At 43.9% G+C, this 59405-nt stretch overlaps 1 protein-coding gene across 3 annotated transcripts; it reads left to right on the top strand.

Annotated features, from left to right (window-relative positions):
• Positions 1–22666: 22666 nt before the first annotated feature.
• On the top strand, positions 22667–48577 carry dclre1b (DNA cross-link repair 1B). 3 transcript variants are annotated; one of them, XM_078197774.1, is made up of 5 exons: positions 22667–23160; positions 26668–26882; positions 37723–37888; positions 40379–40561; positions 47299–48577. In XM_078197774.1, exons 2-5 carry the CDS (start codon positions 26694–26696, stop codon positions 48489–48491), a joined length of 1731 nt encoding a protein of 576 aa, XP_078053900.1. In that variant the 5' UTR covers positions 22667–23160; positions 26668–26693; the 3' UTR covers positions 48492–48577. The 3 variants fall into 3 exon arrangements, with proteins under 3 accessions (XP_078053900.1, XP_078053902.1, XP_078053901.1); XM_078197776.1 differs by having other exon boundaries at positions 26668–26895; XM_078197775.1 differs by lacking the exon at positions 40379–40561 and having other exon boundaries at positions 23039–23160.
• The last annotated feature ends 10828 nt before the right edge of the window (positions 48578–59405 follow it).

The raw sequence follows: 59405 nt of genomic DNA, 5'->3' as shown, positions 1-59405 counted from the left end.
TCCAATTTTGTCTTTTAAAAAGCATTTAGACAATTACATAGGTAAGATTGGTGTAGAGGAAAATAGGCCAAATGTGGGCAATTGGGACTAGCTTAGTGGTGAAAAAAAAGGGTGGCATGGACAAGTTGGGCTGAAGGGTCTATTTCCACGCTGTAAACCTCTATGACTCTATGACTATGGCGTTGCTAGAAGGGAAGTATAACGTGCCATCCAGTCTTAGTTTCATTTTTATCTGTGAGCAGAACCCAGCACGGCTCTGATGTCCTCAAGCCAAATGTTCCCGTGTATACAAAGTCTAAACAAATGAACATACAACATGCTTACCCAATCACTTATGAGTGATTGGTGCCTTTATATCATTATATAATAGCACAACATGGTGGCAGCGGTGCGAAGCATCTTTTTCGACTAAACAAAATAGGTGGTAGCCATTCTCTGGTTCACCCCCCAGGCAATATCAGAGTCAACCTGCCTGATCTGAATTCAAATAAAATTTGTCAGTCATCAGTCAACTGATTGATTCTCCATGGCAACACTTTTACATATCAAAATCCACCTGCCAACCAATCGGTACTCTCTTCTTATGCAGCATAGATTGTTGTTCCCTTCACATTTGGTATTCTTGTGAATTGTCCTGATGAGTGCAAGTTGAAACTTGCGCACATTTTCAGCAGTACTCAATATCTGTACGACCAAATAGCTATTACTAACGGCTAGTTAATTCAGAAGTTCACATAAAAATGCTGCTGTGAGAGAATCAGGAACCTAAAATGTATTCATTAAAATACATTCAAGAGATTTCTTTCCTCTATGTATCAACAGTGAATAATTATCAGCAATCATTTTGCTACAATGTAATGCCATTGCATGTAAAAGTGTTTTATGAAAGTTCAGATAAGGTGCTAAATTAATGCAACTCTTTCTTTCAAACTCCTTCCCCTCACAGCCTTGCGCTTCCCTCCATCTTTCAAGCATAAACAATTTAGCCTTTCTTGACTCTTATTGATGTTGGATCGGACTTGCTCCAAATAGCCAGTTCCTTCTATTTGACTTCCCAAAAAAGAAAACATTCTTGTAGGAAATTTTCCATCCAGACTCGCTCACTCTCTCAGTGAAATGCCAAACTTTTGTCTGCAAACGCTTTTGCATGAGAAAATGCTGACCTGGAAAATAGTTCTTGTGCATTCATGGATTATACTCAGAGATAATGCAAAAGTCATGTAATGTGTGTATAAAAACTGAATATATGTCGGGGCAAGGGGTCTGCCTCTGATCCCCTTCACTGTAAATGTGGACTGATGAATTCTCAATTCTGTCTAAAATCATTCAACAATTACAGTGCAGTCATACAAGCTCTTCAAGAATTGCAATGCATTATTTTAAAATAAAATCCCTTAGGTTCACTCTTATTTGAAGGAGTCATGCCAAGTTATTAAGGCTGTTAAAATAAACACACACATCCTTGGCTGTAGAAATGGAAGAATAAAGTACAAAGTCAAAGAATCTTTATAAATCACGTGTTAGGCCTCAGCTGAAGTATTGTGTGCAGCTCTGAGCACAGAGGCTGAAAATATAAGAGCAGCGAGGTTATTCTGGGACTGTACAATACACTAGTTAGACCGCAGCCAGGACATTGTGAACAGTTCTACTCACTACATTACAGGGAAGGATGTGATTGCACCAGAGTTGGGGGAGGGGTAAACCATGGAGGGTATTGCCAGGAAGAGAGAATTTCAGCAATATGGAAAAATTGAGCATTGGCTGGTGTGTTTTTGGAACAACTGAATTGAGATGCATTGAAGAGTCAAGATAGAATCAATAGGAAGGGCCAATTTCATTTATCAGAGAGGTCATTAACCAGGAGAGATAGGTTTGAAGTAATTGGCAGAAGAAGCAGAGAGGAATGAGTAATTATTTCACCCAGACAGTGGTGGGGGTTTCACACCCACTGTTTGAAAGATTGGTAGAGATAGAAACCCTCATTATATTGACAAAATACCCAGACATTTACAAGGTCTTGTGGTGTAGTGGGTAGCGTCCCTGCCTCTGAGCCAGAAGCTTTGAGTTCAAGTTCCACCCCAGTACTTGATAACTGTTACAATGCCAGGAGATATTATGACTGGATGAGAAGATCGTAGAATGGAACCCTGGCTCAAAAGTTTGCAACTTTTACTTTTTTTTGAAGAAAACATGGAGGAACAGAGTCACAAGATCGCTAATTAGTTTTAATAACAAAAAAAATCATTTATTAAACATGAAAAATTCAATTATAATATGATATTCCTTTACTTCCCCCTTGGCATAACAAATGTGCACAAATTGTAAGATTAACACAGATTGCAAAGTATATCTTAAAACTACAATGGTCTCAGTAACACAAAGTTCCTTTAAACACTCAGATGGCTGTGGCAAAACACATATTCCACTCTGAACTCAAGTGAGTGTCTATGGATTTCTCCCCAAAATCTCCACAGATGATCTTTATACTGTGAGTCAAGTTGTCTCACTGAACTCTGGCTTCCATACAAATGATTTCAAATTCCACTTTCAAATCTTCTTTTAAACAGTGCTTTCCCTCAGTTGTTTGTCCATTAAGGATTTGCTTATGGTTTTATACCTTTCCCCTTCAGTATTTCTTTGTCTTCACAGTGGTTTTAACTATTGATTCCCAGATGTTAACAAAATGACATCAAACTCGTGATTTACCCGAGGTCTGGATACCACAGCTGTCTTTTTCACTCACTTTGTGTTTCACTTGAATTCTCCAGAATACTTTGGTCTCTATTTTCTTAACTTCAATCTTGCCGTCCCAATTCCCTGGTTATCTGGGCTGTATCTGATTCTTTCTTTGAGAATTCTGAATCTTTGCAGCTCCCTTGTTCTGTCCAGCTTGTCATTTCCGAGCAAAGTTGAGAGGTGTTCACTCCCCACTGTCATATCTCAACCCATAAATCCCCAAACATGCAAACACCTTTGTCCAGCAGGAATCTAACTATAGGTTTACCCTTCCTTACACAGAAACATTAAATTAAACTCACTTAAAACTATACCTTATTTCTAATATTTACCAATACAAATATAAATCCCCTAAAACTACCTTTGTTTTCCTAACATGGCCAAGGAAGGTGCATTCCGAACACAGACAACAGGTTGTGTTTCACCCTGCAAAATCGTTCCCTCATGCCAATGGCAAGCGATAAGAGTGGGAGAAACTCCTGGTCAGTCATGCTTGATGTGGAGTGGCACCCCTTCAAACTTTAGGCCTCTGGTGACAGGCTGGTGATCTGTTCCAGTAAATACTTTGCTATGGAAACAAAAGAAAGTCTGCCTTCTGCACCACTAGGTGCAGGAAGAGAAACTACAACCTGGACACACACTTGAAGTACTGTAACTCACAGGGAGACAGACCAAGATCTGGAAATTGGAATTAGCTTCAAAAGACCTTTCTTGGCTTGGCCTGTTTGTGACACAATAGTGGTTGTGTCATTCCAAAAAAAGCCTAACATGTGAAAATATTGCTTGATGCATTGATTGACTCCTTCTAGAATAGAACAGAATCAGAGAAACCTCCTGTGCAGAAGGAGGCCATTTGGCCCATTGAGACTGCACCAACAATAATCCCATCCAGACCCTATCCATATAACCCCACATATTTACTCTGCTAATCCCCGACACTAAAGGAAATTTGGCATGGCCAATCAACCTAACCCACACATCTTTGGACTGACTGTGGGAGGAAACTGGAGCACCCGAAGGAAACCCATGCAGACAAGGAGACAATGTGCAAACTTCTGTGCTTCTGTGTTTCACATCTAAGTCAAGAATGAGAAGATGCAGAAGAGATTTACTGGAATAGCATCAGAAATAAGGAACTTGAGCTGTGCAGAGAATAGAGAGAAGTTGTGATGGTTCTCCTTAGAGCATCAAATGTTAATATTTAATATTGTGATGTTGGAGCTAGCATGAGTCAGCGCGTTCGGAAGAGAGACGAAAGGAGAAGAACTTGTGTGAGTAACAGCTGCTCTCTCTCATGTCACATTCAAATACAGCTGCCTGATGCGTGGAACAGGGGAACAAAATGACCAGCAAACTGGGGATAAGTAAGGGCTGTTTTGGAAAGAGGACTGGTTTAGCTATCTATTGCTAGATCTTGCTGAACTACGTCAAGCACCATAAGACCATATTTTCCTCTGCCAAAACCATCCATTACACCAGAAACAAATCTGAATATCTTTTCTTCACTGCCTCCTTAAACACTTGTCCTCTGTCCCCTCTATCCTCATGTTCCAAAGCAAGTGCAAGGAGCTCATGGGCCTCTTTGTGATTAACATCAAGACTATTCATTTTTCTGCTGCTAGTCCTTCCCCCACTTCCCTCTTTTCACCAAGCCCAGCCATCTCTGAAGTCACATTATCCACAAGATGCACTTGATTCTCCCTTGATCCTACCTCACTTAAACTGCTGACTCAGTCGCCGGAATTCTACCGCCCCGCCCGCCATGGGAATCGGAGCAGACGAGGAGCGGACAATGGGAACGTCCGTTGACCCCAGGTGGGATTTTCTGGTCTCGGGTCAAGCGAGGCCGTAAAATCCCACCCATTCCCCCTTCCTGACTCCATGGCAGCAGACCCCTTTAAAAACTGTCGTCATTACTTCTTCCACAACAAACCCAGAACATCTTGTCTTTGCCAACTACCATCCCATCTCCTATCACCAAATCCATTCTTCATTGATGTACATTCTTCAACAAAGTGGGCAATTTTGTATCTCTGAAATCTGGGCCACTGGAGTTCCTGGAATCCCATTTTGAAGCATCCCAATGAGATTTTCAACTCGACCACAGCATCAAAACAATCCAAAGCAAATTACATTCTTTATGACTGTGATGCATTAACCCTCCTCATCCTCACTGACCTCTTTGCAGCCTTTGACATGCTCATAGAATACTTACAATGCAGAAGGAAGCCATTCAGCCTATCGAGTCTCACTGACTCTCTGACAGAGTACCTTGCCCAGGCCCTCTCCACTATCCTATCCCCATAGCCTCACACATATACCGTGGCTAATCCATCTGACCTAAACATGTTTGGACACTAACCTAAACAGATGGACCTAAACAGATGGACCTAAACAGATGGACCTAAACATGTTTAGCATGGCCAATCCACCTAACTTGCACATCTTTGGACAGTAGCAGGAAATCAGAGCACCTGGAGGAAGCTCACGCAGACATGGGGAGAACATGTCACGCAAGGCCGGAATTAAAACCAGGTCCCTGGCGCTGTAAGGTAGCAGTGCTAACCACAACGCCACAGTGCCACTTATTTCCTTTTACTTTGTTAATAATGTGTACAAAAAGTTAGAGACTGTAACATGTCTGACAATTACACATTTATTATTTTTTCAATATATTCAATGATGTCCCAGAGTATTATTTAGCCCTATGCCCAAGAGCTACATGTAAAGAACTTTGGACATCATGAAATTTGTTCCTCCAAAGCCTGTTCATGTTACATTCTTGAAGGTGGCCTAAATTTCTATTGTAAGAAGTCTCACAACACCAAGTTAAAGTCCAACACGTTTATTTGGAATCACAAGCTTCAATCAGGTGATGAAGGAGCAGCGCTCCGAAAGCTTGTGATTCCAAATAAACCTGTTGGACTTTAACCTGGTGTTGTGAGACTTCTTACTGTGCCCACCCCAGTCCAATGCCAGCATCTCCACATCATAAATTACTACTGGGTGGAACTTTGTAACTCGTTCAATAAATATGTATAAACAGCTACCCCTGTGCAGTCCCTTAGTCCCTATCCTCCATCTGCATTTTGTGGTATTTTTAAAGAATAGGCTTGAAGGTACAAACAAACAAGAACTTTATTGGAAAGGTATTTACTCCACAAGCTGTTAGGATAGACTGTCTGGGCAGCTGCCTGTACAAATGGTCATTGATGTCATCATTATGTCACCTGATTGGACTCTGAAAATGACCTTGTTCCAACAAGGAACAAGCAAACTAGTTCCTCCCCTTTACATTAGGTGTTCCTGCAATGAAATACAATATAACATTAACAATCAGAATTCTCAATGTGAACAATTAATAAACACAACAGGCAATAATTTCAGAGGATGTCGAATCCTGTGTGGTTGTCAGCAAAACTCAGGCCTCTGCTTTCTCATGTTGACTGCAACCTCTGGTGTTTTTGGTTGAGTTCGGAGGTCATCTATAGTTGGCTCAACCAGAGTCGATGTAGGATTTGGAGATTTACTTAGTGTTGAAGTGTTCTTAGCTGAGGTGCTGCCTTTAACAGTTGTTTCTGGTATTGTCAGGTTCTCAGTGATGTCTAGGTCTCCACTTGACATTATTTGTTGTGGACTCTCATAGAATCCCTACAATGTAGAAGGAGGCTATTCGGCCCATCGAGCCTGCACCAACAACAATCCCATCCAGGCCCTATCCCCATACCGCCATGTATTTACCCTACTAATCCCCTTGACACGAAGGGACAATTTAGCGTGGCCAATCCACCTAACCCACACATCTTTGGACTGTGGGAGGAAACCGAGCACCCAGAGGGAACCCACACAGACACAGAGAGAATGTGCAAACTCCACACAGACAGTGACCCAAGGCTGGAATCGAACCTGGGTCCCTGGTGCTGTAAGGTAGCAGTGCTAACCATTGTGCCACCTTGCTGCCCTACAGCTCCTTTTGCGCATTTATTTGATCTTGGTTGACTCGCTCTGGCAAACTGGTTCTAGCTGCTAAAGTTGATCAGCATATCTTCTCCACACAGCATCGTCCTGGGTAGAAGACTGGTCCTGCCTGTGCTAGTACAATGGCAGTTGTCCATTTCTCACTGGTGGTATAGTTCCTTGCCAATATTTCCTGACCTTTCCGAAAAACACAGCGTTTAGCCCTGTTCTCATGTTGCAAACCTGACTTTGCTGTTTCTTCTCAACATTTCTCTTGTCTTAGCTGGTTTCAGTAAATCAAATACTGTGTGTAACTGATGTTTTATCATGGGTAATGCCGGAGAACTTAGAGATGTTGGCTGTGTTGTTTTCCAGCATGTCATCAGGAATTGGTTTAGTTATTTTGATAATGATTCTTTTTCACGGCTTACTTTCAATGAAGGGGTTGTGAATCTGTGAAATTCTCTACCACAGAAGGTTGTGGAGGCCGAATCACTAAATATATTTAGAAAGGAAATGAATAGATTTCTCGACTTTCCAGGTGTCATGGGGTATGGAGAGAGTGCGGTGATGAGACAGAGGATCAGCTCCGATCATGTTGAATGGCAGAGAAGGCCCGAAGAGCTGAATGGTCTACTCCTATTTTCTATGTTTCTAAACTGCTCCTGGAGAGAAGTCAAGGGCCCCTCTCCCCCTCTTGCCTACCCAGTGCTGAAAAGCACCCAATGCTATAATAATGGAGTGCAAGTTCGACGCATCTCCAGCAGAAACATGGGGAGGGGATGGCCTAGTGGTATTACCGCGAGACTATTAATTCCACCAACTCAGCTAATGTTCTGGGCACCTGGATTCGACTCCCACCATGGCAGCTGGTGGAATTTGAATTCAATAAAAAATATCTGGAATTAAGAATCTACTGATGACCATGAAATCACTGCCGATTGTTGGAAAAACCCATCTGGTTCATCTGGAAATCTGCTATTCTTATTTGGTCTGGCGTACATGTGACTCCAGAGCCACAGCAATGTGGTTGACTCTCAACTGCCCTCGGGCAACTAGGGATATGCAATAAATGCTGGCAAGCCAGTGACAACCATGTCCCATGAATGAATTTTTTAAAAACCGGGTGTTCTGCTGGACCTGGGACTCCATGGCATCCTCCATCCTCTCAATGGAGATGTCTGTGCACTGGCATACCAGAGCCATGAAAGCAGAGGGTGGTGAGTGTCTGGAACAAGCTGCCAGAGGTAGTAGTAGAGGCGGGTACAATTTCATCTTTTAAAAAGCATTTAGATAGTTACATGGGTACGATGGGTATAGAGGGATATGGGCCAAATGCGGGCAATTGGGATTAGCTTAGGGGTTAAAAAAAAATAAGGGCAGCATGGACAAGTTGGGCCGAAGGGCCTGTTTCCATGCTGTAAACCTCTATGATTCTATGCAAACACACTCACCATCTCATGTGCCACTCTGTTAAGGATCTCTGTCAGCTCTGCCTGCTGTTCCCCTGTGTCTTGCTGATATTCCAGCATCTTCTCAATGGCTGCTTCCAGAAGCTCACCATTGGTACTCTGGGGTCTTCTGCCTCACAACTCTAGGCTCCAGCTTGTCTTCTCTAGAAAACTTTACGTTCATTGGCAGGATGTTTTATGAACTTGGCACACCAGCTGTGGCATTCAAAAAGGCTGCCAAGTTTTCTTTGAGACTCCAGCGATATTTGGCCGTATGGAGCAGTGGCTGCATTCTTTTGGACTCACAACTGCGGAGAAGAAACTAATTCTTATTAATTTGGAAAAAAATAACTGCAGTACTTTCTGCAAATAATGATTACTCAGATATGAATGCAACCCTATCGTTTGCAAATAGCAGGGCTGCTCCTGTGTATCTTACATTGCCATGGAAAGTTAATCTGTGGTATTTGATAGCTGACTGAAGCTTTGCCCAAACTATGCGTCATGTTTAACAAACTACAAATGGAATATATTTTCTATTTGTTTTCTTAAGATTGGGCCCGGAGCTTTACAGGATACAAAGCAGACTGTGTTTCTAGCAGAAAACCTTGACTGTGGGGCTACTTTTTAAGATTTTCTTCACAATTTTCTCCTTGGCCTTTCTGCCAGCAATCAACATTACTGGAGGATTTTCCGTGGCTTACCAATAGTATGCCAATAACAGCCGGTGGCATAGTGGTATTGTCACTGGACTAGTAATCCAGGGACCCAGGGTAATGCTCTGGGGACCTGACTTCGAATCCCACTACAGCAGATGGTGAAATACGAATTCAATAAAAATTCTGGAATTAAAGTCTACTGATGACCACAAAACCATTGCTGATCATCATAAAAAACCATCTCGTTCACTAGACTCCTGATCCCCAGCAATGTGGTTGACTCTTAAGTCTCTGAAATGGCTTAGTAAGCCACTCAGTTCAAGGACAATTAGGAATGGGCAATAAGTGAATTATCATTTATTAAATCATTGAATTATTAAGAAAACACAACAAGATTGCCATTTCCCATTTTGACACTACTTAATGACTGTAGGTGAATCACAGCTTTGCTCTGTCTAGTCTTGCCTGCTGTTGTTCAGTAAACCTCTTTATACAACAGAACCATTATTGGTTGCAGCAATAAGATGAGGTGAGGTTACCAACATTTGTGACGGGTGACCAACATTGTTTCAGAATGGAGGAAAGGCGCAGAACTTCCAGAAGTGTCAGCTGACAGTTTCAAGTAAGCTCAGTTGATAAATTCTCTGTCCGCTGAGGACTTGCAGTTCTCCAAAGTCCTGTGTTCCATTCCCACTCTGTGTTCTTCTAAACCAGGCAATGAGTTAGTGCCAGTATCCTTGGCTCTGAAGAGAAGAAAATAAATAACCAGGGTTTCTGTTCCTGATTGAGAGGTCAGACAGTAACTGCCAGATTTAAAGTTTGTTTATTAGTCACAAGTAAGGCTTACATTAACACTGCAATGAAGTTACTGTGAAATTCCCCTAGTCGCCACAATCCGGCACCTGTTCGGGTCAATGCACCTAACCAGCACGTCTTTCAGAATGTGGGAGGAAGCCGGAGCACCCGGTGGAAACCCACACAGACACGGGGAGAATATGCAAACTCCACACAAGTGACCCAAGCCAGGAATCAAACCCGGGTCCCTGGCACTGTGAAGCAGCAGTGCTAACCACTGTGCCGCCCATAGTTATGTTCCAACAGATGCTATCAGAGTGCAGCTTTGTTTGGCGGGAGTGTGGGGAGGGGAATGAAGTTATGTGACATGCCTCCTTGATGTTGGACACTGGTTGTATATTCCCAAGGCTGGAATTGAGGATGTAATTGGAGTTGGATTCCTTTTGTCTGATGGTGACATTGATGCCGAGTTAACTAACTGCTGCTCTTTGTTGAACCCGTGGTGTTAGACCTGCTGACGCTTTGGTCATTAGCACCGTAATGGGAGATTATGACTTGTGACGGTTTTCCATTGTTTGGGGTTAGCTGTACCAGACTCCACATTGCCATGGCCTTTGTTACCTTGGAACTGCTGCAAGGCACCAGGTGACTGGCTGAACCATTTTCTAGCTGAGCAATTCTCCATTTTTAACAGTACAGAAAAAATTACTCAGAAAATAAATCACATGGAATCCAGGGAGAGCTGGTAAATTAGATATACAATTAGCTTGATGGTAGGAAGCAGAGTGTAGTGATGGAAGGATGCTTGTCGGACTGGAGGCCTGTGACTAGTGGTGTGCCTCGGGGCCAGTGCTGAGCCCATTGCTGTTTGTTATCTATATCAACAATTTGGATGAGAATGGACAAGGCATGATCAGTAAGTTTGCAGATGACACTAAAATAGGTGGTATTGTTGACAGTGAGGAAGGTTATCAAAAATTGAGCAGGCTCTTGATCAGCTGGGGATGTGGGCCGAGAAATGGCAAATGGAGCTCAATACAGAAAAGTGTGAGGTGCTGCATTTTGGAAAGGTAGGACTTTCACAGTGAATGGTAGGACCTTAGGGAGTATAGTAGAACAGAAGGACAGGTTCTCTAAAGGTGGAGTCATGGGTAGATAGGGCAGTGAAGAAGGCTTTTGGCATGCTGGCCTTCATCAGTTAGGGCATTAAGTATAGAAGTTGGAAAGTTTTGTTGCAGTTGTACAGGTGAGGCCGCACCTAGAGTATTGTGTTCAGTTTTGGTCACCTTGCTATAGGAAAGATATTATTAAACTAGACAGAGTGCAGAAGAGATTTGCAAGGATGTTGCCAGGACTCAAGTGACTGAGTTATAGAGAGAGCTTGGACAAGCTAGGACATTTTTCTTTGGAGCTTAGGAGACTGAGGGGTGATCTTCTAGAGGTGTATAAGATCATGAGATGTATGGATAGGGTGAATGCACTTAGACTAAGGAAATTTGGCATGTCAGCTACAAGCTACTTTTATATATGCATCATAGAAAGCATTCTTTCTGGTTGTATCACAGCTTGGTATGGCTCCTGCTCTGCCCAAGACGGCAAAGAACTACAAAAGGTTGTGAATGTAGCCCAATCCATCACGCAAACCAGCCTCCCATCCATTGACTCTGTCTACACTTTCCACTACCTCGGCAAAGCAGCCGGCATAATTAAGGACCCCACACGCCCCGGACATTCTCTCTTTCATCTTCTTCCGTCGGGAAAAAGATACAAAAGTCTGAGGTCACGCACCAACCGACTCAAGAACAGCTTCTTCCCTGCTGCTGTCAGACTTTTGAATGGACTTACCTCGCATTAAGTTAATCTTTCTCCACACCCTAGCTATGACTGTAACGCTACATTCTGCACTCTCTCATTTCCTTCTCCATGAATGGTATTTTGTCTGCATAGCGTGCAAGAAACAATACTTTTCACTGTATGTTGATACATGACAATAATAAATCAAATCAAATCAAATCAAAGTCTTTTTCCCAGGGTTTCCCAGGGAATCAAGAACTAGAGGGCAGAGGTTTACGTTAAGAGGGGAAAGAATTAATGGGAACCTGAGGAGCAACTTTTTTACACAGAGGGTGGTACGTATGTGAAATGAGCTGCCGGAGGAAATGGTTGAGGCAGGGACATTGACAACATTTAAAAGGCATTTGAACAGATGCATGGATAGAAAAGGTTTAGAGGGATATGGGCCAAATGCAGGTAAATGGGGTTAACTTAGATGGGCATTTTGGTCGGCATGGGCCAGTTTGACCCGAAGGGCCTGTCTCCATGCCGTAGATTCTATGATTCTATGAAAATAGTCCAGTTGATGAAAATATATATATTGTATATTTTACATCACGTCTTGATTGTAACAGTACGTAAGATATTTTCCAATGAGTCAAATTGGCCACTGTTAAATTTGCTAGTTTGATCTTTGGAGGGACACAACGGCTGGTTTTAAATTTCCAAAGTTCCTTGGATTCAGTGAAGGTGCCATTAGATTGGAAAATAGCAAATGTAACTCCTTCATTGAAAAAGGGAGGGAGGTGAAAAGCAGGAAACTGCAGGCCAGTTAGCTTAACATCTCGCATAGGGAAAGTGTTGGAAGCTATTGTTAAAGATACCATAGCAGAGCACCTAGAAAAATTCAAGGCAATCAGACAGAGTCAACATGGATTTTTGCAAGGGAAATCATGTTTAACCAATTTATTGGAATTTTTTGAAAGAATCACATGAGCTGTGGATAAAGGGGAACTGGCGGATATACTATACTTAGTTTTCCAGAAGTCATTTGATAAGCTGCTACCTTAAAGATTATTGCAGAAAATAAAAGCTCAGGGTGCAGGGTTACATATTGGCATGGATAGATGATTGACTAGATAGCAGGAAACAAGACGGTAGTAATAAATGGGTATTTTTCTGGTTGGCAGGATATGATGGGGAGGTGTCCCATACGGATTAGTGCTGGGGCCTCAACTTTTACAATTTATATAAATTACTTGGATGAAGGGACTGAAGGTATGGTTGCTAAATTCGCTGATTATACAAAGATAGGTAAAAATGTAAGTTGTGAAGAGAATGTAAGGAGGCTACAAGAGACCTAGATAGACTAAGTGAGTGGGCAAAGATCTGGAAAATTGAGTGTAATGTGGGAAAATATCCATTTGGCAGGAAGAATAAAAAGAAAGTAGTGATCATAACATGACAGAATTTAATATTCTGTTTGAGAGCGAGAAATTTGGGCTGGAAACAACTGTATTGATCTTAAATAAAGGGAATTATGAAAAAATGAGGATAGAGTTAGTTAAAGCAGACTGGGCAGATAGATTAGCAGGAAAGTCAGTAAGCAAACAGTGGCAGGAATTTAAAGAGGTAATTCATGACTCTCAACGAAAATATATCCCAGTAAGGAGGAAAGATTCTCAGAGGGGAATAAATCAGCCGTGGCTAACCAAGGAAGTTAACAAGAGTATTAAGTTGAAAGAAAAAGCATATAAGGAGGCAAAGTTCAGTGATAGCCCTGAAGTCTGTGATAAATTCAGAATCCAGCAAAGAAGTTTTAAAAAGAGAAAGAAAATAAACTTTAAGGGCAAACTCGAGAGGAAAATAAAGACGGACAGTTTTTAAATATATAAAAAGGAAGAGAGAGGTCAAAGTGAATAGGCCCTTTAGAAAATGAGTCTGGGGAGATACTTATGGGGAACAAGGAAATGTCAGAGGCGTTAAACAGATATTTTGCAACATTCTCTTTATGGTGGAAGATGCTTCGAACATTTCCATTAATACTAAAGAATACAGAGGAGGAATGAGGTACCATCACCATCACTAGAGAAGTAGTATTAGACAAACTAATGGAGTTAAAGGCAGACGGTTTGCATCACAGCATCCTAAAAGAAGTAGCCACAGTGATAGTGGATGCATTGGTTGTAATTTTCCAAAGAGCCTTGGATTCTGAGAAATAACGGAGGAAAGGAAAACTTTCCTCCGTGGCACCCTTATTCAAAAAGGGAGGGAGGCAAAAAACCGCGAACTATAAGCCGATTAGCCTAACATCTATTATTGGAAAAATGTTTGAATCAATTATTATGGAAGTAATAGCACATTTGGAAAATCATAATCTAATCAAGCAGAGTCAACATGGCTTCATGAATGGGAAATCGTGATTGACTAATTTATTAGAATTTTGTGAGGAAGTCTCAACCAGAGTGGATAGAGGAGAACCAGTAGATGTGTTGTCTTTTGACTTCCAGAAGTTGTTCGACAAGGTACCTCACAAAATGTTAAGTCATAAGACTTAACGGTAGCACAGTGGTTAGCACTGCTGCTTCACAGCTCCAGGGTCCCGGGTTCGATTCCCGGCTCGGGTCACTGTCTGTGTGGAGTTTGCACATTCTCCTCGTGTCTGCGTGGGTTTCCTCCGGGTGCTCCGGTTTCCTCCCACAGTCCAAAGATGTGCGGGTTAGGTTGATTGGCCAGGTTAAAAATTGCCCCTGAGAGTCCTGAGATGCGTAGGTTAGTGGGATTAGCGGGTAAATATGTGGGGGTAGGGCCTGGGTGGGATTGTGGTCGGTGCAGACTCGATGGGCCGAATGGCCTCCTTCTGCACTGTAGGGTTTCTATGATTTCTATGATTTCTATGACAACAGCCCATGGTATTGAAGGTAGTATATTGTCATGGATAGAGAATTGGCTGATGTTATTCAGGTTGACGACCTGTAACCAATGGGGTTCCACAAGGATCAGAGCTGGGGCCTCAGCTGTTTACAATACATATATCAATAACTTGAAGGAAGGAAGGAAGTGAATGTACTGTAGCCAAATTTGCAGAAGACACAAAAATAGATGGAAAGGCAAGTTGCGAGAGGAATACAAACAGCATACAAACAAAATAGGTTAAGTAAGTGGGCAAAAAGTTGACAAATGGAGTATAATGTGAGACAATGTGAAGTTGTTCATTTTGGAAGGGAAAACATAATCAAGTAATATTTAAATGGAGAAAAACAGCAGAAAGCTGCAGCACAAAGGGACTTGGCGGTATTTGTGCACAAAACACAGAAATCTAGTACACAGATGCAGCAGGTAATCAGGAAGGCTATTGGAATGTTGGCTTTTATTTCAAGGGGGTTAGCGTATAAGAGTAGGGAAGCCTTGCTGGTGAGACCACATCTGGAGTTCTGATTTGTTCCCCTTATTTAAGAAATTGACTAAAAATCTCCCATCTCGTCCACTGCGGGAATCATAGTGGGCGAGACGGAAAATCTGACAGATTATTTAAAAGTCCGTTGAGCTCAGGCGGGAATTTCCAGTCTTGAAGCACGCGCAGCCAGAGAATCCCATTATTTCATTGGAGGCAGTTCAGAGAAGGTTCACTAGGATCATCCCGGTATGGAGGGATTGTCTTATGAGGAAAGGTTAAACAGGTTGGGACTCGGCTCATTGGAATTTAGAAGAATGATTGGTGATCTCATTGAAACATATAGGATTCTTAGGGGTCTTGACAGGGTAAATACTGAGAGGATGTTTCTCTTCATAGGAGAGTTTAGGACCAGAGGACATAGTCTCAGAATATAGGGGCGCCACTTTAAGACTGAGACGAGGAGGGATTTCTTCTCTCAGAGGGTTGTGAGTCTTTGGAACTCCTTCCCACAGAGAGCTGTGGGGGCAGATTGTCCATATTTAAGGCTGAGTTTGATAGATTTTTGATCACAAAGGGAATCAAGGGTTATGGTGAAAGGGCAGGAAAGTGGATATGAGGAATGTTGGATCAGCTATAATCCTATTGAGTGTAGGAGCAGGCTCAAGGGGCCAAATGGTCTACTCTATTTCTTTTGATCTTATCTTAATGGTGAAATAATGCAGAGCACTGAGACTCAGAGGGATCTGGGTGTCCCGTTGCATGAATCCAAAGGTTAGTCTGCAAGGACAACAAGTAATTAGGAAAGCTAATACAATGTTATCATTTGTTGCAAGAGGAATTTTTGATTTATTATTGTCACATGTATTAACATACAGTGAAAAGTATTGTTTCTTGAATGCTATACAGTAAAAAGTATTGTTTCTTGAATGCTATATAGACAAAAAAATACAATTCATAGAGAAGGAAATGAGAGAGTGCAGAATGTAGTGTTACAGTCATAGCTAGGGTGTAGAGAAAGATCAACTTAATGCAAGGTAAGTCCATTCAAAAGTCTGACAGCAGCAGGGAAGAAGCTGTTCTTGATTCGGTTGGTACGTGACCTCAGACTTTTGTATCTTTTTCCCGAAGGAAGAAGGTGGAAGAGAGAATGTCCGGGGTGAGTGGGGTCCTTAATTATGCTGGCTGCTTTGCCGAGGCAGCGGGAAGTGTAGACAGAGTCAATGGATGGGAGGTTGGTTTGCGTGATGGATTGGGCTACATTCACGACATTTTGTAGTTCATTGCGGTCTTGGGCAGAGCAGGAGCCATACCAAACTCTGATACAACCAGAAAGAATGCTTTCTGTGGTGCATCTGTAAAAGTTGGAGAGAGTCATAGCTGACATGCCAAATTTCCTTAGTCTTCTGAGAAAGTAGAGGCGTTGGTGGGCTTTCTTAACTATAGTGTTGGCATGGGGGGACCAGGACAGGTTGTTGATGATCTGAACACCTAAAAACTTGAAGCTCTTGACCCTTTCTACTTCGTCCCCGTTGATGTAGACAAGGGCATGTTCTCCTTTATGCTTCCTGAAGTCGATGACAATCTCCTTCGTTTTGTTGACATTGAGGTAGAGATTATTGTTGCCACACCAGTTCACCAGATTCTCTATCTCATTCCTATACTCTGTCTCGTCATTGTTTGAGATCCGACCCACTACGGTGGTGTCATCAGCAAACTTGAAAATCGAATTGGAGGGGAATTTGCCCACACAGGCATTGGCGTATAAGGAGTACAGTAGGAGGCTGAGAACACAGCCTTGTGGGGCATTGGTGTTAAAGATGATCGTGGAGGAGGTATTGTTGCCTATCCTTACTGATTGTGGTCTATGAGTTAGGAAGTTCAGGATCCAGTCACAGCGGGAGGTGCCAAGGCCCCAGTCATGGAGTTTGGAGATGAGTTTTGTGGGAATAATAGTGTTGAAGGCTGAGCTATAGTCAATAAATAGGAGTCTGACATAGGTGTCCTTGTTATCTAGGTGTTCCAGGGTTGAGTGCAGGGCCAGGGAAATGGTGTCTACTGTGGACCTGTTGCGGCGATAGGCAAACTGTAGTGGATCCAGGTAGTCCGGGAGGCTGGAATTGATTCATGCCATGACTAACCTTTTGAAGAACTTCATAATGATTGATGTCAGAGCCACCAGCCGATAGTCATTAAGGCACGCTGCTTGGTTTTTCTTAGGAATTGAATATAAAAGTAGGGAGGTCATGCTTCAATTGTACAGGACATTGGTGAGACCACACTTGGAGTACTGCACAGTGCAGGTTGCTGTTGAGACCACACCTGGAGTACTGTGTATAGTTTTGGTCTCCTTATTTAAGAAGCAATATATATGCATTCGAAGTAAAGAGATGGTTCATTTGACTGTTACCTGGAATGAGGGGGAGGGGCTGTGGGGTTTTTCTTATATGGAAAAGTTGAACATGCAGGGCTGGTATTGTTGAGAAGAATGAGTGGTGATCTTATTGAGAGTCGTCGCTGCCTTCTCAAGGGTAATTAGGGATGGACAATAAATGCCAGCCTTGTTAACTGACTCACATCCCATTGGTAATTTTTCTAAAAGCCAGACATATCTTCATGGCTGAAAGCATAATCTTTGTGATTTCATTTGCTAACATGATGAACTGACAGCACTCTGATAGCGTTGGAAATAGGTCTAATGTAATGAATTCAGCAGGCATGTACACCTGCAGCAATGTCATTGACAGAGGACTCAGGGACCCCGGCAGTAATCTTATGGATACTGGCGGTGAACACAAAGACATTGGAATTAGATGCTATGAGACTGCTTAGATCATTCAATCTTTTGCTTTAGAGCAGGCTTTGAATGACTTGCAGGGAGCCTTGCTATTGACCCCAATTTTGGAAAATTGTATTTTGTAAATTCAATATTGGATTCGAGCAGGACTTGCAAGGCTGCATTTGTTGCCCATCTGTAATTGCCCAAGGGGAGGGGTATTGACTGCAGTCTGTATAATGACAGTGCTCCCCCAAATACTTTTAGGTAGGGTTTTCCAGGATTTTGACACAGCAACAATGAGGATTCATGGATATAGATTTAATGGATGGAAAATACTGGTTACGACCTTCTGGTATGTACTTTCCACTCATAATACAGGCTATAAAATTATCTATGTGAGTCATATTGAGTTTACATTGCTCAATTCCAACTCAGAAACTATTCTTCATGGAATGAGACTAGGGTATGGGTGGACAACACTGGTAGGCATGCCTTCAACAGCCTAAACTCTTGAATTTCCTCTCTAATTATCTCCACCTTTCTATTTCTGTTTCTTCCTTTAAGATGCCCCTTTCACCAAGCTTTTAGCCATCTGCCTCTTTATCGCTTTATGTCACTTGGTGTCAAATTTTACTTTACAATGTTCCTGTGGAGCATCCTGGTGTATTTTCTTACTTTAAAGTTGCGATATAAATACAGATTGTTGTTGTTATTGTTGAGTGACTGCCAGTAATGTTTTTAATCAGTCCAAAGATGTGCTGAATAGGTGGATTGGCCATGCTCCTTAGTGTCCAAAGATGTGTAGGTTAGTGGGATTAGCAGAATAGGTGTGTGGGGTTATGGGCAGGGGGTTACATAGAACATAGAACATTACAGCGCAGTACAGGCTCTTCGGCCCTTGATGTTGCGCCGACCAGTGGTACCAATCTAAAGCCCCTCTAATCTACACTATTCCAATATCATCCATATGTTTATCCAATAACCATTTGAATGCTCTTAATGTTGACGAGTCCACTACTGCTGCAGGCAGGGCATTCCACGCCCTTACTACTCTCTGAGTAAAGAACCTACCTCGAACATCTGTCCTATATCTCTCACCCCTCAATTTAAAGCTATGTCCCCTCGTGCTAGCCAACACCATCCGAGGAAAAAGGCTCTCACTATCCACCCTATCTAATCCTCTGATCATCTTGTATGCCTCTATTAAGTCACCTCTTAACCTTCTTCTCTCTAACGAAAACAACCTCAAGCCCCTCAGCCTTTCCTCATACGATTTTCCCACCATACCAGGCAACATTCTGGTAAATCTCCTCTGCACCCTTTCCAACACTTCCACATCTTTCCTATAATACGGCGACCAGAACTGTACGCAATACTCCAAATGCGGCCGCACCAGAGTTTTGTACAGTTGCAGCATGACCTCCTGGCTCCGAAACTCAATCCCCCTACCAATAAAAGCTAACACACCGTACGCCTTCTTAACAACCCTATCAACCTGGATGCCAACTTTCAGGGATCTATGCACATGGACACCCAGATCTCTCTGTTCATCCACACTACCAAGTATCTTACCATTAGCCCAGTACTCTGTATTCCTGTTACTCCTTCCAAAGTGAATCACCTCACACTTTTCCGCATTAAACTCCATTTGCCACCTCTCAGCCTAGCTCTGCAGCTTATCTATGTCCCTCTGTAACCTGCCACTTCCCTCCGCACTGTCTACATCTCCACCGACTTTAGTGTCATCCGCAAATTTACTAATCCATCCATCCACGCCCTCATCCAGGTCATTACTAAAAATGACAAACAGCAGTGGCCCCAAAACAGATCCTTGCGGTACACCACTAGTAACTGAACTCCAGGATGAATATTTCCCATCAACCACCACCCTTTGTTTTCTTACAGCTAGCCAATTCCTGATCCAAACCACTAAAACACCCTCAATCCCATGTGTCCGTATTTTCTGCAAAGACTTACCATGGGGAACCTTATCAAATGCTTTGCTGAAATCCATATACACCACATCAACCGCTTTACCCTCATCCACCTCTTTGGTCACCTTCTCAAAGAACTCAATAAGGTTTGTGAGGCACGACCTACCCTTCACAAAACCGTGCTGACTATCCCTAATCAAATTATTCCTTTCTAGGTGATTATAAATCCTATCACTTATAATCCTTTCCAATACTTTGCCCACAACAGAAGTAAGGCTCACCGGTCTATAATTACCAGAGTTGTCCCTACTCCCCTTCTTGAACAAGGGGACAACATTTGCTATCCTCCAGTCTTCTGGCACTGTTCCTGTAGACAAGGTTGGCCTGGATAAGATGCTACGTCAAGGAGTCAGTGTAGACTCGATGACCGAATGGCCTCCTTCTGCACTGTAGAGATTCTATGAATCATGGAAGACGTTGAATGTGAATTTTTCCACATAATTTTAATACGTTATTTAAGAGTGGAATATTTACCAATATCGGCTAAATTGAAACGGTGAAGAAATAATTCCAGGTTAGCTATTATTTGTGGGTTACACAGGTTTTCTGATACCACATCTGGTATTGATTAGCTTGGCACATTTAACCAGTACTGGATTTTGTTTTCATGTACTTGAGAGAAATTGCAATTATAGTGCTTATACACTGGAACTAATTTAGGAAAATATAGAAAACTCAATGCGATTAAGCTACTTTGTTGCTGCAGCCAAAATATTTCCTTCACTTTGAATGTTTAGTTGTCCTAGAAGTAGTTCAGTTTGATCATTTATATTTACTGATTTAAAACAAAACAAGCAGCATTATTTAGGTGCAGACCAATTTGGATAATGTTTGTGTGAGGCAGAGAATATTTTTTTGTTTTCTGCAAACAGTGCATTCTTGATGGGCGGCATGGTGGCACAGTGGTTAGCACTGCTGCCTCACACCGCCAGGGTCCCTGGTTCAATTCCCAGCTTGGGTCACTGTCTGTGTGGAGTCTGCACGTTCACTGTGTGTCTGCAGGGTTTCCTCCGGGTGCTCCAGTTTCCTCCCATAGACTGAAAGACATGCTGGTTAATTGCATTGGCCATGCTAAATTCTCCCTCAATGTACCCGAACAGGCACTGGAGTGTGGCAACTAGGAGATTTTCACAGTAACTTCATTGCAGTGTTAATGTACAAAGAACATTACAGCACAGGAACAGGCCCTTCAGCCCTCCAAGCCTGCACCAACCATGCTGCCTGACTGAACTAGAACCCCCTACCCTTCCGGAGACCGTATCCCTCTACTCCCATCCTATTCATGTATTTGTCAAGACACCCCTTAATGTCACTACTGTATCTGCTTCCACTACCTCCCCTGGCAGCGAGTTCCAAGCACCCATCACCCTCTGTGTAAAAATAAATTGCCTCGTACATCTCCTTTAAACCTTGCCCCTCGCACCATAAACCTGTGCCCCCTGATAGTTGACTCTTCCACCCTGGGAAAAAGCTTCTGACTTTCCACTCTGTCCATGCCCCTCATAATCTTGTAGATTTCTATCAGGTCGCCCCTCAACCTCTGTCGTTCTAGTGAGAACAAACAAAGTTTCTCCAATCTCTCCTCATAGCTAATGCCCTCCATACCAGGCAACATTCTGGTAAATGTTTTCTGTACCCTCTCCAAAGCCTGCACATCTTTCTGGTAGTGTGGCGACCAGAATTGAACACTATATTCCAAGTGCAGCCTAACTAAGGTTTTATAAGGCTGCAACATGACTTGCCAATTTTTAAATTCAATGCCCCGGCTGATGAAGGCAAGCATGCCCTATGCCTTCTTGACTACCTTCTCCACCTGCATTGCCACTTTCAGTGACCTGTGTACCTGTACACCCAGATCCCTCTGCCTATCAATACTTTTAAGGGTTCTGCCATTTACTGTTTATTTCCCATCTGTATTAGACCTTCTGAAATGTATTACCTCACATTTGTCCGGATTATACTCCATCTGCCATCTCTCTGCCCAGGTGTCCAACCGATCTATGTCCTGCTGTATCCTCTGATGGTCCTCATTGCTATCCACAAATCCACCAACCTTTGTGTCATCCAAATCATTTGTATATATTACAAACAGCAAAGGTCCCAGCACTGATCCCTGAGGAACGTCACTTGTCACAGCACCCCCATTCAGAAACGCACCCTTCCACTGCTACTTATATATGCCCTATTTGTGAACACAACTCCTCCACTCACCTGAAGAAGGAGTGAGACTCCGAAAGCTTGTGCTACCAAATAAACCTGTTGGACTTTAACCGGGTGCTGTGAGACTTCTTACTGTGCTTACCCCTGTCCGACCCCGGCATCTCCACTTCTATGATAGAGCCAGCTCTGTATCCAAGCCTACTTATCACACCAATAATCTTAAAAAACTGACCTCCTGCTGATTGGAGGGTCTATTAGGCTTACTCCCCAAGTTCATCTCAGCCCCGGTGCAGTAGCGGCTGTTGGTGAGTCCTCATGTGGAGATGCCGGCGTTGGACCGGGGTGAACACAGTAAGAAGTCTCACAACACCAGGTTAAAGTCTTAGAAATAGAATAGAAATAGAAACCCTACAGTGCAGAAGGAGGCCATTCGGCCCATCGAGTCTGCACCGACCACAATCCCACCCAGGCCCTACTCCCACATATTTACCCACTAATCCCTCTAACCTATGCATCTCAGGACTCTAAGGGGCAATTTTTAACCTGGCCAATCAGCCTAACCTGCACATCTCTGGACCGTGGGAGGAAACCGGAGCACCCGGGGGAAACCCACGCAGACACGAGGAGAACGTGCAAACTCCACACAGACAGCGACCCAAGCTGGGAATCGAACCCAAGTCCCTGGAGCTGTGAAGCAGCAGCGCCAACCACTGTGCCACCATGCCGCTCCTTCCATTCCATCTGACGAAGGAGCAGCGCTCCGAAAGCTTATGGTATTTGCTACCAAATAAACCTGTTGGACTTTAACCTGGTGTTGTGAGACTTCTTACTGTGAGTCCTCCGTGACAGGGGGCGCTGATGTCAACACTGGGTTCAAACTGGGGAAAAAGCCGCGCCTCGCGCTCCAGGACCGCCTACAGACGCTATGATTGGACACGATGTCCCTGCGAGTGGCACACCGATTGGTCGGTGCAGCTGTCAGTCAGACACGAGGGGCGGCTCGAGCCGGGGCGGCGGTTTGAAGTGGGAGAATTTCCCGTTACTGACCGCGGGAAGCGGCTCTTTATTGTTAACCAAACCCCGGCTCAAAACAAATGTCCAGACCGGAGGGCAGACACTGCTCCCCGGACACCGGGGGTGGCCATTTCCAAACAGGAGGACCTGGCCCCGGTTCCAATTGAATTGGTTTCAACCGTCGAGCGTCATTTTCGTTGTTGTTTAAAATTCAGTGGAATGGAGCTCGCGGATTGGATAAAGCGGCTGTCAGTCAGCGGGCGCTCAGCGTCTATTGGATAACCGTGTGATGCGTCACTTCCTGATTGGTTCTCCCAGCTGCCGGTCACAGCCTTCAGTCAGACCCAAAACTGGACAAATTACCGCCCGGGTCGAGGGGGCGCCGGGCGGAGGATAGAGTGCCTCAAATATGGACAGTCCGGCCTCCCTCCCCTGAACCCACCCAAAGGTGCTGTCTCTTGTAATGAGAAACCACTGTTGCAGTATTTATTATGGGTGCTGTGCCCAATTTGGGTGGGGGTCTGTTTAATGTGTCTAAATGGGGGAGGGGGGGGGTGTCAGTTTTTTGGCTGCTGTGCCCAATTGAGGGGGGGGTCGGTTTTATGGATGCTGTATCTAGTGGGGGGCGGAGGAGTGGGCTGGATGAGCCCCGACGTGCTGGCTGAGCGCGCGGGGGTGACCGTCTGGTGCGCGGCCAAAGCCATCCAAGACCTTAGGACGGTCGTGCTCGGCCCCGAGTGCGCACGCGGAGGCGGCGCAGGCGTGCGGTGGGATCCCGCCCGAGTGTTCCCCTGCTCGGATGGAATTTCACATTGGCCCGAAGCCTAGACCTCCCCCCCCCCGGGGTCAGGTGCCCCACTGCGTGTGCCGCCTCGCGGAAATGCCCTCCGTGCCCTTTTCCACCGCGCGGAGGCGTTTCCTGTACGGGCTGCTGCTGCACACCTTTCACTACCGCGTCCTCGCCCGTCGCCCGGATACACCTTGGCGGGCCTTGTTGCCGCCGGGCGGCGGAGGTCCCCAGTGGAGGTCCCTCTCCGGAGGGATCTCCCCCAATTATCTCGGGGACCTGGGGTGGAGGGTGCTGCACGCAGCAGTGCCGTGCAACCGTAGGTTTTTCCGGTACACGGGCTCCCGAGACTGCCCTTTCTGTGGCCTCGTGGAGTCCGTGGACCATGTCTACGTTCTGTGTTTTAGGCTGCACACCCTTTTTGGTTTCCTCAAACAGCTTTTACTGATGTTTTGTTTGCACTTCAGTCCCACGCTCCTGATCTACGGGCACCTGGTGCGGAGAGGGGCGGGTCGGGATGCCGACCTCCTCGTGAACCTGCTCCTGGGCCTGGCGAGATGCGCCATCAATAGGTCCAGGCAGCGGGCGATCGACGAGGCCGTCCATCCCGACTGTCTGCCCCTCTACCGCGGCTACATTCGCGGCCAGGTGTCTCTGGAGAGGGAGCATGCGGTGGCCACGGGCGCGGTTGACGCATTCCGCGACCGCTGGGCGCCGCAGGGGCTGGGGTGTATTATCGACCCCGATAATCACCTTTTGGTTTGACGTTTTAAGTTTCCTTTCGACTTTGATTTTGGTTCGGGCTGTTTCCTTTTGGGGAGCCGCCCCTTTTACTTTGTCCCTAAGTTAATTTGAGTTAGTTTACTTGATTGGTGTCGAAAGCGCTATCTAGTGGGGGTGGGGTGGGGGGCTGTTTAATGGGTGCTGTGTCCAATGGGTGAGGGGGGGGTGTTCTATTTAATGGGTGCTGTGTCCAAGGGAGGGGGGGGGGTTCTATTTAATGGGTGCTGTGTCCAAGGGAGGAGGAGGGAGGGGGGGGTTCTATTTAATGGGTGCTGTGTCCAAGGGGGGGGGGTTCTATTTAATGGGTGCTGTGTCCAAGGGAGGGGGGGGGTTCTATTTAATGGGTGCTGTGTCCAAGGGAGGGGGGGGGGTTCTATTTAATGGGTGCTGTGTCCAAGGGAGGGGGGGGGTTCTATTTAATGGGTGCTGTGTCCAAGGGAGGGGGGGGTTCTATTTAATGGGTGCTGTGTCCAAGGGAGGGGGGGGGTTCTATTTAATGGGTGCTGTGTCCAAGGGAGCGGGGGGGCGTTCTATTTAATGGGTGCCGTGTCCAATGGGAGAGGGGGGGGGTTTGGGAGAGGTCTGTTTAATGGATGCTGTGTCTAATGGGGGTTCAGTTTTATGGCTGCTGTGTCGAATTGACGGGGGGGGGGGGCGGTTTTATGGATGCTGTATCTATGTGGAGGGGGGGCGTCTGTTTAATGGGTGTTGTGTCTAATGGGGGGGGCAGTTTTATGGCTGCTGTGCCCAATTGTGGGTGGGGTCAGTTTTATGGGTGCTGTATCATGTTGGGGGGGGGGGGGTGGTGGTGGTCTGTTTCATGAGTGCTGTCTAATGAGGGGGGGGCTTCTCTTTAATGGGTGCTGTGACCAATTGTGGGGGTCTGTTTAATGGGTGCTGAGTCCAATGTCTGGGGGGGGGGAATCTGTTTAATGGGGGGGTCCGTTTTATGGCAGCTGTGCCCAATTGTGGGGGGGTCGGTTTTATGGACGCTGAATCTAATGTGGGGGGAGGTTGTTTAAGGGTGCTGTGTCCAATGGGGGGGGGGGGGGTCTGTTTCATGGGTGCTGTGTCCAATGAGGGGGGGCTCTCTTTAATGGGTGCTGTGCCCAATTAGGGCGTCTGTTTAATGGGTGCTGTGTCCAATGGGCAAAGGGATTTTTCTTAATGGATGTTGTGTCCAATGGGGGGGATGGTCTGTTTACCCAGTGGCCAATGATGGGGCTGTGGCCGCACAAGCACACAGACTGGTTACTATCAGACTGTTGATGAGTGCAGTGAGCCACTGGTGCCATGTGATTCCTGGGGCTGCTGATGGCCAGTGGTGGAAATGTGGCCAGGGAATGAATTGTGCCCACAAATTGGGTCTGGCTGAATGCACCAATGGTCATTGAGGACCCCTGAACCACACCAGACCTGTATGGGAGGAAAACCATCACTGGTATGGAGGCTGACAATTTCCTGGGTGACAGAGCACCACTTGCAGCAAGGAATCTGGCTATGCACTGAAAATAGAACATCTGCCCCAAAAATGTACTGTGGTTTGCGAATAGAGGGTGGGGGTGGAGAAAATGGCCACTTGTATTGCCATTGGTCTTGCTGCTCAGAAACTGGATCAGCAAGATAAAGGGAGGGAGGCAGGGGCAGTTATAGAAACCAGTCCAACTATGTGAGGATGGGCGAGGGAAGTGTGAAGGGTTGACTTTGGTATTAAGGACAGTTTAGTAGGTGACTTCTATTTAGCATTGTTCCACCTCATTTTGTGCAAAAAAAAGGTAAACGGGTAAGAAATAGGAGCAGGCTATTTGGCACTTGTTCTGCCATTCAGTATGGTTGTCTGATCATCTACTTGTGGGGGAGTAGAGAGAGAGAAGTAATCTTTGTAGCTGTCAGCATAACATTTGTGTCTGTTTGGGTGGGAGAGATCTAGGTACCAAAGTACCAAGGGGTGGATAAACCTTGTTGGGAGGGAAGGTCCAGTGCTTAGGAGTTTTAACAGCCAGGAAATATTGACTTTTCTGTCTAATGTTATGCAACACCTTGGATCTGGAAAGTGGCCATTTACAGAGGCACAAGTGTGAGACTGCAGATGTATTTTGACTGTTGTTTTTGATAATCTGGGCCAGAAATGAGGCTATTCAGCACATTTTGAGCCTTGAGACCTATTCGGTGCTCTTATTATACAATAGATAAGTAGAAGCCTCTAGAGGTGATTGGACAACTTGGTGAGCATGCTAATTCCTAAGTTGAATTCTAATTGGGCGGGAGACCCATTTGAGACTAATCAGGTGAAGGATACTTTGTCGGTCCCGCAGTAAAAGACTAGCTGCAAGTTTGGTTGTTTTACAGTGTGATAGGGGTTAAAATGTGTCTTTTCTTGTCAAGGTGCTGCCTGTTCAGGAATAGTGAAAATGAATGGAACGTTGATCCCAGACACTCCATTTGCTGTGGATTTCTGGCAGGTTCGGAAGTGCAGCCATGTCCGTTTGTTCTTCCTGTCCCATTTGCACAGTGACCATACATCGGGTCTGTCCTCCACTTGGTGCCGACCCATATACTGCTCTCCCGTTACTGCCAAGTTGTTGCGTTGGAAGTTTCAGGTGAGGCAAAGAGGTGAGGATTTTAGAGTGTTCTATCTTTCTCTCTCTCGTCATAAAGATTGTAACCCATGTGGGATATAATCGTATAGGCACTCCTCGCTACTGTGGTACATCACTCAAATAGTTTTTCTACACCTGTGAACACTGAATGTTCAGCTGCAGAGGATCAACAGCTGAATGTTATGACTGAGTTGGGAGAAGTGCACTGCCTGTCTCTGTTCCATTCCTCCTCCACAGTCACAGCATTTATTTAAATAATTTTGCCAGTTAGCTATATGACCAAATATGTGCTTTGTCTATTAATCTCAGAACTAGGGCGGCACGGTGGCAAAGTGGTTAGCACTGCTGCCTCACAGCGCCAGGGTCCTGGGTGCAGTTCCAGCCTCGGGTGACAACCTGTGTGGAGTTTGCACATTCACCTGGTCTACATGGCTTTCCTCCAGGTGCTCCAGTTTCCCCTCGCGCTCCAGAGATGTGCAGGTTACGTTGTTCGGCCATGCTAAATACGTGGAGTTACGGGAATAAGGCCTGGGTGGGATTGTTGTCAGTGGGCCGATTGCCCTCCTGCTGCATGTTGGGAGTCTATGATCACTCAATGTCCAGGTCTCAATAACAAACAAAATTATAAGTTTATTATAAAACCGGTCCTGTCAAGTAGAAAGGCATTAATATATGCTATGAAATAGAAAGTAAAATAATTACTTTTTCTGTAGACCCTAACGCACACAAATAAGTAATACAATTGAAGTCTGTTAAACGGTTGAAGGTTAGTGGTTCAAGGGGGGCAGGATAAATGGTGCAGTCATGGAATCATACAGTGCAGGAGGAGGCCATTTGGCCCGTCGAATCTCCACCGACCACAATCCCGCTGAGGCCCTATTCCCATAACCCCATACATTTACCCTGCTAATCCCCCTGATACTCAATTTATCATGGCCAATCAACCTGACCCCACACATCTTTGGACTGTGGGAGGAAACTGGAGCACCCGGAGGAAACCCACGCAGACACGGAGAATGTGCAAACTCCACACAGACAGTGACCAGAGGCCAGAATTGAACCCAGGTCCCTGGCGCTGTGAGGCAGCAGTGCTAACCGCTATGCCACCGTGCCGCGTCCTTGCAATGGTGTCCGGGTTATACAGTTGGTTTCTCAGCACTGGTCGGCGAAACAGTCAATGACTCTCGCACTACTTTTCAGACAAACCCGGGGCAAATTTGTATTCGGCTAATTACAGAACATAAAGTGATTTCTGAGTGACTTTCATTCATTCTCCACTTTGGGTCTGGAGCTTCAGGAGCTGCTGTGTCCTTTACCCAAGCAGTTAGTTGTCCTTTCCCCAAAGCAATGGTGTTTTTCAAAGCCTTAAACCACTGTGTGCTTCTTTTGTGAACACTCTACTCGAGTCAAGAGATTTCCAGCTGCTTTACAATTGCTTAATTACCCTTGTAAACTGCTGTCCTTTCCAGGAACAGCAGCATTCATGGTCCATTTCCTGTTTTCCATTAAAAAAGAATCCTGCTCCACCAGTTATGCATAAAGATGTGTGAAATGGCTTGCTGTCCCAGCTATGATCACCCCCATTTATCTGCTTTTCTATAAATAAAACATTCTTCTTAGGATGTAGGTGACAAGGAAGTTGCTCTGAGGTCATTAGGAGTCAATGGTGCAGTGTGGCATTTAAATTGGGTATAGAGCAGATCTGTTGGGGAAAGCAGATTCTCTTCCATGAAGGACAGCGAATCAGTTGGATTGTTAAAACTATCCAGCAACTTTTATTGTAACTTTCTGTCACTAGCCCACAAATGTCCAGATTTATTGAATTTGGTTTTCAAGTGTACTGTGGTGGGATTGTGAACTCAGATCTCTGGCCTGCTAATTTAGTTCCATAACCACTGGCATGGATGGGAAAGGATTAGAGGTATATGGGCCAAACATGGGCAATTGGGACTAGCTGGGAGGGCACCATGGTTGGCATGGACCAGTTGGGCCGAAGGACCTGTTCCCGTCTGTATTGCTCTATGACTCTAACCCTTTCATCCCCAGAATCGTGGTAATTCTCCCCTGAACTGTCTCCAATGCCAACACATCCTTCCTCAAATAAAGAGACCAAAACTGGACATACTCTTCCAGATGTGGTCTCACCAACACCCTATACAATTGCAACAAGACTTTTACTTTTATACTCTACTTTTATACTCCAGTCCTTTTGCAATAAACGCCAATTCGTAACATCACACTACAGTTTGGGGTTCTATATACAACCCTCACCAACATTTTTTGCTCTTTGGTGTTTCTTAGCTGTACAGGTTCCACATCATTGGAGCTAATATCCTTCCTCACAATGAATTTAATTTCATCCTTAACCAGCAGTGCAACCCCAGCACCTTTTTCTTTGTCTGTCCTTCTGAAACACTGAATACCCCTTGATAAGTTCTCTTCCCTGGTCAATCGACAGCTATGTCACCATGATCCCGACTATGTCATACTCATTTACATCTATCTGTGTGGTGAATTCATCCACTTTAATGCAAATACTTTGCGCATTAAGACATAAAGCCTTAATGCAGCTCATGGCAGTTAGAAGTGGAATTTTTAATAATTTGTGTTAAGTACACAATGAATATACTGTGAATATAGTATAATATTCTGTTTATCCCAAAGTGCCTCTTTATATAGACTATTTACTCCCTCCACTACCGACATACTGTGACAGCAGCACGCACCATGTGCAAATGCACTGCAGCAACTCAAAAGCTTCCTTCAACAGCACCTTCCGAACTTGCGACCTCTGCCATTTAAAAGGGCAAGGCCAGCAATGCCCACATCCCATAAAAAAAATTTAAAATTTAGCCTAATGGGAGCAGTGGGCAGCTTCTGGAGGGAAAGTGGGAATTAAAATTAATGTTCATTTGTATTAATTAATGACAGCTGGCATGGATTTATAAAAGGCAAACTATGTTTGACTCTTGAGTACATAATAGAAGGTATTGATAAAAAGAAATGAGTTGTGAATAAGATTTTTTGAGAAAACTTGTTATCAAATAACGCTAATAAAATGCTTCAGGGGAGTTATCTAAGATGTGGACGGCACGGTGGCACATTGGTTAGGACAGCTGCTTCACAGCATCAGGGACCCGGGTTTGATTCCTGGCTTGGGTCGCTGTCTCTGTGGAGTTTGCACATTCTCCCCATGGCTGCTTGGGTTTACTCCGGGTGCTCCGGTTTCCTCCCACAGTCTGAAAGATGTGCTGGTTAGGTGCATTGGCCATGCTAAATTCTCCCTCTGTGTACCCGAACAGGCACTGGAGTGTGACGACTGGCAGATTTTCACAGCAACTTCATTGCAGTGTTAATGTAAACCTATTTGTGACTAATAATAAACTTTACTTTACATGAAGGACTATCGCACAAAATTGGGAGTCATGGAATTAGGGGAGCATAGTGGCATCGATGAAGGGATTGATTAATCGACAGGGATAGTCTGAATCATTTTATTAGGGGAAGATCATGGGCGGAATTCTCTGATCTTGTCTGTTCCCACCCCGCTGGGAATAGAGAATGATGCTCAGACCAAACCTCCCTCACTGCAGTGACACTGGAGAATCCCAGCCACGGACCAGGTCTCACATTTTCGGTGCATATCTTACAAACTTAATCAAATTTATTTGAGGAAGTAACAAGGAAGATTGATGAGGGCAGTGCAGTCGATGTTGTCTGCATGAATTTCAGTAAGGCATTTGACAAGATGGCACGTGGTAGACCGGTCAGAAAAGTGAAATCCCATCGATGCAGGGGAAGGTGGCGAATTGGATCTAAAATTGGCGACAGGAAACACAGGATAATGGTCAATGGATGTTTTTACAAATAAAAAGTAGGTTCTAGTGGCATTCCATGGAGCTCAGTGTTTGGGCCCTTGCTGTTTATATTGATTTGAACTTAAGTGTGGGGAGGCATGATTGGGAATTATATAGATGATGCAAAAGACTGGCTATGAAGGGGATAGCTGTTTATCCCTAGTTGAGTGGGCAGAAATATGGCAAATGGAATTCAATTCAGAAAAGTGAGAGATAAGGCATTTGGGGAGGGCAAAAAATACTCAGTAAACAGGAGGATATTGAGAGGGGTTGATGAAGTGAGAGACCTTGGAATGCATGGTATGTGGTAGGACAGATAGATAAGGTAGTAAAGAGCATATAGAATGCTTTCCTTTATTGGAAGAGGTATTGAATACCAAAGGGGAGTTGGTGGTGCGGTGATATTGACAAATGGATTAGTAATCCTGTCAGGATTCCTTTGTCTTGAATGCTTTTGCACAAGCTCTTGATATCCAGCCACCGATTGCTCCACAATTACTTCAATTAACATCTCAAGCTAGTAAGATATCACACACCTTAGAACTACTTCAGATATTTTAGCCAATTCCTTTTCAGCTGTCTGTTGTCCCTGAACAGTAACCTGTTTTGTTCCTTTAACTCCAGGCTTCCTGGAAACTCTGAATCCTACTTTGGTCTTTCCCTAAGACTTAATGGCTCTTTTCCACTTTTGAATATATCATTCTTCATTATTTTATCCAGTTTTCCTTCAGGATTCTCCGCATCTACTTTTGTAAGGCTTGCAGATGTGTTCCTTCGCTCATGAGCCTTTGCTCATTTTCTCCTTTCTTCTGTAATCTCAAGTTCCATCATCCCTACTGATTCCCTTTCTTCCTTCAACTTCACTTCTGGATTGATTCCCCACTACATGGAAGCCCAACCCCTGACATACCTGATTCTAAACTTAAACATATCTGGCTGTGACATGCCCCTCAATTCACCACAAAACCAGCCTTGAGCCCTTCATTGTTTACTGCTCCACATTCTCCTCTCAACTAAATGCAGCTGTTACAATAAAATGTTCTTGAATTATTCCAAGCATATCTAAACTCCTATTATTCACTACCAGACGTCACCCTCTTCCTCTTTTCTATCTCTTCCCTTCTTCCTTTTTTCACATTTTGAATGGTCTGTCTCAAAAATTGGGACTTTGTCAAAGAAACATTGGGATCTCTACCTGTGACTGATTAATACCCTGGTCCTTTCATCTCTGCTCCAATCACTTGCCTCGCCCTTTAATCAATGCATTATTTTGTAGTTTTTTCATCCATCTCCTCCCTCTTGTTTGAGAATGTTGCCACTATTTGCATTGATCCCCTTCTTAGTTCCTCATCTCACAGCTTTCCCACTCAACTTTGGATCATCAACCAATTTCTATTATCTGGTATGGTCCCAAATTCTTCCAAAATAGTTGTTACCACTCCCATAAAATATATTAAGTCTTGTTTCCCCCTCTCTGATTACCATCACATCCCAGTTGTTCCTGCCATCTGCAATGTGCTAATACACGTTACTTCACAACTAGTTGCCCCCTCTCTGATCATTTAAAGTTCGAGACTTTGAAATCTAATTTTCCTCATGATCACAACACAGTGATCTATGTAAAAGCTGCATATCTTGAGATTGTGAGACTTTATCTTGTTCACTCGCATTGATTTTGTCAATTATTCTGTCCTTCAAAATCTCTCCTTGGCAGTCCAGCTTTGTGACTGCCCTCTCCTGGTTTTGCTTGTATTTATCCAGGTGGGCAGGGCCCTGCCTTGCCACCACCTCTTCTGGAAGCAGGCAATATGGAAAATAATCACTGCCCCATCTTTTTTAATTGCAAGGCTGTTGTATGATTTTCCCACTGCTTTACTGATAATAGAGGTGGGGCTTTCCATTCTGGACACTAATTGCAGTAGTGGCAGGAAAGTCAACTCCATGTTTGAATATGTGTGATTGTCCTCTTTTCAGTGCATTAGTTATTAATCCGCAAGGAACTCAGCAAAGCTTGTGGTGGTCCAGGCAGGCAGCCACCTGATGATGTCATTCCATGCTAAGTTCCCACCCTCTCCACACGGTAAGCATCAATTGGAAAACTTGCAAATGTTGCCAGAGAGGTATGATGTCCAAGGTGTTTTTTTTGTATTCATTAAAGGGATGTGGGCATTGCTGGCTCTGCCAGCATTTATTGTCCATCTCTAATTGCCCTAGAGACGGTGATGATGAGCTGCCTGTCACAGGTGGAGAAGGTGGTGAAGAAGGCATATGGCATGCTTGCCTTTATAGGAAGGGGTATAGAGTATAAAAGTTGGGGTCTGATGTTGCAGATGTACAGAACGTTGGTTCGGCCGCATTTGGAATACTGCGTCCAGTTCTGGTCGCCACACTACCAGAAAGACGTGGAGGCCTTGGAGAGAGTACAGAGGAGGTTTACCAGGATGTTGCCTGGTATGGAGGGGCTTAGTTATGAGGAGAGATTGGGGAAACTGGGGTTGTTCTCCCTGGAAAGACGGAGGATGAGGGGAGACTTAATAGAGGTGTATAAAATCATGAAAGGCATAGATAGGGTGAATGGTGGGAAGCTTTTCCCCAGGTCGGTGGTGACGTTCACGAGGGGTCATAGGTTCAAGGTGAAGGGGGGGGAGGTTTAACACAGATATCAGAAGGACATATTTTACACAGAGGGTGTTGGGGGCCTGGAATGCGCTGCCAGGCAAGGTGATGGAGGCGGACACACTGGGAACGGTTAAGACTTATCCAGATAGCCATATGAACGGAGTGGGAATGGAGGGATACAAAAGAATGGTCTAGTTTGGACCAGGGAGCGGCACAGGCTTGGAGGGCCGAAGGGCCTGTTCCTGTGCTGTATTCTTTGTTCTTTGTTCTTGAACCAATGCAGCTGTTGTGGTGTAGGTATACCCACAGTGCTGTTAGGGAGGGTGGTCCAGAATTTTGATCCAGTGACAGTGAAGGAACGATGCAATATATTTCCAGGTAAGGATGGTGAGTGGCTTGGAGGGGCTCTTCCAGATCGTGGTGTTCCATGTGTCTACTGTCCTTGTCCTTCTAGGTGGCTGTGGTTGTAGGGTTTGGAAGGTGCTGGCAAAGAAGATTTAATGAGTTCTTGTGGTGCATCTTGTAGATGGCACACACTGCTGCCACTGTGCACTGGTGCTAGAGGGAGTGAATGTTTATGGCTGGGGTGCCAATCAAACGGGTTGCTTTGTCCTGGATGGTGTTCAGTTTCTTGAGTGTTATTGGAGCTGCGCTCATTCAGATAAGTGGAGAATATACCATCATATTTCTGACTTGTGCCTTGTAGATGCTGCAGCATTCCTTGCCTTTGACCTGTTCTTGTAGCCACAGTATTTGTATGGCTCGTCCAGTTGAATTTCTGGTCGATGGTCACCCCCAGGATGCTGACAATGGGAGATTCAGTGATAGTAATGCTATTGAATGTCAAGGGGCTCTGTGGTCATTGTCTGTTACTTGCCACTTATCAGCCCAAGCCTGGATATTGTCCAGGTTTTGCTGCATTTTGATTTGAACTTCTTCAATATCTGAGGATTCACGAATGATGTTGAACACTATGCAATTATCAGCGAACATCCCCACTTCTGACCTTATGATGGAGGAAGGTCATTGAAGCAGCTGAAGGCGGTTGGTCCTAGGACAGTACCCTGAGGAACTCCTGCAGTGATGTCCTGGAACTGAGATGATTGACTTCCAACAACCACAGTCGTCTTCCTTTTGTGCTAGGTATGACTGCAACCTGATTCCCATTAACTCCAGTTTTGCGAAGACACTTTAATGCCACTTTCGGTCAAATGCTGCATTCATACAAAGGACAGTCACTCTCACCTCACTTCTGGAATTCAGCTCCTTTGTCCACATTTGAATCAAGGCTGTAATGAGGTCAGGAGTTGGGTGGCTCTGGCGGAAGCCAAACTGTTTGTCAGTGAGTTAGGTTATTGCTAAGCAAGTGCCGCTTGATAGCACTGTTAATGACCCCCTCTACTATACTGATTGAGCGTAGACTGATGGAGCAGTAATTAGCTGGTTGGATTTTTGCTGGTTTGTTTACAAGCCATACCTGGGCAGTTTTCCAGTGTGTAGATGTCCCTGTTGTAGGTATACTAATGATGTGGAGATGCCAGCGTTGGACTGGGGTGAACACGGTAAGAAGTCTCACAACACCAGGTTAAAGTCCGACAGGTTAACCTGTTGGACTTTAACCTGGTGTTGTGAGACTTCTGACTAGGTATACTAAAACAGCTTGGTTAGGGGTATGGCAAGTTCTGGAGCATATCTTCAGTACCATTGCTGAAATATTATGAGGCCCATAGCCTTTGCAGTATCCAGTACCTTTAGCCATTTCTTGATATGTGGCATGAGTTGAATTGGCTGAAGACTGGCATCTATAATGCTGGAGTCCTTGAGGGGGCTGAGATGGATCGTCTGCTCAGCACTGCTGGCTGAAATTTATTGCACAGATGAGCTGGGCTCTCCCGTCACTAAGGATTGAGATATTTGTGGAACATTCTCATGCAGTGAGTTCTATTTTCCACCACCATTCACGACTAGATGTGGCAAGACTGTAGAATAGAGATCTGATCTATTTAGTTATGAAATTGCTTCATTCTGTCTTGCCACTTGCTGCTTATGTTTTTTTATGATGTCAAGTTAGGCCTGTTTTGGAGCTTCACCAGGTTGATGCCTCATTTTTAAGTACGCCTGGTGCTGCTTCTGGAATGGCGTCCTGTACTGCTTATTGAGTCAGGGTTGAGTCTAAGGGGTACACTGGGCCATGAGGTTAGATTGTTGAGTATAATTCTGCTGCTTTTGACCCTCAGTGCAACATGGTTGATAGATCTGATTGAAATCTATCCCGTTTAGCACAGTGGTAGTACCACACAACCCTGTAAAGTTGTCACAGACATGTTTGCTGTATCATGCTTGTGCATGAAACATCCTCATCTGTGGAGGCTTCCAACTCTTCAATGTCTCCTTCAGGCAATATTCTCCCCACCCTTTTCCAGTGCATGGTTGTGTGGGTGCATCAGACAACAATAATGTGGGACACTCTTGGTGAGTATTGGAGAGCTCCCCCTAACTGGTCCAAATATTGGAAATACATCTTCGAGAGGCCAATTGTTTGCTCTATTAAGGACCTTGTAATAGAATATGCTGCACTGTATTTCTACTCCGATACACTGTATGGATGACAAATGGGCATCATTTGCCATGTCTCCTGGGGATCCTCATTGAGGATGCCATTTCTAGACCTCGAGGATGGAGGTCCTTGAGGTCCAAGGTGTTTGAGCATCCCACTCAGGCATGACTGCGTTCACAATGCAGATCTTGATTAGGGTCAATATACCTATGTGCTATAACCCTCAAGCTATTGTCAGGTCGTCTCCAGTAGCCAAGACACTATCGTGACCCGAGCCTTGTACTATGTCATTACTGTAAGCATGGTGCCTTGTCAGCCATGGCTAGTACAATGCGAATATTGAAGCTTGTAATGTCCATCTAGCTTCTGTGCAGCAGCTGTGGCCCTTGATTGATCCTCCTTCCTTTCACATGCCTGTCAGGAAAAGCTGGCCAGTAAGACCAACTACATTGCAGCACCAAGTCTTAATGAATTCTCACCTGAATGTACACCATTTGTAAAGGAGCAAAGCTTGTTCATTGTGCATTAGATCCTTGAATCCAACTGAACCTTGTTCTCATAGAAATTAAGAGTGCACCTTCAATTAGGCCAAAGTAGTTGTGCTGGACTCATCCCACACACCTTGAGACTCCTCCTATATTCATGCATCCCTCCTGTAACAATCCTGCCCCCCCTCTGTTAACCTTGATCCTATTATTGTACATGTTGATATTCCTGTGCTCTCCCTGATCCCTTCAGTGTTGATGTCCCTATGCCCTTTGTCGATCTGACACCTCCCCATCTCGAAGACTTGCGTGCCATGCAAAGCCCTCTAACATGTCTCGCACAGCGCAAGGACAGCCTCTTAAATATGCCCCTGATTGTGTGGCATCAACCTCGGGACAGTCCCTCAAACTTCCCCGCATAGACTTTATGCCTTAATGGTCTCTCTCTATCCCCAAACCAGGAAGCCCGTGGCCTTAATGCCCCGGCAGACTTTCATTCTTTCCCTCCATTCACTTTCAATTCCTCAGTCCTTACTTAATTCCTAGTGTTTCTGTGCCCTATTTAATTTGATCCTGAATCAGCATCTTCAAACACTTTCATCCTCTCTGTGATCATCTTCAACTCTGTGTCACTTTTTGGCTCCTTGATAACTCTGACACTGATCTACCTCTTGTTCTCATCCTCTTCACTCCGCCAGTGATGGCTGCTTTTTTAGCCATCAGGCTCCCACCTCTGGAATTCATGGGTTGTGGGTGTGGCTGGCAAGGCCAGCATTTGTTGCCCATCTCTAATTGCCTAGAACTGAGTGATTTATGAGGCTAATACAGGGGCAGTTAAGAGTCGACCACATTACCCAGTCGCAAGTCACATATAGGCCAGATCAGATAAGGATGGCGGATTTCCTTCACTAAAGGACATTAGTGAACCAGATCGTTCACTATTAATTGACTTCAGATACCACCAGCTGCTGCAGTGGGATTTGAATCAATGTCCCCAGAGCATTTGCCTGGATCCCTAGTCCAGAAACATTACCACTAAACCATCACCTCTCAAAATCCCCCTCCTAATGTCCCTACTTTCAAGGGACTAGCTTCAACTGCTCTTTCAGCCTCATCCACTTAAGAGTCTATTTTATTCTTCAGTCTGTAAAGTGTTTTTTGTCAGGAACGCTTTATAAATTGTATCTCTTCATCTTTGTCTTGATGCTTTGAACTTGTTTTCGCATTACAGATGTGATTTAGAGTGTGACAAAGTCCAGGTTTAATTACAATTGGTTTACATGTCTCCCAGTACATCAGCTATTTGTTTTTCTTTTCATCAGGTGGATGAAATCTGGATCCACCCGTTGGAGTTGGAGGAGAGCCACCTCTTGAACCTTGATGAAATTGGAAAAGAGACCATGACCGTGACATTGATTGACAGCAATCACTGTCCAGGCTCTGTCATGTTTCTCTTTGATGGTTATTTTGGCACAGTTCTGTACACGGGTATGGCAAATACTTCTCCTTTTTAAATGTATGGAGTGATTATCCATTAAGTTTGTAGTAAATTATTTACATGTGCATCAGTTGAAAGATGCGTTATGTGTATATATCGGATAATTTGCTAAATCTGACAAAGAAACAAATGGAAGTTGGTATCCCTATCTATATAAGCAATGTTGAGTGGGAAGACAGCATTAATCAGCCTCCTATATCATTTTGCACAGGGTAGGGTTAGGAAGCCCTTGGTAACCTGTAAATAGCTTCAGTTGGAGAAGCTGAAACTTCCCAAAAATTGGAAAATAATTATATTTATTGTAAATACAGTTTAAATAAACTTCAATGGCTGCAGGTTAAAAATATTGTTTTATGTTCTTTTAAAATTAATGGTTACTACTATACTGATTAAAGTTGTGAGAAGGCCTGTACTGGAAGGTGCAAGCTGAATATTCAAATTGCCACTCCCTTTTAGCTTGGAACTTATTCAGTTTAGTCAAATAACAGGGCATGTCATACTGCTCTTTCACCCCCTTCAAATATGATGATAAATTCCAATGTTTTTATTCATCCCAGCAGGCTGGAAAGTATTACTTCTCTGTGTGCCAAAATAAAACGTTTTTCAAACTTTCATCCCAAATAAATCCTTAAAAGTACACGAGACACACCCTTGGCAGGGATGGGGAGATAGCTGGACAGGAAAGAATTTGAGTGTGCTGCAGTGAAAGGGATACAGCTGGATAGCAGAGATATAAAAAAAACAAAGGACTGGAAGTTGGGAGTTAAAGTTATTTTGAGCAATCTTTTTCAGATCACCACAGTTTTGAAAGTAACTGGACACTAGAGCTTGGTGAAGCAAATTTTCCAGCAACCATGCAGAAAAGCCATGTTACCAATTGCAGATTTTTTTGTTTGGAATCTTCACAAACAGAAAAGAAAATTTCAGCAATTAGCTTAAGTAGATTACACTGCCCCGCAGCTTATCTTCAAAACTGGATTCAGCTTGCTTCTGAATGCATTCCTTTTGTTCATTGTTTAAATATCGTTCCAAGAGCTCCACCTGATGTCTCAGTGGGCCACTCACTACATTGGTATGTGTTCCCTTACCCAGTCTGTTCTCAGTTAACTGATCTCAAACAGATTGTTGGAATCTTATCACTGACCTTTTCCTTTGGACTTGGTAAAGGGGAATCCAACATCCTCTTTCACCCACTGCCCGCCTACACCAACCCAAACTGGTGATCGCTGAATGTGTTTAAATGTTGTTTTCAAACGAGGCTTGGCTTGACTGTGATGTCCTCCATGGTAGCATTCATTGCCTGGAGTGACACAAGGAGGGACCAACTGGGCAAAGAACTAAAAGGCAGTGAAATACTGCCTTAAAAAAAAAATCTCAGCATAAGTAAGTAGGGTGAGTGTAAAATATATAAGGGAGAAAAAGTTTACATTAAAAAGTATATTGGTTTTTTTGCCTTCCAATGGTAAATAGAACAGTAAAATATTTTCACAACTGATTATAGTGATCTTTTCTAGTTTAATTCAGTGTATCTTTTTTAAGTAGCAATCCACGTCCATTTTAAAAAGCTTGTATGATTTCTGTTTTCATCGCTGTCATCTGTAGGACATTTCATGGCCTAACAGTCCTTCGTATATATAAAAAAAAAACTTTTGTCTCTTGCTTTGTTCTTTTAATTTATGCCCTTTCATTACAAGCTCAGCGACCACTGGAAATAGCTTTTCCTGATTTGTCAAAACAAATAACCATTTTTAACATCTCCTTTTGATTACCTATTCACTTTCTTTATATTTTATATACTTGTGTCCAAAGCCCTTATCCCATGTATTACTGGAAGTGTTGGACAATTCTGTGGTACTTATTTGGATAGTTACCCAGGAAATGTTAGTTAGAAAAAATTCCAGTCTAACTCCTTGGTAAGTATGCAACTGACCATCCCAGCACCAATCACACTTTCCCTGATCCTCTGACTAGGCCCACACCTACCATTTACCCAGTCCGATCTGATCCGACCTGATCTAAAAGCCGCTGACCTGACCTGACCTACCTATCCAGCTTCCACCTCACTCACCCAACAAGCAACCCTTCTGGCAGCTGTGCTGTAAAAGAAAAAGGAGCACGGCTTGTCTTCCCCTGGAACGGTAGCAATCTGATAGAGCTCTTGGATGGACACTGCTCCACGTTTCTGAAGAGGTCAGGCTTGGAAGAGATTTGGGCCAGAAATGTGGAGCAATGTTTGGGTGGGCAAAAGTAGGAGGAGAGCAGCAATCTGATGATGATTACCGTTCTGTGAAAGATCCGGGCCATTATTAGAACTACAGCAAAACTGATGATTTGATGTTTGTCATGAAAAATCAAAATAGGTGTTTGGTTTAGTTTGTGTTGTATTTAAGTTCAAATATGAGAGTAATATAGAAAAACCAAGAGATGCTGAAAATCAGCCGAAGGACACTGATGGAGATTTTGTTTGTTTTCTTATGCAGCGGATTTCCGTTACACACCAGCCATGTTTAGCCATCCACCATTGAACATAGAAAAAAGGATAGATATCCTATATCTGGACAACACAAACTGTGACCCTGAGTCCATGGTGCCTTCTCGTCAAGAGGCTACTGAACAGATCAAAGCAATAATTAATGCTCACCCAGAACACAATGTAGTAATTGGTAAGCGTGTGGTAACCCTTGAGTTTCCTGCATCTTGTCTTGCTTTAAAGAATTCGGACCCTTCCCTAGAGTCATTGTTGTGTTGACTAAATATCAAATATGGATGGCTGATAAAACTTGCACGTCAGCTCCCCAATTTGTTTGGATACTTGTACGAATAGAATAGACACAGGATGCACACATACAATAAAAATTGTCAATATCTTGTATCTTCGAAGAGAGATCCTCAGTTTTGTCATGTATTTTGCTACACCTACTTTCTGAGCTGCCACATTGAAAATGCAGGTTACACGTGCAGACTGAGGTGGGGGTGGTGGGAGGAAACAGTTAACAGCTAAGAAAATTGCCAGACGAGTACCCTTCAGTGACAGACCAGTTGTGGAATTGTTTGTGGCATGCCTGAGGAGAGGGAAGGTTAAGAAAACCCACACAGACACTAATTATTGAGATCCCCTGTCTGAGAGAAATTATTGGTTTCTTTGCTTGTTGTATCCTTATTATGGATAGTGTGGAGACAGTAATTCACACTCAGTTTGTGTCAGCAAAGACATTGATCTGAACACAGCTGGGAATTTAAAACCATTTTAAAAATTTAATCCGTTTCCAGAAAAGAAAAGAAAATGATCTGTCAACCAGTTCCTTACTGACTTGGCACATCACTAACAACACCTTGGCCAGAATTTTACTGGCACGCCTGCCCCAATTCTGGGGGTGGGCAAGGCTCAGTGAATGGCATTCTCTGTTGGCCTCAGGTGGAATCATGCGAAACTCGGGCAGACGTGCCGGTAAAATTCCGCCCCTTGTTTGAACTAGTGCCTTTCGCCATCAAATGGTAGCTCACCTAAGCATTAAAGCTATGTACAACTTTTAGCAGATTTAGAAAGAACTGCAGGTGGAAAATATACTACTTTAAAAAATGTATTGCAAAAAGTTTGATAGTTGGCTTGGGTATGATGGGTGAGGAAGGTTCCTGCTGTTCTTTAGCACATTTTGCTAGAAAATGTCTGTGTGAACATTTGGGTGAGAATGGAATTGAGATTGGCCATGATATTCCAGTGATGGAATAGTCAGTGGGCACTCACTGGTCTGGATTTTGAAGAAGAGGCAGGGGTGCATGACCGACCCAAAAACAAGGGGAGACAACCCGCCACCTAGAACTATTTTTAAAATATATTTACGGGATGTGGACCTCGCGGCAGTTCTTGTGGTGTAGATGCAACCACAGTGCTGTTAGGAAGGGTGTTCCAGGATTTTCACCCAGCGGCAATGAAGGAACGGTGATTTATTTCCAAGTCAGAATGCTGTGACTTAGAGAGGAACTTCCAGGTTGTGAGTTCCCATGTGGCTCCTGCCCTTGTCCTTCTAAATGTTAACAGTCATGGGTTTGGAAGGTGCTGCTGAAGGAGCCTTGGTGAGTTCCTGCAGTGCACCTTGTATTTGGCACATACTGCAGCCTTTATTTGTCAGTGTGGAAGGGGTGCCAATCAAGCACCTGGATAGTGTCAAACTTGTTGAATGTTGTTGGAGCGCTCATCCAGGCACATTGAGAGTATTCCATCCTGACTTGTGCCTTGTAGATGGTGAATAGGCTTTGGGGAGTCACGGGGTGTGTTACTTGCTGTGACATTTCTAGCCTCTCACCTGCTCTTGTAGCCACAGTATTTATGTGGCCAGACAAGTTCAGTTTGTGATAAGTGGTAACCCGCAGGATGTTGATAGTCAGGATTCAGCGATGGTAATGCCATTGAATGTTGTGTGGCATGAATGTTACTTGCTGCTTGTCAGCCTAAACCTGCACATTCAAGTCTTGCTGCATTTGGACAGAGATTGCTTCAGTATCTGGGGAGTCGTGAATGTGCTGAACATTGTGCAATCATCAGCGAACATTCCCACTTCTGACCTGAAGGTCATTGATGAAGCAACTTGAAGATGGTTGGGCCGAGGACATTACCCTGAGGAACTCTTGCTGTGATGTCCTGGAGCTGAGAATTTTAACTAACCATCTCCAACCAACAGAAGTTTCCCGTGATTTCTATTGGCAGTTTTTTGCTAGAGCTCCTGGAGGCCACATTTGGTCAAATGCTGCCTTGATATCAAAGGGCAGTGATCCTCACCTCATTTCTGTAGTTCAGCTCTTTTGTTCCGGTTTGAATCAAAAGCTCAGTGGCCCGAGTAGAACCCAAACTGAGCATCAGTGAGCAGGTAATTGTTTAGCAAATGCCACTTGATTGTACTGATAATGACTCCTTTCTTCACTTTACAGATGATCCAGAGTTGACTAATGGGACAGTCATTGGCTGGGCTTGATATGTCCTGACTGGATTTGACAGGACTGAAGAGCTTAGATCTGTCTTGTTAGTTATGGAATCACTTAACACTCTCTCTTGCTGCTTATTGCTTTTGGCACATAAGTAGCCCCGTGTTGTAGTTTCACCAGGTTGACACCTCATTTTTGTGTAGAACATAGAACAGTACAGCACAGAACAGGCCCTTCGGCCCACGATGTTGTGCCGAGCTTTATCTGGTGTATGCCTGGTGTTACTCCTGGTATGTCCTCCTGCACTGTTCACGATACCAGGGTTGAGTACCTGGCTTGGCGATATGCCAGACCATGAGGTTATAGATTGTGGGTGAGTACAGTTCAATTACTGTTGATGTCCCACAGCATGTCATGGATCCCCAGTCTTGAGTTGTTAGATTTATTCGAAGGCTATCTCATCTAACACCGTGGTAGTGCCACAAAATTGAAGGGTTTCCTCACTATGTAAACTGGACTTCATCTCCACAAGGACAATGCGGTGATTATTCCGAGATGTGATCATGGACAGATGCATTTGGGCTAGCAGGTTGGTGAGCATGAGGTCAAGTACATTTTTTCCCTCTTGGCTCCCTCGCCACCTGCTGTTGACCCAGTGCAGCAGCTATGCCTGTTAGAACGTGGCCAGCTCAATCTACCAAACCACTCTTGGTGATGGGCATTGAAATCATGCAGCCAGACGTACATTCTGCACCCTTGCCACCCTCTGTTTCCTCCATATGGTGTTCAACATGGAGGACTGCTGACTCATCAGCTGTGGAGGAACAGGACATGATGATCAGCAGGAGGCTTCCTTGCCCATGTTTGACCTGATGCCTTGAGACTTCATGGGCTACAGAGTTGGTTTTGAGAACATCGACTGTATAACCATTGTGTCACCACCACCTTTGCTGGGTCTGTCCTGTCTGTGGGTCAGACCATACCCAGGGATGGTGATGGTGCCTGAGACGAGTAAAACTGAGTCATAACTGTCAGGCTGTTGTGTGCCTAGTCTGTGAAACAGCTTTCCAAATTTTGGCACAAACTTCCAGATGTTAATAAGGAGGACTTTGCAAGCCAACAGGGCTGAGTTTGCTGTTGTCATTTCAAGTGCCTCAGTTGATGTGGGTGGTCCATCCAATTTCACTCCTTTTTATTGACTTTGTAGCAGTTTGATACAAATGAGTGGCTTGCTCAGCCATTTCAGAGGGCAGTTAAAGTCAACTGCATGTAGGCCAGACCAGATGAGGACAGCAGATATCCTTCCCCAAGGACATTAGTGAACCAGGTGGGTTTGTACAATCGACCAATGGCTTCATGGTCTTCATTAGGCTTTTAATTCCAGATTTTTATTGAATTCAAATTCCGTGCCATCTGCCATGGTTGAATTCAAGCCTCAGTCCTCAGAGCATTACCCTGGGTCTCTGGATTACTATTCTAGTGATAATAGCATGACACCACCGCCTCCCAAGCTGTTAGTCCAGTCAGAAGACTAGCAGTACCACCAGGGACGGTGATTTTTGCTAAGGTAGGCAGGAGACCTGGTGCCTACAGCTGGGAGGTGGAAAACGTTGAAGAAATCACGAGACCAAATGCTTGAGAGGAAATCCTTCTGAGGAAATTGTTTGGGCCATGAAGACTGCCTTTCCTGCCCATCATCCTTGTTTTATTGCATAAAACGCCAACCTCCCCTGACTGGAGCTGGAGCCCTCCTCGATTTTCCTGGTGGCCTCGTTTGGCAGGAGATTGCCAATGGCACTGTTAAAGCCCTCCTTGGGAGGCAGGCCGTCTGCTTCAGTAAAATGTCCTGATGGTAGGACCACATTGGAGATCCTGCCTGCTCCCTTTGATTTTACCAGGCTCCCAATCCACATACTGGATGTTGGTAAAATTCAACCCTGTCTTTCACTGCGTATGGATTAACCACTCGTGAGATATTGGAAGGCATTCTGAATCTTTAAAGCATCTCCTAATATCAGTAGCTGACTTCCGAAGGTGGAAGAGCATCAGAGTTTTTGCTTTATCGGGAATTATTCTGATGAAGTGAAGTCATTGCTGTCAGTTGTCAAGATTTTAAAATTGAAAGCAATAAGAACAAAGTGTTGGAAGTAGTCGATAAGATTGACAGCATCTATGGCAAGAGAAGCAAAGTTAACATTTTGAGTTGATTGACTGTTCAAGAGAATTGTTGAGGAATCATATTTGACTTGTAATATTGGGTGGCTTTAACAGAGGCAAGTGTTTGCTGTCGGTACAACACCCACTCAAGGCTTGGGTTTGTGGGTGGTCCTAGGTTACAGGTGAGTGGAGGAGTACTGATTCTTCAGCTGAGGGGGAATGTTACGTGACAAATCGGCAGGTTTCCTTGTCAATATTTGACCTGATGCCTTGAGACTTCATGGGGACCAGAGTCTATGTTGAGCACTTCTAGGGCAAACTCCCTCCCAATTGTATACCACTGCCGCCACCGTTGCTGGCTCTGTCCTGCAGGAGGGACAGAATATATCCAGGAATGATGATGGTATCTGGGACATTGTATCTTGGGTATTGCTATGTGAGTAAGAATACATCAGTCTGTTGCATGACTAGTCTGTGAGATAGCTCTTACAATTTTGGCACAAACTCCCAGATGTTAGTAAGGAGGACTTTGCAAGGTTGACAGGGCTGGGTTTGCTGTTTCCAATGCCTGAGCCAATGCCAGGTAGTCCAACCGATTTTATTCCTCTTATTGATTTTGTAGCAGTTTGATACAACTGAGCAGCTTGCTCGACCATCTTGGAGACCAGTTAAGAGTCAACCATATTGCTGTGGGTCTGGAGTCATAAATAGGCCAGACCAGGTGAGGACAGCATATTTCCTTCCCTTTTTAAAAAAATGACCTGCCCACTCTCGCTTGTCTGCCCAATCCAACTGTGCTATGGCAGATTATTATTGGGGTCAGTTGGCTTGTTAACAAGCACAATTGACCTTTAAATTTTTTAAAAACATGGTGGGTGGGCTGTTGATTTTGGCACTTGCCTACCTACCCATGTAATGGGGTATACTTGGGGGTGGGTGGGAAGATGACAGACAAGGCACCCATCCTACTTTCACATGCAGCAACAATAATCTGGTGCGGCAACAATAATCCCCCTCAATGTCAACAAAACGAAGGAGATTGCCATCGACTTCAGGAAGCGTAAAGGAGAACATGCCCCTGTCTACATCAACGGGGACGAAGTATGAAGGGTCTAGAGTTTCAAGTTTTTAGGTGTCCAGATCACCAACAACCTGTCCTGGTTCTTCCCCAACCCCACCCCATGCCGACACTATACTTAAGAGAGCCCACCAACGCCTCTACTTTCTCAAAAGACTAAAGAAGTTTGTCATGTCAGCTACGATGCCCACCAACCTTTACAGCTGCACCATCGAAAGCATTCTTTCTGGTTGTATCACAGCTTGGTATGGCTCCTGCTCTGCCCAAGACCGTAAGGAACTACAAAAGGTCGTGAATGTAGCCCAATCCATCACGCAAACCAGCTTCCCATCCATTGACTCTGTCTACACTTCCTGCTACCTCAGCAAAGCATCCAGCATAATTAAGGACCCCACGCGCCCCAGACATTCTCTTTTCCACCATCTTCCATCAGGAAAAAGATACAAAAGTCTGAGGTCACGTACCGTCTGACTCAAGAACAGCTTCTTCCCTGCTGCTGTCAGACTTTTGAATGGACTTACCTTGCATTAAGTTGATCTTTCTCTACACCCTAGCTATGACTGTAACACTACATTCTGCACTCTCTCGTTTTCTTCTCTAGGAATGGTATGTTTTGTCTGTATAGCGTGCAAGAAACAATACTTTTCACTATGTTGATACATGTGACAATAATAAATCAAATCAAACATGCCCTCCAGCTGAAAACACACCCAGTGGGGGGCATGTAAAGTCCAACCCTTGGTTTGGAAAATGAAAAAATCACTGAGTGATTGGAGGGAGTCTTTTCCTGGATGAGACATTGCAGAAAGAGATTTTTATTTTATTCTGTGATAGCACTCTTGCCACTGAATATGTAGGTAATGGACTTGAGCCCTATTCCAAAGTCTAGAACCCACAGTCCAATCTGAAACTTTAAGGATTGCTGCACTGTCAGACATGCTGTCTGTTGAATAAGATGTTAAATTTATGTCCAGATGGGCAGCATGGCACCAAGAAGAGTTATACCACAGGCACAATATCGGAATATTATCTAATTCTGTTTGTGGCTGTCATTTTTCGTACATTCCAACAGTGACTGCACTTAAAAGCACTTAATTGATTGTAAGCATCTTGAGAATGTGATAGATGCTATATAGATGCACAATTTCCTCCTTTTTAAATTTTGCCTTTCTCCTTTTTGTCGTCTTTTTGGTTTTAGCCATTAAGCACATTATACCTGAGTGATGGTTCTGTCTATAATTACAGGTCTGTATAACTTGGGCAAAGAATCCTTATTAATCGAGCTGGCCCTGGCATTTAAAACCTGGATTGTGGTGAGTCCTCGGAGACTTCAGATGTTTCAGCTCTTGGGGCTCTGTGATGTCTTCACTTCAGAGATGGGGGCTGGAAGAATCCAAGTGGTAGACCAGAATGAGATTAATCACTTCAACATGGTCAAATGGAATCAGATGTGCCCCACGATTGCTATTATTCCCACAAGTCGAAGAATAAAGGTCTGGCACAGAGATGTACATGTGATTCCCTATTCGGATCACTCTTCTTTTCAGGAGTTGCACGAGTTTGTGGCAAAGCTGAAACCCTGCACAATTATTCCTGTAGTGAAAAGTAAGGCATGTGAGGTGTACTTCTACCAATACCTTAGTCCATTTGATGAACTGAAGCAAATCCAAGTTCCAGAAACGGTAAAAAGTTGCATGCAGAAGAATGCAAAATATAATAAAAGGCTGCTTCAGCCATACTTAGAGTTAAGAACTCTGAATATTCCAAAGGGTGTGGTATTTGAGTCACCAGAGAAGACACGACAAGACAGCAATAGAACTGACAATCTGGCTGTGGAAGGGCTAAATTCTGACACTGATGAGTCATTCCAAGCGAAAACAAATAACGACACAATACAGGTCCCAGCAAAACGTGAAGCCAGTAACCTGAGTACAGATGGGCAGAGTTCTGATATTAATAATGATATGTTTGATGTAAAAAGAATGAACCAAATCAAAGTTCCGTTCCTTATAGAACAGAAATCGAAGACTTTGAATGGAGTGCCAGTAAAGACAAAGCAGAGTTCATTGCTGAAGTGGTGCCAAGATGGTAAATCTGCACATCAGCATTTAGTAAAGCAAGAAGTTACAGACAGTGGTCCAAACCTGCAGCAGTCATCACTGCTGCCAGCAATGAACGCAAACACATTATTGACAGCAACCGTGCCTTGTCCATCACCAGATATTTGTGAGGGACGAGAGAATGGACAACCATGTAAACTTGAAGAATCTGGGTCAGCTTTCATTTCACCTGCTGACAGGACTTGTAAACATAAACCAAGTTTAACTGATGAAAGTTGTTTACCAACGGTTCAGAGTTGGTGTTATGCCAGTCTGAAATCTTTCGATGCCATTGTTGAACAATATTTTAAGAAGAGGAATAAAATAAAATACTTGTGAAAAACACATGATTAGACTGTCTTAGACAATAGTATTATAATCCAGGTCAGAAACTCCAAAATGTTTTATGAAGTCAGCCTAGATCGTAAGTTTTGCGCTTTGAAGTTTGGAGTGGGTAAGCATAAGATATTTCACTCCAGGAACGATTCAAATGACCCACCCAGGGAGCTTTTTATCAAACGAAGTTTATTTAAAAATACAGTTAACGCAAAAGTTAACAAGAACTTTTACCAATTACAAACAAACAATCCGATATTGTATATACCTTAATAGCCCAAAGTACTGTTTCAAACAAACAAACCTCCTTATACACACCCTTCCCAGGTTTAGCACAGAAAATAAGAATGTTCATGTGATGCTGGATCTTCCAGCTCTGCGACACCTGCTGTGAATTAGTCCTTTGGATGGAGAATTGGAATTCTGACGATCCAGCCCTGTAGCTCCCAGCACACCTCGAGGTAGAGATCCAGCCACTGCTTGTCTCCGCTAGCAAACCACCAACAGCAACATTTTCACTCCAGCAAAGTAAGAAAAACTGCTTCCAATTCGCCAGCAGAATTTCTAATACCAGGGAGAGAGACACACATACTGTTCTTCAATCTGGAGTTCAACAGCTTTTAACTAGCCAGCAGCCAAAACTGAAAGTAAAGAACTCTTCCCTCCTGATCTATCAATCATTCTCTTCCTTCCCTCCTCCTCTCTCTTCCCCCCCCCCCCCCCCCCCCCCCCCCCCAACCCCTCAAACAATTCAAAAGGGCTGTAAAACTCCAGAACATCGCATTGGGTCCAGATTAAAAGTAAACATGCTATTGTATGACTACCAATAATAAAAAATGCTACTACAGACTTCATGGTGCCATTAACAAAAAAAAGGGTTGCTTACAAACTGCAGCGAACATGATTAAAAATACACTTAAAAGTACAGAGGTGTCACAATATGATCCAAGTATGTACTGTTTTACCAATCTGTGATTTGGTGCTTTGCAAAAGGACATTTACTTAGTCTCCAAATTTGTCCATGATGCTTGTTCACAATTCCAGGTACTTCCAATAGTTTGTGTGGTGTACCTGTAACTGGTGAAAATTTCTGAAATGCTCAACAAATGCGGCAAAGCTCAGCACTTCCACATTGACAAATTTTGTATGAGTAATGATTCCTGATTATCAAAGTGGATTCTTCATCTCTGAGCAGCAAAATGTGGTTTTTGTTAGTGCACAGTTTACCATTGCCCCTTACCTCCATGACTACCTTGACTAGGACTATACTTTCCTCTTACCATTTAAGTAGACATTGCTTAAGGATATAAGAATACGGAAAAGCAGTATTCCCTGGTATTAGAAATTCTGTTGGCTAGTTGGAAGCAGTCTTTCTTTCTTTGCTGGAGTGAAAATGTTGCTGTTGGTGGTTTGCTAGCGGAGACCAGCAGTGGCTCGATCTCTACCTCGAGGTGTGCTGGGAGCTACAGGGCTGGATCGTCAGAATTCCAATTCTCCATCCAAAGGACTAATTCATAGGTGTCGCTGAGCTGGAAAATCCAGCATTACATGAGCATTCTTATCTTCTGTGCTAAACCTGGGAAGGGTGTTTATAAGGAGGTTTGTTTGTTTGGAACAGTACTTTGAGCTATTAAGATATATACAATATCAGGATAGTTTTTTTTCTTATTTGTAATTGGTGAAAGTTCTTGTACTTTTAAAAAGGCCTTGGACTTCTGCCTCGTTGCACGTGCTGAATTCTTCCTCAGTGTACCTAAACAGGTGCCAGAATGTGGCCAACAGGGGATTTTTGCAGTAACTTCATTGCAGTGTTAATGTAAGCCTACTTGTGACACTAATAAATAAACAAACTGTCTTTGAACATTGGAGAAAGCTGCTGTATGATATTATAAACCTACGACTATTTTGTTTCATTATGCTGGGCAGGGTGCTTAAAACAGCAAGGCTAGTCTGGTAGATTGCCTTCAAGTGTAAACAAAAACTTCATTTTATATTTGTTCAATTTCTGATTCTTTTATTTATAGAGTGAAGAGCTCTACTGTAAGTTATCTTTTTCTGAAGTAAACAAGATGCTATAGCAAAGAGCAATAAAAGATTAAAATATTTATTAGGGCAGTGCGAGAAGCATGCATGTGCATCGCGGCTGTGGAACAGATTGAGCCCTGAATTTAAGATTGGGTACATCTTTCGAAAACACTCTGTTCATTCGGCATTAAAAGATTCGTCTGAAAATACTCAGTTAAATTGGAAAAGTTCAGACTCTTGGGAAATTGAGAGAGCAGGAATGTGAACTAACGGTGTTGGCTTGTCTTTTTACATAGATGATTGCATTGTGATTGCCATGTTACTGCAGAAAACTAGAGTACTCTAGAACCATACTCAGACCAGGGTTTGACAAAGGAATGTTTTATTTGTAGTCTCGAATTGATGTTTTTGGTTTTCAGATTCCATTAGCACTAAAGTTCTGCAACATTACCAACTCTTGCATTCCAAGAGAACATTTAATGTTCCAGAAAAAAGACGTTGATTTGTAATGCAGGTGAATTGCCATCCTTTTGTTTGATTAATAAGAAAAGGAAAGTAATGGTCAGCAGAAAGTGGGGACGCTTTCAATAAATTGAAACCAGCACTCCCTTGTAAAATCAGCATTAAGTAATCAAATCCTGTTATAAGAGATACCGTTTAGTGTGAACTCACGGATTGAAGCTGCATCTGTAATGGTAATTCCTAATTAATAGGAAATGAGTGCTAGAAGTGCTTGTGTTATGTCCATGTGCACTGCATACTGTAGTGAAGTCTGCATTAATTCACTCTGGAGAGGGGAGCGTTACTCGGCTCCAGTTTATGTACTTAACTCGCCACCATGTTGAAACTAATCCCGGGATGCATTACTCACTGGTTAAGTACACACTCCATTGCCCTCATTTCATTACCTGGCTGTTAGTTTCTGATGCTGACGCACTTATTGACTAAATTAATACCTTCTGCCACCACCTGCAGGGAGGGAGGGAAAGAAAGCGCCTCCCAATCGATATTCCTGGCTCAACCTGCACCGATTCAAATTGGTGCAGGATGCAACGGTAATGAGTATTATTGTACGTTCTCCAATCGGATTTGATTTTTAGCTTGTTTGAATATATTGTAGGAAGCCATAATTATTTCTTCTTTTACCAGGGCAATGTGACAAAATCCCAAGTCATTTTGTTCCGAGGTATTTTTTAATTAAATAGCATTTATTGCCATTTAGTCTATATTTATTACATTGTGGACTGTTCTGGTTTTTAAATGAAGGTCACAGCTATTTTTAAACTATGGAATCTAAAACATGTATCTGTCCGGGTCGGCGGAGCCGAATATGTTGGCAATGAACACAGAAGACTAACAATCTCTTATTTTGGACCAGAGATTACTGTAATGCATCATTTTAAAAATGCATCTTTTCTGATTATTTTCATGTCATCCAAATTGGAGATGTATCAGAAATAACAAGTGCTCAAGATTAATCTGTGATGACATTAATCTAATTGTTTAATTCAATTATTCTTAATTTAAAATGGGTATTTTAAAAATAAATACAATTCAAGATTTGTTGCTGATTGTGACACTGCCTTTCCAAACCTTTCTTTTTGAGCAGCCTGAAAAGGCAAGTATCGACATGGAACCCGCCAAAAATGTAGCAGGCACCAACGTTCCATCTCCACGGAGACAGGACACCCGGGGCCCCTTGTATGTGATTGGCCACTATCAACTCGCTACAACCTTGTGGGGTAATCAATTCAGCTGGAAAAAAAAGTGGGTGGCCTGTGGAATTGTTTGTCATTGAAATGTGCTGTTTTGCTGAAAAGATTGGGAACCACTGAATTAGAGAAATGTCATCAAAGCTGACAGGACGAGAACTGAGCCCTATTATAAAATTAAAACAAACAGGATGAGATAGCAGTTACTGGTAAAGTCTGAATACCAATATACTGTCTACTGTTCTAAAGGGGTAGCTAGTGGGGATTTGATAGATCATGAATGGATTTATTTTTTAAACTTGATTTTTCCATACCTAGATCCTTGTTGAGCTGCAGCAAAGTAAATTGATACATCACTGGAAATAGTTATCCTACCTCCAGGTTTTTAGCTAGGGGCCAGAGAAATCTCTGACCTCGCCTGCAGCTGGGATTCTCTGGTCCTCCTGCAATGAATGGAGTTTTGGCTGAGCGCCCAATTCTTCATTCTCGCTGGCAGCAGTGGTGATGTGTTCGACAGAATCGGAGAATACTGAACTTCCAGAGGCTGGTAATGCAAAAACTGATTGATCTGACTTGCTTTCTAGTTATTTCCCTTACTCTCTACTGATATCTATTTTGCTAGATGATGCAGTCAGGTTTGGAAATTTGCTACGTTAAACTGTGCCATCCTGATAAATTATTAAATATTATGATGTGACAGCACAAAATTAATTACTGAAATTTCTTGAATGTAACACGCACCTTTTTCTTAAACACTTATCTGAAAGTTTGCGTGCGCGTATTATACATGGAGACAAATCAAAATGAGGTTTTTTTTGGGCAGCCTTTTAAAAAATGATCAAGAAGCTACTGGTAAGTCTTCAAATTTTTTACTTTTGTATTTATTTCCATATCTAGAATTTTTGCAATGCTATTTCTGAATTACTGCTCAAATAGTTTATGCAGCTCCTCTATTGTCTTGTCAACATTCTCATCATCGTAGACACCATCTTCATCTTTGTCAACCGCCTCAGCGATGTCAGCATCTCAGGATATCATCTTCTAAACCATCCGTGGTATTTATAAAACAATACTACTTCGTGCTGGACCAGAAATCGATTAATGGTATCCCACCCTTCTTTGATCCATTGGACTGTTAGGAGGTCTGTTTTGCTCTGACTGTCCAATTAGCATGCTTGCATTGAGACTTTGTATCTCAAAGGACAAGCTAGAGTTTAATGTTTGGCTCATCGATATCAAATGCCCATTCTGTCCACGCTCTGTCCACATTGTTTTCAGCAAGTCTATCACCTTCACTTTAAAGGCTGCAGCGTACCTTGCTGTTTTCTCAGCCGTATTAATAGTTAGTATGCAGAATCCTACCTTGTGTATGCTCAATGAACAGGTAGGAGCCGGTTGCTCAGCTACCCAGAGTTTTTAGGGACCCTTTAAGTAGTGGCTCTAATACTGCATACTGGGTATTCAGGTTTCAAATTAACATAATTACCTTATTACTGTATTTGATTATGGGGTGAGCAAGAAATTTTTTTTAAAAATGCTTCATTCTGGTTTAGGCACAGCCAAATTGACATTTAGTGCGTTTCATCAGGAATTTTTTTTTTAACAAAAAGGAGGCATAAAATAAAACAGTTAAGAGAGTGTGAAAGAATTTTGACTAAAAACAAAATAAGTAAAGTCATGGCATTTTATGTTTCTTTATAGATAACAAAAAGGTTCACTGCTAATTTGGAATCAATCCGTTTATTATCGAGTTTGTTCATTACTTTTGTCAATAACAGGTCACATCAACCACAGCATTGCAAAGGTCTAGGCGTGCATTATGCAAGGTGAAAAGGCAATTTTGACTTTTTGACCACAAACATTTTGATGTTTTGGGGGTGTAGTTTCTTCAAAACATTTATGATATTTTAACTAAATGGTTTTATAGAGTGCTGCTTACTGGTCTGTGGCGACTGCCAAAGGAGGCACAGAATTAGATATTCCTTTGCAAATTGATATTCCTAATGGTAGTCAAGCATTTTGACAGGCAGTTAGATTTACGGGGATCAACTGGGCCAAGTGTTCCGAGCTCCTGATTGGTCCGTGGTAGATGGACCCACTCCCAGAAGAGCTCAGGCCTTTCACCTGGAGCAGGACTAGCTTCCTCTATTTGGGAGTCCATTTTTGTCTGGCTGAGGAGTCCTGGTTGGCAAATTGGCAAGAGCTGGAGTCCATGGTCATCACTCGCCTGAATCGCAGGACTGGACTACTGAATGCTGTCTTCCAGGGGTTATTAAACCTCCATTGGTCCTCCATGCTGCTTGTCACTTTGACACCTCCCCCTGATTTTGTCACAAACGTCCAGGGAGCTCTCCTCTTTAACAAATTATGTTAATTTGTTCTTCGAACAAAGAACAGCACAGAACAGGCCCTTCGGCCCACGATGTTGTGCCGAGCTTTATCTGAAACCAAGATCAAGCTATCCCACTCCCTATCGTCCTGGTGTGCTCCATGTGCCTATCCAATAACCGCTGAAATGTTCCTAAAGTGTCTGACTCCACTATCACTGCAGGCAGTCCATTCCACACCCCAACCACTCTCTGCGTAAAGAACCTACCTCTGATATCCTGGAACAGGATATTTTGTTCTTCTGGAACAAAAGACTGCACTGGGTTGCTGCTGAGGTTCTGAATTTCCCACTTAGGGAGGGCAGTCAGGTGCTGGTGTGCCCAGCCATTGAGCTTGTGACTGATGCCATCCATGATCTCAAGGTCATGCTCTAACCTGACATCTCGCTCGCACACCAGGAGGCACAACTGTGTGGTGGAATCCTGTCTGAGTGTACCCCTGTTCGGATGGAATTTCACATTGGCCCCAAGTCCAGACCGCTTCCCCGCAGATGGAGCCCCACAGCTTGTGCCACCTCATAGAAATGCCCTCCGTGCCCTTTGCACTGCATGCAGAGATTTCCTGTATGGGCTGCACATCTTCCACTACTGTGTCCTCGCCCGCCGTCCGGACACGTCTTGGCATGCCCTGTTGCTGTCTAGCGGCGGTGGTCCTGAGTGGAGGCCCCTCTATGGAGGGATCTTCCCCCAATACATTGGGGACCTGGGATGGAAGTTAATGCATGCAGCAGTCCCATTCAACTGTAAATTTCACTGGTTCACGGACTCCCAAGCTACCTGCCCTTTTTGCAATATTGTGGAGTCCATGGACCATGTCTATGTTGCATGCTTTAGGCTGCACTCCCTTTCCAGTTATTTTAAAAATCTTTAATGTTTTGTTCGCACCTGAGCTCCATACTCCTGACCACCTGGTGAGGACGGAGGTGTGGTAGGAGGAGGACCTCCTCGTGAATCTGTTCCTGGGCCTGGCCAAACGTACAATAAACATCCAAGCGGCGGGCGACCGAGGGGTTCATCCGACCTGGCTGGTTGTCCCTCTGCTGCAGCTATATTTGTAGCAGGGTGTCCCTGGAGAGGGGGCATGTGGGCTCCGCAGGCACCATCAAGGCCTTCCATGCTCATTAGGCACCGCAGGGACTAGGGTGTACTATTGACCCATTTAACCACATCTTGGTTTGATGGTTTAAGTTTCCTTTTGGGATTGTTTTCGCTGGAAAGGCGGCGGCTAAGAGGGGATCTTATTGAAACATATAAGATGATTAGAGGTTTAGATAGGGTGGATAGTGATAGCCTTTTTCCTCTGATGGAGAAATCCAGCACGAGGGGGCATGGCTTTAAATTGAGGGGGGGTAGTTATAGAACCGATGTCAGGGGTAGGTTCTTTACCCAGAGGGTGGTGAGGGATTGGAATGCCCTGCCAGCATCAGTAGTAAATGCGCCTAGTTTGGGGGCGTTTAAGAGATCCGTAGATAGGTTCATGGACGAAAAGAAATTGGTTTAGGTTGGAGGGTCACAGTTTTTTTTTTAACTGGTCGGTGCAACATCGTGGGCCGAAGGGCCTGTTCTGCGCTGTAATGTTCTATGTTCTATGTTCTATGTTTACACTTAGTTTTGGGCCGTTCCCCCTTTTTAAAGGGCCACCCTCCATGCTTTATCATTTATGTTTGTTTGCTTTAGTTTAATTGTTTTAACCAAAAAGAAATTTGGTACTTGAGCTTCACCTGTTGCCAATTGCTGCTGTGAACTGAAAGGAGCAGTTTCTGGGAGTTGAAGCTGCTGCAGCTTTTGCTGCTGTGAGCTACCTTCTTCCTGGGAGGAAGATCTGCTCTTGAGGGCAGGAGGAGGCCACTGTCTCTATCCTTCAATTTTCTCTGGTGGAGGAGAGGATGGTGTCTCTTTTGAAGGATGACAATGCTATCCATCAACACTGGGAAGAATATTGCCAGCAACTCCTCAACCATGAATCCACAGTAGCAGCTTATACTGTTATAAAATCTATGAATGAAGCACCATCAATGGAGAGCTGCAACAAACAAACATGAAAAACAGCAAATCCTGTGGCTCCAATGCTTTCCAGCTGAGATCTTCAATGCTGATGGGCTTTTCATCCCATCATAACTCCATGTACTCATCCCATCCCTCACCAACTTCAGGAATGCGACAATTTAACTACCTTCAAGAATCATAGAATCCCTGCAATACAGCAGGAGGCCATTCAGCCCATCGAGTGTGCACTGACCACAATCCCACTCGGGGCCTATCCCCATAATCCCATGGATTTACCCTAGCTAGTCGTCTTAAAACTAAGGGGCAATTTAACTTGGCCATTCCACGTAACCTGCACATTTTTGACTGTGGGAAGAAACTGGAACACCTGGAAGAAACCCACGCAGACACTGGGAGAATGTGTAAACACCCCACAGACAGTGACCCAAGCCAGGAATCGAACCTGGGTCCCTGGCACTGTGAGGCAGCAGTGCTAACCACTGTGCCACCATGCTGCCCAAATCAAAGTGGAGAAGGGAGATCATAGAATCACAGAATTGTTTCAGTGCAGAAGGGGACCAATTGGCCCATGTCTGCACCAGCTCTCTGAATGAACATTTGACTTGGTGCCATTCCCCTGCCTCCTCTGCATACCCATGCACATTGTTTCTATTCAAATAATCATTTAATGCCCTCTTGAATGCCTCTGATTGAATTTGCTTCCAGCACACTTCCAAGCAGTGCATGCCAGACCTGAACCACTCGTTGTGCGATTCTTTTGCAAATCACTTGAAATCTGTGCCTTTGCATGCTACTCTTGAAATCTTCAATTCTGCAGGAGAACCAGCCTGTCCTTGAATGTTGCCAAAACAAAGTTCATTTCAACTGATGTTTTCAATTAAATTATCTACCTCTCTTTGAAGGAGAGACTCTGAGCATTACCCATATCTTGACAGCCACCTCTCTAAGTGGCATCATTGATAAGGATCAGCTGTGGCAGCTTACAAGTGATGACAGTGAATGTTTGACAACGAAGTCTTCAAAGTCAGCAAAGGTCCTTGCGTACAGAGGCAATTGTCATCACCACACTTCTCTACTGCAGTGAGACATGGTCCACAAGTGAGAGCATTGGAGAAATTCCACAAACAATGCATCGTCTGGATTCAATGGCAGCAATGTTGAACAAATGCTCGGGCCCATCCGTAGTGGGACGGATCTCAAACAATGACGAGATGGAGTACAGGAAAGAGAGAGAGAATCTGGTGAACTGGTGTGACGACAATAATCTCTCCCTCAGTGTCGACAAAATGAAAGAGATCGTTATCAACTTCAAGAAGCGTTGTGGAGGACATGCCCTTGTCTACATCAATGGGGATGAAGTAGAAATGGTCAAGAGCTTCAAGATTTTAGGTGTCCAGGTCACCAATAACCTGATCTGGTCCCTCCATGCTGACGCTATAGTTAAGAAAGCCCACCAACATTCTACTTGCTCAGGAGATGAAGGAAATTTGGCATGTCCGCTATGACTCTCATCAACTTTTATAGATGCACCATAGAAAGCATTCTTTCTGGTTGTATCACAGCTTGGTATGGCTGCTGCTCTGTCAAGACTGCAATAAACTACAAAGGATTGTGAACGAAGCCCAGTCCATCACTCAAACCAGCACCCCCCATCCATTGACACTGTCTACACTTCCTGCTGCCTTGGAAAAGCAATCAGCATAATCAAGGACCCATGCCCCATGGACGTACTCTCTTCCACCTTCTGCACGGTGGCAGAGTGGTTAGCATTGCTGCGTCACAGCACCAGTGACCCAGGTTCGATTCCAGGCTTAGGTCACTGTCTGTGTGGAGCCTGCACGTTCTCCCCGTGTCTGTGTGGGTTTCCTCCCACAGTCTGAAAGATGCACTGGTTAGATGCATTGGCCATGCTAAATTCTGTCTCAGTGTACCTGAACAGGCACCAGAGTGTGGCAACTAGCGGATTTTCACAGTAACTTCATTGCAGTGCTTATGTAAGCCTACTTGTGATTAATAAATAAACTACTTTTTCCGTCGGGAAAAAGAAAAGTATGAGATCGCATACCAACCGACTCAGAAACAGCTTCTTCCCTGTTGTCATCAGACTTTGAATTGACCTACCTTGCACTAAGTTGATCTTTCTCTCCGCCCTAGCTATGACTGTAACACTACATTCTGCACTCTCTCCTTTCCCTATGGATGGTATGCTTTGTCTGAAATTACAAGTTTTAAGGATGACACTGAAACCATCGTGGATTGTCATTTAAAAAAAAAATCTGGTTCACTAATGTGCTTTAGGGATGGAAATCTGCAATCCTTGCCTGGGCTACATGTGACTCCAGACCCACATTGGTTGACTCTTAAATGCCAGTCAGTTCAAGGGATTAAGATGGGTAACAAATGCTTGTCTTGCAAATGATGCCCACATCACACGAAAGAAGAATAAAAACCTCTATTCTCTGTTTCAAAATCTCATTTAAACTTTCTGATTTTTTTTTTAAAATTCCTCCTACCCCAAATGACCACACTCACACTATTTCTGTTGCTCTATTCCTGGACTCGTTCAGCTATGAACTCCTCACCCTCTGGGATCTCTGTGGTGGACTACAGTTGTGCCTTTGTCCTGTCTGGACCACCGTTGTTGTGTTTGTCATGCCTGGACACATCCCCTGCCGGCTCCTCCCCTTGTCACCTAGTATAAAGGTGGCTGTTTCCCCCCCTTGTTCAGTTTGGGTCGGTTATCTGTTAGGATATGCGCTTGGTTCTGTAATGAATAAAAGCCTACA

This window comes from Mustelus asterias, chromosome 25 (genome assembly GCF_964213995.1).
Source record: "Mustelus asterias chromosome 25, sMusAst1.hap1.1, whole genome shotgun sequence".
Classification (NCBI taxonomy): Eukaryota; Metazoa; Chordata; class Chondrichthyes; order Carcharhiniformes; family Triakidae; genus Mustelus; species Mustelus asterias.
The sequence above is the reverse complement of the archived record's forward strand: the minus strand, read 5'-3'. Positions and strand labels throughout refer to the sequence as shown.

What these genes read in the sequence shown, in the direction of transcription:
- dclre1b (XM_078197774.1), top strand. Translation starts at nt 26,694, where the DNA reads ATGAATGGAACGTTGATCCCAGACACTCCATTTGCTGTGGATTTCTGG. An exon ending in TGGCACAGTTCTGTACACGG is followed by an intron (nt 37,889 to 40,378) that starts GTATGGCAAATA and finishes TTTCTTATGCAG; the next exon opens with CGGATTTCCGTTACACACCA. An exon ending in AGAACACAATGTAGTAATTG is followed by an intron (nt 40,562 to 47,298) that starts GTAAGCGTGTGG and finishes CTATAATTACAG; the next exon opens with GTCTGTATAACTTGGGCAAA.